This window comes from Ostrea edulis, chromosome 2 (genome assembly GCF_947568905.1).
Source record: "Ostrea edulis chromosome 2, xbOstEdul1.1, whole genome shotgun sequence".
Classification (NCBI taxonomy): domain Eukaryota; kingdom Metazoa; phylum Mollusca; class Bivalvia; order Ostreida; family Ostreidae; genus Ostrea; species Ostrea edulis.
This window is the reverse complement of record NC_079165.1, coordinates 83,007,332-83,079,420: the sequence shown is the minus strand read 5'-3', so window position 1 is coordinate 83,079,420 and position 72,089 is coordinate 83,007,332. Positions and strand designations below refer to the sequence as shown.

General features: G+C 35.3%; 4 protein-coding genes across 9 annotated transcripts in view; 3 read left to right on the top strand and 1 right to left on the bottom strand.

Moving 5' to 3' along the window:
• Nucleotides 1–10,292, top strand: part of LOC125679603 (protein SET-like) — a 19,205-nt gene extending 8,913 nt beyond the window's left edge. For both annotated transcript variants that reach the window (XM_048918921.2, XM_048918920.2), the window contains exons 2-8: nucleotides 122–303; nucleotides 731–853; nucleotides 3,062–3,175; nucleotides 6,128–6,295; nucleotides 6,426–6,453; nucleotides 9,452–9,516; nucleotides 9,701–10,292. In XM_048918921.2, the coding sequence (XP_048774878.1) occupies nucleotides 122–303; nucleotides 731–853; nucleotides 3,062–3,175; nucleotides 6,128–6,295; nucleotides 6,426–6,453; nucleotides 9,452–9,516; nucleotides 9,701–9,760 (740 nt within the window). In that variant the 3' untranslated portion in view covers nucleotides 9,761–10,292. The remainder of the gene's footprint in view (nucleotides 1–121; nucleotides 304–730; nucleotides 854–3,061; nucleotides 3,176–6,127; nucleotides 6,296–6,425; nucleotides 6,454–9,451; nucleotides 9,517–9,700) is intronic.
• A 5,464-nt stretch (nucleotides 10,293–15,756) lies between these two features.
• Nucleotides 15,757–25,895, top strand: LOC125679604 (acyl-CoA-binding domain-containing protein 6-like). 4 transcript variants are annotated; one of them, XM_056155191.1, is made up of 8 exons: nucleotides 15,757–15,805; nucleotides 16,712–16,868; nucleotides 17,944–18,008; nucleotides 19,011–19,104; nucleotides 20,280–20,444; nucleotides 20,538–20,627; nucleotides 22,646–22,676; nucleotides 25,007–25,895. In XM_056155191.1, exons 2-8 carry the CDS (start codon nucleotides 16,719–16,721, stop codon nucleotides 25,150–25,152), a joined length of 741 nt encoding a protein of 246 aa, XP_056011166.1. In that variant the 5' UTR covers nucleotides 15,757–15,805; nucleotides 16,712–16,718; the 3' UTR covers nucleotides 25,153–25,895. The 4 variants fall into 4 exon arrangements, with proteins under 4 accessions (XP_056011166.1, XP_056011165.1, XP_056011164.1 ...); XM_056155190.1 differs by lacking the exon at nucleotides 15,757–15,805 and adding an exon at nucleotides 16,503–16,528; XM_056155189.1 differs by lacking the exon at nucleotides 15,757–15,805 and adding an exon at nucleotides 16,508–16,576.
• Nucleotides 25,896–30,624: 4,729 nt separating this feature from the next.
• On the bottom strand, nucleotides 30,625–39,334 carry LOC125679602 (uncharacterized). Its single transcript, XM_048918919.2, has 6 exons — nucleotides 39,010–39,334; nucleotides 37,538–37,684; nucleotides 35,990–36,067; nucleotides 35,106–35,303; nucleotides 34,797–34,943; nucleotides 30,625–32,987 (listed from the first exon to the last, which is right to left on the bottom strand). Exons 1-6 carry the CDS (start codon nucleotides 39,208–39,210, stop codon nucleotides 32,805–32,807), a joined length of 954 nt encoding a protein of 317 aa, XP_048774876.2. The 5' UTR covers nucleotides 39,211–39,334; the 3' UTR covers nucleotides 30,625–32,804.
• An 8,332-nt stretch (nucleotides 39,335–47,666) lies between these two features.
• LOC125679598 (uncharacterized) overlaps nucleotides 47,667–72,089 on the top strand; it is a 35,086-nt gene continuing 10,663 nt past the window's right edge. The window contains exons 1-7 of one of the 2 annotated variants that reach the window (XM_048918908.2): nucleotides 47,667–47,935; nucleotides 59,745–59,833; nucleotides 60,828–60,978; nucleotides 64,490–64,638; nucleotides 65,059–65,159; nucleotides 70,581–70,724; nucleotides 71,080–72,089. The exon at nucleotides 71,080–72,089 is cut by the window's right edge and continues 1,690 nt beyond it. In XM_048918908.2, the coding sequence (XP_048774865.2) occupies nucleotides 59,764–59,833; nucleotides 60,828–60,978; nucleotides 64,490–64,638; nucleotides 65,059–65,159; nucleotides 70,581–70,724; nucleotides 71,080–72,089 (1,625 nt within the window). In that variant the 5' untranslated portion in view covers nucleotides 47,667–47,935; nucleotides 59,745–59,763. The remainder of the gene's footprint in view (nucleotides 47,936–59,744; nucleotides 59,834–60,827; nucleotides 60,979–64,489; nucleotides 64,639–65,058; nucleotides 65,160–70,580; nucleotides 70,725–71,079) is intronic. The other variant, XM_048918909.2, reaches the window with a different exon arrangement.

Here is a 72,089-nt window from a genome sequence, read left to right as displayed (position 1 = left end):
ATCACTGTACTTTTTAAAGCAGTCCTCTACCTTTAATCCACTATCTTGATATAGCATGTGATTAGATGTTGTGAACTGTAATTATTGAATTTTGAATTTTATTATTTGAAATGTTTTACAGATAAAGAACAGCAAGAGGCCATAGAGCAGATAGATGAAGTTCAGAATGAAATCGACAGACTGAATGAACAGGCCAGCGAAGAAATTCTCAAAGTTGAACAAAAGTACAACAAGCTACGACAACCATACTACTCCAAAAGATCAGATCTAATAGCAAAAATACCCAATTTCTGGGTGACGGCTGTATCCTTTATAATTAAAAAAAGAATCACTCTGATGGGGCTTAGTTTTCTTCTCTTCATTTAGATCTACTATGTTAATGATTGTATCAAAGTAATTCACCAATGTTGATGATTTTTTAAAATGATTATTCTGATCTCTGTGCTTGCAGCAACTGCTAATTAATTATCAGTGATAATCATTACATTAGACTCAGATCCGCCTATTATAAATACTGTCTATTTACAGTGTGTGATTTGGGTGATGCATCTCTAATTTAACATATTGTCAATTGATGGCTCAATATTTTGCTATTTTAAAACAAATCTTCACTAATTATTCCCAATTGAATGGGTATTGGCACCATTCCCATCAGTAAAAAACTTGATGCATTTGAAGTTCAATTTTTTTTTAATAATTATTCAATTATTGTCTTTAACTTGTACAATAGTTTGTAAATCATCCGCAGATATCTGCATTATTAAATGAAGAAGATGAGGAAGCTTTACAATTTCTCTCAAAAGTTGAAGTTCAGGAGTTTGAAGATATAAAATCTGGATACAAAATCAACTTTGTAAGTATAAATGGGGCCCTGCCATGTGGTGGTTGCCTAGTAGTAATCACTGTCCGACCATCAGCACTTTTTGTCCCCCACCGCAACGCGGAAGGGGCCATATAGAAATACCGGTGTCTGTGCATCCGTCAGTCCCATTTCACTTTGTGAACGCAACTCCTCAGAAACCGCTCAACGGATTTTCATATTTTGTAGGATAGTTAGTCACCATATGTAGTTGATCATATTACATCGCCATTTTGATTCGACAATTTTTACAGGAGTTATGGGTCTTTGTTGAATTTGTACATGCTACACATAGGAACACTTTGTGGATGCAACTCCTCAGAAACCATTTATTGGATTTTGTTCATATTTTGTGGGATTGTTATTCACCATGTGTAGTTGATCATATTGTGCCACCATTTTGATTCGACAAATTTTACAGGAGTTATAGGACTTTGTTGAATTTGTACATGCTACACTAGAGGAACACAAATTTTACAGGAGTTATGGGACTTTTGTGCATCAAATTTTTTTTGTGGCGGTGGGGGACATGGGCGATGGCTATGTGTAGCAATCTTGTTAATATACGATAATATAAAGTTTCCTTGGAAAGATTTTCGAAAGTTTTATGTGTGATACTTGCATTTGACTTCAAAGTAGCACAAGTTCTGTTATGTATTCTGATTTTGTCTCTCAGATCCCACAAATAGTTTTTATTATTTACAAAATTTTCAAGTTAATGTTAATAAATTCCTGAACAATGAAAACAAATCAAGCAGAGTAACCAAATCATAAGTCTTCACAGGCCTTCGGGTTACAATTTTTGCTTCAAAATTGTTAAGTAAACCTAATTTCTGATTTTTTGGCCTCTGCTTATTTCAATGAGGTAAGCCTTGACCAAATTGAAAGTTAGAAGGAGCCCAATTATACTCTGGATTAGTTTCTCCCTATTTCTTTGTTTGAAACATTTTTCCCAATTTCAAGCAAATGTCACTATTTTCCCCCAATTGGAAAGGCCCAGGCCCTTAAAATCAAGACCTTTAAAAAAAAAAAATTGTTTGTGAAATCAAATAAACTTATTTTTTTGCTGCAGAGACATAATGCAATCACATTTTTAGAAAAATAATGCATATACAGTTAATTTTTTTGTTGTCACAATGAGTCACCTCTCTTTTGGTTGTTTTTGGGGGAGAGGGGCACCTACCCCAAAATCTTTATTGTTATTTTCGAGCTCTATTGCTGACTGACACTAAACAAATTAGTTTGTTCTTTCAAGTTTTATTGATGAAATTTAAACATGGCAGTTGTTAAATCAATGAAATGCCAGATTATAGATTTGGTACTGGGGTTGTGAAATTAAGATGTGCTCACTTTTGATCTAAGTCTAACTTTTGTAAAAGAAGCAAAAATTGAAAAAATGAGACTGAGATGAAGAAGTAAAATAATAATAATGAGGCCAATTCAACTTAATTGATAGATTATCATCCCCACTAGCCCCTCAAACTTCGGCCCGCCCCAAAAATTTTTATTTTGCGAAACTTGTAATTTCCGGAAAATTTTCATGTCCGACTCCGGTATTTACACTTATTGTTTACATTTCCGGTATAGCAGCGTGAAAAACCACTTGAAGAAAATAGATGTATGGTTTTCTTAATTTTTTTTGTGTTCTTACGGGCGTAAATCTTGAAGATGTTTGGTATATTTCTGTGTTTGAAAATAAGCTTAACCTAGAATTTGTCTGTGAAATAAGCATAGATTGATGAATTAATTGGCACTAAATGAAGCAATTCTGTTGACAAAACTCGTTTGTCATGAATATTTTTCTCAGAAAATAAAAGTTGAAAAATAAAATCCTCCCACCTGCCCCATACTTTTTGGTGACACAGGATGATAATCTACTAATTAAGTTGAATTGGCCTAAGCTCCCTAAATTTTATGGCCCCGGGGCCGGATACAAAGTCATTTGGTCAACTTTCAAATTCAGTTGTGAAAATATAAATTTTTAATGTACCCTATGAAAGGTCTTGATTGTCCAAGAGTTTGAACATCTTAACTGGTAATGTCAAAAGTATGCTAGAGTACTTGCCAGCCACACAACGTGTAGTAATCAGTTTACTCAGATCAGGGCAGCATAATTTTGTTCTGTTTTGAATATATTGTAGAATCGTTGTTTTGTTCCATATATGGTGTTACTTGCAGTATGTTTCTTCTTTTATTTTTCAGTATTTTGATAATAACCAATACTTTGAAAATGATGTTATATCAAAAGAATTTCACCTGAATGAAACGGGGGAGCCGTCATCAAAGTCAACACCCATTAAATGGAAGAATGGAAAGGTATTGTTCTCTGGATTGATAGATTGTATATGGTTTAACGTCCCTCTCGAGAATTTTTCACTCACAAGGAGACTTCTTGTACCTTTGAAATTATATTAGCATAAAATAAAGTAGGGCTGGGATGATTTAGGGTTAGCTCGATTCGGTTCGGTTTCGATTCAGAACAGCACGGTTCGGTTATTTTCGATTCGGTTCATGTTAGGTCCAATTTATCTAATGACACCACAAAATTAACAATTTTAATGAGTAGCATATTTGATTTGATTTAATTCAAGTTATATAACTATATGTTGTCATTTGTAAACATCATATCTATTCATAATGGCATTTTATAACTTTGATAGAAAAAAGAAAACACTGACAGTCTATCAAAATTTGTTATATTAATGTGCTGCATAAGTTTTGGATTATTAAACAAATCTATAGTGAATCTAAAATGTATATGATATTGTTTTCATTGATATGCAAAAATTCAACAATTCTATCAATTGAGAGTCTTTGAAAATCTCTCCTCTATTGATTTACTTCTCTCATGTTAACTGTCAAATCTGTGTCATTACCTACGATGTTGATTTCACTCCACCACTGACAGAAATGCTATATGTCATGTAAAGATAAAACTGCAATAATCTTACGGACCATATTCTGTTGGTATCTGAGTAGTGAAAATGCTAACTCTTAACACAGTAGTGATTTAAATCTCCGTTGCATAAAAAACCACGTTTTCAACATCACTCGGACACCATATTTGTTGTTTTGGTGTAAGTAAAACTTAAACCGAACCGAAATCCGGAATTTGTAATTGGTGCATCTAATCGAATGGTATGAATCGCGGTGCACTGAAATTTTCGGTGCACCGCACAGCCCTAAAACAAAGTATAAATTTATAGAAAATAAAAATAAAAAATTTATGTTGAATAACTAACTTGTGAGCTAATTCTGAACTAGTTTTAAGTATCCTGAATTAGTTTTAAGTATTCCTAATTTTAGACGATATGGAAAAATATGTAATGTGCACCTGTATTCTTGTGATAATTTTAGTGTACTAGAGCTGAAATCTTGAGTAAGTTTCTTCTGATTTTTGTCTGTAAACTATTCTTATCACATCTTCAACTTCTTACTAAACTTGTTAAAAAGCATCCTTGGGAAAGGGCTTTTTCAAATGAAGGGCAGTGATGATATTAGTAAGGAAAGGATGGTATGTTTGAAAGTAAATCCTCTTAAGAATCACTGAATCAGAAAAGCCAAAAGCTGTATGTAAGATTATTTATCTAATGGAGGCAGTTCAAACCATGAACCCTGGGGCAAACATTCTTGTAGTTTGCATGCAAGTTGTTGACATGATCAGGACTTAAAACTAACTGTTTATGTCACCAGTCCAGACGGACTGATAGGGTATAGTTTCAACCAGTCCGCAGAAAAATTTACCAGTTCACAAGAGTTTTCCAGTAATAATTATACATTTTGTTAACGTTACTAAAATGAAATTATGAAATTTAACAGATATGCCTCAGACAATATTGTAACACTTATGTGAGATTTATATAATTTACTGATTAGGTCCATCTAATATCTACAGAGGAATGCCAAATGCATGTTGAAGATTCCATATGTATGTTTTCCAAAATAATGCTTTAAGAAATTGACCAGTCCCATTGGAGTGACTAAAACAAACGTCAGTCAGTCCACCAGACTTTTAACCAGTCACGGACTGACAGGCATATGTTAATTTCAAGCCCTGATGATGTCCCTTAGGTCTGTTTTACATATGAAATGGGAAACTTCTTCAAGTCCTCTATGGATTACACAATTTCCGAGATATCAGCTATTGTGATGAAGGTACATTAAGTATTCTGTTGAACGCTTGGGTGGGTACAAGATGTATACATCTAGTCTAGACTGGCAATGTAAATAAGGATAAAGTTATGTAAGCATAAATTTTGTTTACACCAGCCATTAGTATACATTAATCTGACCACATCAAGAATAAATTGTTTCGATTAAACCATTAAATCAAATATGAAATTATTTATTTCCTCTTCTACATGAGTGATACTTAATCCAAGAAAGATGTAATTATCGATTTTTGTCTGAGCTATTTCATTAAATACTCATAAACTTACTAAATTTGTGTGTCCCTGCACTTCGTTTGTTTGCATGATGTCTGGTAATCATCCTTTAGACAATATATGAATGCAGCGATAAGCATTTTTACCCACCACGTGGATACGAAGACATTTTGCTTTTCATCGTACGTAAGAGTTCAACAAAGGGAAATAACTATTGGGCAACTTGGAAATTGCATATTACAAGGGTACAATTTGTTGAATTGAATCGCAAACAGCGGTATATTACAGTGTAGATTAATGTTGGTTCACTCCCATGGCTCCTTGGGTCGGAGCAATGCCATACTGTGGTCAGTTACGGTAGCTTAGTGGTGACCTTAGGTTGGAGCAAAGCCTTACTGTGGTCAGTTACGGTAGCTTAGTGGTGACCTTGGGTCGGCGTAAAGCCATACTGTGGTCGGTTACGGTAGCTTAGTAATGAGAGTGCTTGCTTCGGTTCTTGATCCCAATTTAACATGTTTAGCATAGGTAAGTGACTGACCCTTCACCAAGCACCTGGTGTTGGAAGTGAAAGTTGCAGGTCTTTAAATAGAGACCTGATACGACCTTGAAAACAAAGGCCCTGTGTCATAGATGTTGGCACAATGGGGAACCTCACTGCTATGACTCAGAATGTTAAAATCTGTCACTTCATCGAAAGCTAGTGATGTCTCTCTGAGAGTGTATTCTCTAATGGGACGTAAATCAACTTGCAAACAAACAAATTTTGGACCCACTAATTGATGTTTTACATGGAAAAATGTAATTGCTCTTTTGAACAATATGGTTAATTTGCTTCAGTTTTTGCGAATACAAAGTATGGCTTTCTATTGTTCTCCGTCTTTAGGACCTCACAAAAAAATCAAGTACACCAAGCAAAGGAGGGCGGAAACGAAATCATGAAGAACAGGAGTCTTTCTTCTGTTGGTTCACGGACCACGGGGATGCTGGGGCTGATGAATTAGGAGAAGTCATTAAAGATGACATCTGGCCAAATCCACTACAGTACTATCTGGTAATGGAAGAAAACTTTTCTTTTTTAACACAATTTTGATCAGTAACACTTGTAACAGACATTATGACAAAGAATTCATAATGAAATGTGCATTTTTGTTGTAGAGGTAATTTATTATTTTAATTTGTAGGCATCAGAGATTGAAGAAGATGGAGGAGGTATGTACAAGATTTATAGCATTAACAATTTAATCTGTTTGAAATGGAATGAGTAAGTGAATTGCTATACCCCCAGGTGTGACCTAAATTGCTATGGCCCCCAGGAGTAACCAATTCCAATGGTGGTTCCTCGACATCTGCAACTTTACTCTAGCTTGAAATTAAGCTTTGACCTTGAGCTGAATTTAAGTTGTGGACAGATGAACAGGCCCAGATAAATGTTCTCAATCTTTTATGGGACAAAAAAAGAGGCATTTGTTCACATTGTGAATTATTTAGAAGTTGCACAGTTGACTTGTCACAACGGTCACTTTTGTTCAGTATTCATTTTACCTGTGTGGTCATTTTCATTACTCCTGTTGAAATCTCCTACATATAATTTTATCCAATTCAAGGAAACTTGTTAAACACCTCAGCTTTTATATTTCAAAACATTTCTTGACCTCGGAGGTTATCCTGCAACATACACGAAAACACAATCATAATTTCTTAAATTTATGCAATTGGGTGTGCATGGCATGATGGAGAGAAGATATTGATGCAATTAAATGGTTGTATCAGCAAATAATTTTAACTTATTTTAAGTTGTTTCGACAAATCGGTCAATGTGTTTGCATTTCAATCAAGATGATTGAAAAGGTTGTATTTAGGACAGTCTGAAAGGTGGAGGGATAATAAACCCCAAAATTCTTTAAATCTGGCACTGTTGTGGCAACTAAATATTGGAACAGAAAACTAAAAAGCTATATGATCATTTGTTAAGTAGTCACTTTTACAAGTAGTTACCATAGGTGACTGTTCGTGCTGGTATAGAATGATCTCTAGCCACTAAGGCTAATTTGACATAGGAAGATATTGTCTGCTCAATATTTTGAATTGATGATACTACTCTCAATTAAATGATGTGTGTGTGTATAACCCTTTTCAATTTTGCACCATGGGGGCATATGTGTTTTACAAACATCTCCTGTTTTCATTAGCCACACTAAATTCGAAAAAAGATTCAAAGATTTTTATTTGCAAAATACATTGAAACACATACAGTTCTCATCACCATCTGAGGTTTGTCAAAAATAAAAAAGGGGAAAAATAGTGAAAACACGTGGTAAAATTATTATACATGATTTCAAGACAGGAACCTGGTCACAGTGTTTGTAAGAAAAGTCACAACTTTATGCAGAGTACTTTAGAAAATTTTCTAACAAAATACCATTTACTATTGGATTCTTAACTATATTGCCTAGCCTCTTGACCTTAGGGCACAGCTGGTATAAAACATAGAAAGTAGGTGTGTTTTACAGTGTAATGTCATTACTACCCCTTCAATTTTGGGAAATAATTATAACAACAGTGATTCCGAAGGTTCGTCGGACATTGGCAAATGTCCGGTAATTTTTGTTTTGGTCCGATCAATATCAGTTGTTGGCCGGAGCAAATGTCCGATGATTTTTTTTCCAATGAAATACATGATCGGATAAATTTTCAATTTTTAGCAGCTTGTCCCAAAATTTACTCTGTTTTTTAGTCAATGCAATCAGAAAACCTGTTTACGTTTAACACAAATATTTATCAAAGTTGCAATCATCTTCAATTCCCCCCAAGAGGGTGACAATACAATTGAGCAATATCCCGTGAAATTACAAACGTCTTTGAAGCATTTGAATTAGGTAATAAATAACAAGTAAATAAAGTGTTTAAACTGATCAAGAAGTACTTGAACAACATGGACACGTTTGATTTGAGTTACGCGTATTGCTCGAGTTTTTAAAAAAAATGTGTATTTGATAACACTGGTATTGAACACGGGTTAGAAAAGTTTACTCCACTGACGAATCTGAAGTGAAATGCTTGGGCTAATAAAGTACGTCGCCAATGCCATTCTGGGACAGAAATTCAAATTTACCTGAAAGCTTTTTGACATTTTGTTAAAATCACGGCCCCCAGGGGTAGGGTAGGGCGACAATAGGGGATCAAAGGTTAACATGGCAATATATAGGGGACATCTTTAAAAATCTTCTCAAGAACCACTGGGCCAGAAAGTTCAAATTGACATGAAATATTTTAAAGCTTCCTGATGTAGTGTAAATTCAAGTTTGTCAAAACCATGGCCCCCAAGGGTAAGGTGGGGCCAGAATAGGGGATTAATTTGTAAATAAAATTTCGGTCTGGTAAAATGTGATTTGGTCCAGTAATAACTCGACCATTACTGGACCAAATGTCCAGTAAGTACCAGAAGACCTTGGGAAGCACTGTAACAATGATAATGTAACAGTAAAGGAGAAAATATAGAGACCCGTCCAACAGGAAATGAATTCGAACGCAGGATTGTCTGCACACCATATACCCAAGGTTTGCCACATGTAAACAAATTAAATCCTCAAAATGTTCATTCCATCTGTTCTCTAATTATCAATTATGGTGAGGTCTTCATACGATGGAAAGATTCTCGAGGGGGACGTTCTACAATCAATCAATTGATCAAGGTCACATTTTTTTCAAGAACGGAGCCATTTTGTTACTCAATAGTTGATTCCGATTATCATTCATCCTCGCCCATCACCTTCTCAAACTTGACTGACCCCATCATTATGTATTTAAACTATCATACGAGAGTTTCTGAATGATGCAAACGTGATCAGCTAGTGCTAGCACAGGGTGACTCTGGTACAAATTTTACTGTATACATTTTACGTTTAAATGCATGTAAATATGCAAGTTTTTGTAAAATTTCAATCCATTTTAATTGCTATTGGATTAATTACAGGGGTGTGATTTTTCCTCTTTTCAGAGGAAATCCTCTGATTTGCTAAATTTTCAAAAAAAATGAAACACTCTGGATTTGATCTAAAGTGGCAGAAAATGATATTTTTCCAGGTAGAGTGAGATGTTTTCCTCCCTTTATGACCAGTTTTCCTCTGATTTCTGAGGAATTCAGTCACATCCCTGTAATTAGGAATTTGATTTCTCTTCACTGCAAGATATTGAATTGTAATTGTAGATGAATTAGATGAGGAAGGCATGATGGATGAAGAGGATGAGGAAGATTTTGAAGGTGAAGAAGAGGTAAGTAACAGCTGAGTGTCACTAAAATGTTTTTAATACACAACATATGCAGAGATCAAATTTAAGATCACTACAGATCAAAATATCTGAATTTGTTGGCAGTTGTATTGACTCTTTGATGGATAAAGCTTACAAAAGTGGGTGGAGGCTTTAGAAGTGTTATTTTACATTTGCTTGTTTACAGGAAGGTGAAGGAGAGGAAGATGGGGAGGAGGATGGGGATGATGGAGAAGAGGAGGGATGAGCTGCCATGGGAACCATAATTCATTGTTATCATTCTTTTATACCATGAGACAGTTGTTGACATGTCATCTTTACATATTCTCATGATTTTTCATTGTGCATTAAGTAGAAGATAGATGTCTTGGGTGTGTCATAACATTACCAGTCTGATTGTTTGTAAATTCTTTTTTGATACAATTTTTTCATGTTCATTAAGGGATTTCTTTTAGTGTTGTGAATATAATTTACTGAAATATTTACAAGGCATTTTTAAAGGAAAATAGATTTCAACTTATGCAGACAGGTCATTGTAATGGAACAAGTGCTTTGATAATTAGGAATTTACATTAAATGGTGTTAAAGACTATTTGGACCATTCTCTTTGGATTTAAATTTACTTGTATATGTCTCAGTTCCTCTCTGGATCATTTCTCCATTGTGTGGGGGTGTTGACCAAGGCATGCCAGGATCAAACATTTTGTGCAGTCATAAGTCATGTCTTTTTTCTGTTCAAATGTCAAGAACTTGCAAAATAAAATTTGCATGTATTTTTATTCTGGGTTGATCTCAGCTGTACAGAAAGATAACTGCATTGGAAGAGCAGCTGCTTTATAGTGAAAATATTGCAACTTCATACTGGTAGCAACTAGCAAGCTGAATTGAGGAAGGGAACCACTGAGTTTTAATATCAGTAACTCTCACTTGGGGAAAATTGTGAACCTGGTACCACTGAGATGGGAAATAGTGTACTTCATAGCTTTAAAGAATGGAGAAAGTATTAATACCAAAGTCAGATAGACCAGAATTTGATTAAAGAATGTGTTATGGAGTAAGGACATCCAACTGTCTGCATCATGGTCCCACTCTTTCCCCCTCCTCCTCTTTAACCGAGTTGCGTAGCAAATCTTTGCTTTTAAATTGGCGAACGATGGGTGTCCGGGCGGGCGGGTGGGCGGTGTCCACAATTAGCTTGTCTGATCTTTCATACTTTTTGGTGCATCTTTGTGAGACTTGCATAGCATGATCACATCCAAAATCATGGCCCCTGGGGGTCGGATGCCCGGGGTCACTATAGGGGATCAAATTCTTGCATACAAATATATAGGGAAAATCTTCTCGAGAACCACTGAGCCAGAAAAGCTGATATTTACATGAAAGTTTCCTGACATAGTGCAGATTTATATTCGTTAAAACCATGGCCCCCGGCGGTAGGATGGGGACACAAGGGGGGATCAAAGTTTTGCATACAAATATAGGGAAAATCTTCTCAGAAGCTACTGGGCCAGGAAAGTGGAAATTTGCCTGAAAGCTTCCTAACATTGCAGATTCATGTTTATAAAAATCATGGCCCCTGGGGGGCAGGATGGGGCCACAAGGGGGGAATCAAAGTTTTACATAGAAATATTACAGGGAAAAACTCCTGGGCCAAGAAAGTGGAAATTTACATGATAGCTTCCTAACATAGTGCAGATTAAAGATGGGACCGCAATAGGGGATCAAAGTTTTACAAACAAATATATTTTTGGGGAAACCATTAAAAATCTTATGAAAAATCACAGGGCCAGAAAAGTTTACATTCAGAAGAAAGCTTCTTGACATAGTCCACATTCCTATTTTGAAAAAAATCATCACCCCCCCCCCCCCCCCCCCCCACCCCCTTTTTCCCCAGTGAGAAATGTATTTCAAAATGAACAGGGTAATGCTTACTTGGCAAATCATTAATTCGAATATAATATCTTTGTTTTAATCTATTATTCGATCATACATACAGAGAAAGATGTTTTACAACCGTGATTTGCGTACTAGTAGATGCTAATATTGACAACGAGAAAACGTATCAAACCGAAGTATCTTGCTGTACACGTTGACTTTCTATTCCATAGAAGGCTGAAAACTGATGCGATGTAGAGAGAGAAAAAATAGTTCCGACTTCTGGTTGTCAAGGGGGTGTGTCCCCATACCAAACCAGGTTATACAAAAAAAAAAAAAAATCAATATATATGTACCCAGGGGTGCATAATCCGAGTTGCATGGGATACATTGTAAAGTCAGGAATGATGTGGCATATTATAATTGTGAAGAACTAATTTCAGTTTTAAAACTTTTTGAGTTACTGTCCAGAAACCATATTTGTCTGAAGTTTTCATTCTATTTTCGGTCACTGTGACCTTTGACCCTTTTTCTCCAAAATCAATAGGGGCCTTGCTTTGCTGGTATCCAACAATATATCCAAGTTTTATTTGATTCAAATAAAAAAAAACTCGAGTTATCCTCCGTAAACCAAATTTTTTTTGGAATTTTAAATCTATTTCCGGCCACTGACCTTGACCTTTGACCTATTTTCTCCAAAATCAATAGAGGTCTTCCTTACCTGGTACATAACAATATCTTTAAGTATCATTTGATTCGGATTTAAACTTTCTGAGTTATCATCCGGAAACCAAATATTTCTGAAATTTTCATTCTATATTCGGTCAGTGACCTTGACCTTTGACATTTTTTCTCCAAAATCAATAGGGATCTTCCTTGCCTGGTACCCAACAATATCTCAAAGTTTCATTTGATTAGATTGTAAACTTCCGGAAACCAATTGTTGACGCCCGCCCGCATCACCAAACCAATAGCCGAGTTCAACTTCGTTGCAACTCGGCTAATAACTTGCGTTCCTCAATTGGAATTTGACCAATCAGAGACAAGGATACAATAACAATTAAATTATATCATCATCTCTTTTATGATTAAATTAATTCGTACTGATTTGAAAAACCATTTCAGCTAGGGTGTAGTGAGCCACCTAAAAGTCAAAGAAGAGCAGTTTGAAAAAAAACAGTGAGACATAATATATATATATAAATATTGAAAATCAGAATGACACATTCCATAAAAAACAATCATTTACTGCTAGCGCTTTCTCCATGTCTACATGGTTCATCAGGCAGTTCAAATATGTATACAAAAATTGTTTAGTAACGTCTTTGTTATGACGTCAATTAAACGAGTCCTTTATGACGTCATAATAACGTTAACCGGTAGCGTTTGGTATATTGTCTATTTTGTAAAAATATTATGCTAAATTGTAGTTCAATTATTCAAATAATTATTTTCTATTAGTAGTAATGGAGAATGTAGACATGGAGAAAGCGCTAGCAGTAAATGATTGTTTTTTATGGAATGTGTCATTCTGATTTTCAATATTTATTTACAACTGTGCCGAATCAACTTCTGATAAAAAAAAAAAAAAAAGTATATATATAGGCCTATATATATATATATATATATATATATATATATATATATATATATATATATATGTATAAATTGACAAAAAAGAAGGGAAAGGAGCGCCCCCTTCTCTTTACCTGAAATAAATGCAGAAAAGAATCCACATAAAAAGTACTTAGTATAATAAAAATATCGCGCCGATTGAACTAGGTCATGTAGCCTAGGTTTCTTGATGAAGTATGAAACGAGTTTAGAATGTGATTATTTTTAAGATATTCAATGCACACACATATATAGTGGAGGGCCCAGAAAAAGACGCCCCCAAAAATTGGGGAGGGGGTTCAAGTTCATACCTCCTTTCCAAATAAGGGAGGGGGGGGGGGGGCATTGCAAAACTAGCAACTGGCCAACGAACGGACTTCATTGTTTCTCCCTATTTGTAGAAGATGTACATGTATATACCATCATTCATTCTTCCCAAGACCCATCAAGGATTGGAACAGATGAGTCACATCCCTGAAAGACTTCATGGTCAGGTTAAATATCACCATCTTGCCACTGTCTCACCATCCATTATAAACGTAAGCCTAGCTCTAGCAGACTGCATAGTTGTAAAACTAATCGTGGGAAGATTCCTGTTAAAACAGTGCGGTTAGAGGTAACAAACACTCCAGCAGGAGTTTCCGGAAGAAGATGAGTACCTTATTTTGTGATTGTAAGAATGTATAAGACAATGAAAAGACCCCCACCCCCCACCCAATCTCTACCCAGAGTTATCGTTCCCGCTACGCTCCACTAATACCTCTGTCAACGTCTAAAAATCATATCAAAACGTACTAAAACTAACTTTAATAGCATATCAAACTAATTATCATATCTAAGCAAGTCAAACACTTGTCTGAATTTTATAAACGCAGAAGCTGGTAAATATGAGACACCTGAGCGAATTAAAAGGTTTTATATAAATATTCATTCATCCAATAATACTAGAATAATCATGGAATTCGTTGTTTTTGTGAACTTACTGTAAGATTTTAAGCTTAACACTAAAACCTGTAAAATCATACGTTAATTATAATGCAATAGGTAGAAATAATTTTTGCCAAGAATCTTGACATTCAGACGTTGACAGAGGTGTTGTCGCGTAGCGTAATGCGTCCTCTGGTGAGAGATTGCCCCCACCCCCCACCCCCACCCCAAGCAAGGTTAATTGATTGATTGAATATTGTTTTACGTCCCTTTCGAGAATATTTCACCCATATGGAGACGACACCACTGCCGGTGAAGGGCTGCAAAATTTAGGCCTATGCTCGGCACTTATGGCGATTGAACAGGGAGGGATCTTTATAGTGCCACACCTGCTCAATCTCTACCCAGAGTTGTCGTTCCTTGCTCTCACTTACATCTCTGTTAACGTCTCAAAATAAGCAATGTTATTCCACATGTAAATCCACTTTTTTTTACGGCTAATAAAACTAAGAACTATTTTATAAAACATCTGGAAAATGTAGGACAAGCAACTATTTGTATATTTTTTTCCATTACTATATATTCTTCATGTACCTATGTATAGGCCTGGTGCAATAGAACTACCCAATATCTACGTTTCAACCCAAATCAATGCTTCTTGTGTCACAAAAAGACTTGACATCTGCTCAATATTTATTTATTTACGTATGTTTTTGTAACTGAAGTCAAAACCATACTTTATTTGAGCATACGTGCCATTTTACAAAAATCTTGTAAAACCCTTGAGACGTTTACAGAGGTGTAAGTGAGAGCAAGGAACGACAACTCTGGGTAGAGATTGACACCTACTGTGACATAGGACCTCGGTTTTTGCGGTCTCATCCGAAGGACCTTAAATTCCCGTTTAGTCGCCTCTTACGACAAGCAAGGGGATACTGAGGATCTATTCTAACCCGGATCCCCACGGGACCACAAGGAAGGAAAAAAACACACAAACAACAAAAACTAGACCATGATTTAAGGTGGATCGATCCTCATGTGACTTATCAATAATAATGGTTAAAAGTGCAAAAACTGTATTAATTTCCATTCAATATAGTTAAATTTAAACAATAACCAAAGAAAATGTGTATGTTGCCACATTTCTAAAGATGTCAGACATAAAAAAAAAAAACGAAAGTATATGTTAACATCAGAAAATCACACATTTTCGTTGTACAGAATAATTAAAATAGATAAAAACTTGTTGAAATGACAAATTTTAAATGTCAACAGTTTAAAAAAAACCTGTTAATTTATAAATATGTATAAATTAATTGTGGACATTAGGGAAATCATGCATAATAGACAAGCAGTTGAAGAAATACCAGCATAGGAGTTATTGCCCTGGACAACATTTTTTTAATCATAAAGAATTGATTATCTTTAGAAAATATACACTTTTTCAATATCAATAGTTTACCAAATTTTTTATTTTATGCAGTAAATAAATTCCTCTGAAGATATATTTCTATCATACGCAAAGTTTAATTTGATAAAGATTTTTGCAAAAACCTATGACATCACACGAGGATCGATTTTTTCAGCGTCTAAAAATAAATCTTAATGTACCCTTACTGTAACAGTGGAAAGGGGCTCAAATATGTTGCAATTTATTCAATAATATTCGAATGCTGAAAGATTTCATCATGGTGTTACAACTAGGATTATGTACAATATCATAACTATTGTTCTAATTTTCTCTTCTGAAACATGCCATTGCTACATTATTGTATTACGCAAGATCGCGACTACTTTTTCCGTTTTGGTTTTGAATTTTACTTTCCCCTTTCAAAGTCTCGCGAGACCCAGAGTATGGGAGAATTTGAGCATGTTGGTAAATAATACCAGTTCTGCAACTTTTGTCGTGATCGATTCACCCGATTTTAAAAATGGTGTAATGATTCAAGAAAGAAACACAATACGTAGAAATATCAACAACTGATAGATTTTAATGGAAATGTGGTGGATTTTTTCCCACTGCTGTCAGCCATGCCAGGAAATTCCCAAAGCTGAGAAGAGCTTGCGTCAAAATATATAGCTTCGCGAGCTAAATTCAGAAGTTCATTTTTTCTGTATCCAGACACTTATACACACCCAGGGCCGTAAATTAACCTTCAATTTGGAGGAGGCAGGAAATTAGGCGGGGGCCTGGGCGGCCCCCAGACGCTGAGCACATTTTGTGCACACTGAACACGTTTCGTGCAAAATCCTTGATTCTAGGGCCTTCTAAGATGTTACTTGACTAACTCATTCTAAAAGAAAGATTTGGAATGCTTTTTAAGGGAGGTATCATGTTCTTAGTTATTGGAAACAACATAAATTCTAATGAACTTTAAATTTTAATTTTTTTTGGCTCAAAAGTTGGAGGAGGCAGCTGCCTCCTCCGCCTCCATGTAATTTACGGCCCTGACACCTTTCATTTAAAAATGCTTTTAATTGTGGAAAGCACATGGAGGTTAAATCGTCTTCCGATGCCATGTTTTGAATAAACAAAAAATGCCCAAGATCGACACGCTTTTCCGGCCTTTTTTACAAGAGAGTTACGATCTTGCGTTGGGTGGGGCGGGATCTGCGTGCATGTGTTGAATTTATCGATTTATTTAATGTATTTTGAATGTCATTTGTCAATGTAGCAAGTTGATGTATGTGATTATCAATAATGATAAAATATTTTATAAAAATGCAGACTGAGACAGTTTTCCGGAAATATGTAATCCACTAGTATGACTTTCACTTGTAGTTTCAAAATGGCAGACGACGACGACGAGCTCGGGATTTCTGACGAGGATCACGATGATTTAAGTGAGCTTTTCCAATTAGCCACAGCTTTCGTGCGTTTATCCAGTGACAGTTTTAATCAAGAACAGCTACTCTACCTGTATTCACGGTTTAAGCAGGTATTATTGTATGTAGCGTTATTGTTATTTACCGTCATGCTCCTCGTCTCGAATTTTCTCTTACATGGGTATATTTTATTAGCTAATTACAACTAAGTGTTAGTATGGACTTCAACTGAGTTCTACTCTGGGCTGGTAGATCGTAGATTTACAGAATAATTGTTTGTGATGTAGGCTTAGTCCTATCTACTTAGTTGGGCCATATTTGGACTGTAGTTATCCACAGGAGTCGGCAATTTTATCAATAACGCTCACGAAGCTCAGTGGTAGTATTCATGCCCATTTCTCATATATTTCTATTTTATTGATAAAATTGCCGACTCCTGTGAGTTATCAGTCGGAGTCCCAATACCAAGGCGAATCTCACAGAAATAAATGTTTGGCTTGACCATCATTAATGGTACTATATATATGTTAGAATTGAAGTTAGTAGCATAGTGCATGTAATGATGTATTGTTAATCTTGACTACTGGCATCACTCACACTATCATAACCCCTTCTCTAAAGAAAATAATCACAACCAGGCTAAATATCACAGAGATTATAAGTGTATGTGTGATATCTTGCTGGAGTTTTGGGCCACCTGAAAGAAAATCAATGGCAATAGCTAGGGTAATTTTTGGAAAGAGGTCCCAACATTTACATATATTGCTATTGATCACCTACTGAGAACAGTTAGTATGATATCTATTTGTTTTTCAGAGACAAATTCTATTGATTTTGTACAGTTATTGCTCCTATTAATATTGATTGAGGTGACAGGTGGTGCAATATGCTTAGTTAATATAGTGCAGTGGTATGTTACTTTTATTTATTTAGATGTTACTTTTAAAAACAAACAAGTGTGGCTTTGTAGTTTATATATGACAGACACCAGCATTGTAGGAAAATTCAATGATGTGCATATTAAAGCTTGTTATTATGTAAAATTTTCCTATATACCCATCCTAATGTCATTGACTGTTAGTTAAGAATTTGAAATAACTTAACAACACAGTTCTTTTTTTAAAGTATAACTAGAAAGAACCTGAATGTTTTTTCAATTATTTTTTCTTCTAATTTTGTAATGCACAGGCAAATGATGGACCCTGTAATGTTCCAAAACCCGGAATGTTTGACTTCCAAGGAAAGAAAAAATGGTAAATTTTATGTATTTAGTTATTTTAGCTTGATAATATTGTTTATATTTAACTGAACTAGTTATTCCAAAACATGTCTGCTTAATAGTACTTAACATACTCAACATCTATCAGAAACAATCCTTTGTAAGAAACTTAAAACTTTATTAGTGATAACACTTTCAAATTTGTTTGTAGCTCACTCGAGCTTGTCCATTGCCCATTGTCTGTCATCAAGTGAGGAACAATCAGAAAATTTTTACATGCAGATATTACACTCTGTAGTTATATAACTTATAATCAATTATAATTTGAGGTGAACTGCCAATCAGTGATATATCAAAATATAAATCAGTTTCACTTAAAGATTTGTATGGATTTTCAACTTTTAATGTTTACCTAAACTCTTTCTTGGTGAATTGCTGTGTGACTGGAAGGGAGAAAATGCAATGGACCAGACCAAGATTCGAACTTGGGCCACTGAATCTCTGGTCAGGTGCTCTACAAACTGAGCTATCTGGCCACTGCTGACTCTTCTCCCTCCGTAAATTGTCTTTGTCTTAAAAGACACACAACCCAGATTATTTTTGCCCCTAACTGGACTTTCATCTGCAAGTCTAGGGGTGGTCAACAGTTGTAACAGTATTGGAGAAATGCAATGAATCAGACCAGGATTCGAATTCTGGTCTGGTGAGGTCTGTTGCAATTTCTCCCTTCCTGTTATGGTAAAACTGTTATCTATTTGTTGCATAGAACAAAGGAATTCAACTGAATTATATTTATGTATGTAGTTACTCTGAATATTGAATATTATTCAATTTTCAGTGACTCTGTCAATGGTGTAGTGAACAATTGTTACATCTTTTGATATATTTAGATGACTTAAGTGTTTTCTGATTAAAATTAATTTTTGAAAAATTTATGATCCATATTTCCTTGCATACAGTAGTTTAAACTGTGAAACATGATCTGAAATTGTTAGAGAATTCTATTCATTACAGTGAAAATGTACATGTATTCTAGGGAAGCATGGAAAAGCTTGGAAAACAAATCAAAAGAGGAGGCAAAGAGAGAGTACATATCTAAAGTGATGATGGTAACGCCAGACTGGAATACGGTAGGAACCTTATATTATTGTAAGATTGACATCTATAGACTATTCTCTTAGTATCCCAGACTGGAATACGGTAGAAACTTTATATTATTGTAAGATTGACATCTATTCTCTTAGTATCCCAGACTGGAATACGGTAGGAAACTTACACAGTAAAACTTGAATATAGCGAACACGGATATAGTGAAATTACGGCTATAGCGAAGTGAAAACGATTTCCCCGGCAAATTCTTTATATATTCTATATAAAAATATGCGTCTATAAAGAACACGGATATAGCGAATTTACGGATATAACGAAGTAAATTCTTATTCCCTTTGAATTAAAAATGAACGTAAGAATCACCTTTTATAACGAATTTATTTTTTTTTCATTTTAAACTTATTGTGATTTTTAACAATCGTCTTCCATTGATATAAAGGATCCACATTTTTCAAAAAAGGTTGTTAACGCAGAACAATACTTACACATACGTTTAGCAAATATATTGTCAGTATTGTTTACTATTCTCGTTAATTAAATTTGAAGTTTGATTGCATTTATTTTATCGTACACTCCTTTATTTGTGTAAAGCAACAAGTAAATGACAATTGCAATAGACTGTACATGTATGTATTGCGCAAACTTTTGTTGACATTTCTCTCTCGACATGTTCTTGCATGACTTAATAATCCATCAAGATAAATTATCATATATAAATCAATGTGTGTATTTCTTGTATGAAAATATATATGCTTCATTTCTCTTAAAGACAATACAAACGCAAGTATATCAATTGCTGCTTTTTTATATAACTGGTATACATGTAGAACAAATCAGTTTTATAACGAATTCGTTATATATGAATTATGAATTCGCTATAAACGTATAGTGAATTACGCTTATAGTGAATTTTTATGGAGGGTCCCCAGAAATTCGCTATATCAGAGTTTTACTGTATTTTCATCTTATTAACTGCATTATAAGATTGACATCTATTTTCTTTGTACTCATATATAAAGAGTAATTGGACTTTCTAAGAGTTTGATATCAATAGCTATTTCAAATTTTGAATAATGCTTAATGGATTAAAAACTAAACTACATGTGTAATTTGAGTTTACATGCATTTAATATAATTTTATATAATTCAGTTTCGAATATAAACAGCATGGTTTCATTATTCTATTTGTGATCAGAAACAGCTGGATAGATGGGTGGGTGTCAGCACAATGTCGAATACAGACACTGTCATAGAAGATGAGAAGAAGACAGCATTTGATTGGTGCAAAGAAGGCAACACATCTCATCTCGTTCGATATCTGAAAAACACTAAAACAGATGTCAATATTCAGGATGAAAATGTACGTAAAATACATTCATCAGATATCTTCAGTGCATAAATTGATATGCTTTTTTCAGATAAGTTAAAAAATTGAATTGTTTGTCTTTCTTAGGGTATGACACTTCTTCACTGGACCTGCGATAGAGGGAATCTTGAGATGTTAAATGCCCTTCTTGACCTTGAAGTAGATCCAAATATACAGGTTCAAACTGCATTTTATAATTTCTCTCACATCCAATTGCAGTATACATGTACTTCCATATTTCTACATGGAAATTTATTTATGTCTCCCCTCTTTCAGGGGGAGACATATTCTTTTTGTACTTTCAGTCCGTCCATCTGTCTGTGATAAAATCTTGTGAACATTTCTCCTCCTATATGTGTTATCGGATAGACGTGAAACTTTGTACAATGCTTCATTGCCATTTGTAGATGTGCATATTGTAGGGACAAGAGGATCCAAATATTTTCCTAAAAGTTATAGTGGATCTAAGAGGGATGGAGGATGTACAATAGTTTGTGAACACTTCTCCTCCTATATGGTTATCGGATAGACTTGAAACTTTGTACAATGCTTCATTGCCATTTGTAGATATGCATATTTATGAGAAAGGATGATCCAATTATTTTCATAAAAGTTATAGTGGATCTAAGAGGGGTGGAGGGTGTAAATAAAATAGTGTAACAGGAAGGGAGAAAATGCAACGGACCAGACCGGGATTCGAACCCGAGTCCCCTGAATCTCTAGTCAGGTGCTCTACCAACTGAGCTAATTGGCTGCTACATTCCTCCCTCCTTAAATGTCTTCACACCTGAAGACATCAACCCAGGATTTTTATATCCCCTGGCAAGCATTTTCACCTGTCAGTTCCAGGGGCTGGTCTACGGCACCAAATGTAACAGGAAGGGAGAAAATGCAATGGACCAGACCGGGATTCGAACCCGGGCCCCCTGAATCTCTAGTCAGGTGCTCTGCCAACTGAGCTAACAGGCCACCGGCGATCGAACCCGGCTGACCGCTACAATAGCTTTTGAACACTTCTCCTTCTATATGGCTTATCTGAGAGATTTGAAACTTTGTACAATGCTTCATTGTCATTTGTAGATGTGCATATTGTCAGGACAGGAGGATCCAGTTATTTTCCTAAAAGTTATAGTGGATCTAAGAAGGATGGAGGATATTAAAATAGCTTGTGAATGCTTCTCCTCCTATATAACTTATCCGATAGACTTGAAATTTTGTACAATACTTCAATGCCATTTGCAGATGTGCATATTTTCTGGACAGGAGGATCCAATTGTTTTCCTTAGTTATAGTGGATCTGAGGGGTGGAGGGTGTAAAATAGTTTGTGAACACTTCTACTATGTGGCTTATTGGAGTTCATAATGTCTGTGTTCCTGCTTATGCTTTCTCCTCCATACCATGCAGTACATTAAGGGGAGGAGGTTTCATTTGGAGCACTTCCAATTTGGGGAGCTTGAGAGACATTAGTTTTTAGGTCACCTGAATCATTTAGGTGACCTATTGCTATCTGTTTTTGTCCGTCGTCGTGCGTTAACATTTGAACATTTTCAGCTTCTTCTCTGAAACCCCTGAACCAATTTCAACCAATTTTGGCATATAGCATCTGTGGGTGGAGGGGAACAAAAATTGTGAAATTCGTGGTCCCTGCCCCCCTGGGACCTGAGGGGTGGGGCAAAAACCATCAAAATGAGTGTAATTTTAAAAAATCTTCTTCTTTACTCCTGGACATCAAGAATCTAAACTGTGGGCATAATTATAATGAGCGTTGAGCCCTCTACCAAAATTGTGAAATTCATGGCCCCTGGGGCAGGGGTTCTTGTGTTAGGGTGGGGCTCTATTGGTCATATAGTGAAAATGTAGAAATTCTTTGAAAATCTTCTTATATTGGTTTTATCTAAGGAGTAAATAACCCTTTTCTTTATGATGTCTCAGACCTAGGTTTTTTAAAAAGGATTATTGATTGAACATAAAAATGACACATGTACTTCATGACCACATAGCTATTCAATGTTTCTTCCATCCAAAAGTAAAATTCTTATATTTAAACACAAACCTAATTCAAACATTGGAAGGTTGTTACATAATACTCAGGTGACCTATAAAAACAAATTGTAGTTTCTCTTTAGAATTTTGCATGAGTTGAGTCGGTAAAACAATAATACTAGTCATTACTTAACTACCATTTGTGTTTTAGGACAATGATGGACAAAGTGCCCTGCATTATGGTAAGTTGCATGGCTAAGACTTGTACCATTTTATTCCATTCTATAGAATATTTTCAACTCTGATCAGGATGGCTGAATGCACTGAGCAGAAGTTTAAAGAAATAAACACAGTTTTTATGTGTCAGAACATGGCTTTGTTGGCACATTTCTTGTTGCGTGTTGAGAGTATTATGAAAAATATGTCAGCAGAGTAAGGCCAATTAAAATTAATTGATAGATTATCATCCCCGTCCTCCCCTCAAAAAAGGGCCCACCCTGATTTTTGTTTTATTTTCGCAAAAATTATGATTTCAAAACAAACTTGCTTCCCACTGACATGAGTGAATGATTAAAGTCACAGAATGTTGGTTTTATATCTTCTACCAAGGATTCTTTGAATGTTAACTTGATTAACCCTTTGTGTGATGCCTTATGTCATTAATGTTTTTTCTCAGGGAAATAAAAATTAAAGAATAAAATCCTCCCACCCAATGCATATTTTTTTGTGACCCCGGATGATAATCTACTAATTAAATTGAATTGGCCTAATTGCAGTTCATAATGCCATGCTCACTGAAAAATCATTGGTTACTACAAAAATTTGCTATTAAAAAACAAGTTGATCTTTTATTTAAAATCATGTCATTAGACCTTGAATCTAGGCAAGTCTATGCCATTACATGTATAAGTAAAAGAATATCGAACTTATCATAGTTCCAATGTCTCTATCAGTTGATTTTTTTTATCTTTCAAAATATCAAAGTACAAACTTTCATTTGAAAAAAAGATTTACTATTCTGATTCTTTTATATGGCATTTGTGCATTCCTACAAATGTGACTTCACTTTCAAGTTGATGGTGTCAAGGCATGAAAAATATACTAGCAGAAATTTCAATATTATCCATTGATATTAAATATATAGAAATTATTTCAAGCACATTTGGCTTATGGAAATTATTTCAGAGTGCCATTTTTAGCTAACTTGAGCTGAAAGTTCTGAAGTATAGAATAAAATTAGTTTCAGTTTTTTCAAACATGATCACCTGCAGCCTAGTAGACTTTAAAACTTTGTAAAGGAAAATATAGGGAATCCTTTAAAAATCTTCTCCCCATGAACCACAAGGGTAGAGTTTGCAAAATTAATATGTAAACATCCTCATGTAGTGTAGATTTACCATGGCCCCATAGGAACATCACTGTACAGAAGAAATGACTTGATTATGTTAATGAACACTATTTATAGTCATTTCTCTTTGTAATGACCACGATACACAGTGCATTATGTACAAGAACTGCAACTTCAAAAACATTACTTTAAATAGCAATGTCATTTATATGCATTGTATGATCTCACTCCCTTAACTTCTTGTGAAATTCAGATTTTTTCTAAATATAGCATTGCATTATTTGAGAAAGAAAAATAATTTATGTTTATTCTAGAATCTGATCTTGATTTATGGAGATAAGTTTTGTATTGGAGGTGTCATTTCTCTTTACACATTAATTATTTTCCAGTCTAAACCAATTTATATCACTGTCCGACCTAGCATGTTAAAGTATGATATTGATATCAGAAGCTAAAAATCGATTCAAGAACAGAAATGGCCGGATTGGTTTAGAATATGTTATCTATAGAGACAGCAGTACAAAACGTATTGGAAAAATGACAGTTTAAATTTAAAAAAAAAACAAAAAAACACCCAGAAGCACTTTTAGAATGTCACATGTATATCTTCAATGCTTTCTTAACATCTATAATGTACAAGGGCTGAAAATGTTAATTAAAAGCTGTGAGAGGAGTTGGTTACACAAAGTAGATACCATGCTTAAAAAATGACAAAGTTCAACTACATCATGTACATGTAAATTTTTCAAAAGAATGTCCGATCACTTCCAAAAAGACACTTGCACATCTTCATTGCTTCAATAACAGCTGTACACGGTCTGAAGGATATCAAATAAATGCTGTAAGAGGAGTTGATTACAAAAATAGGTACCGTCTATTCAAGGCATGCTTAAAAAATGACAACGTTCAACTTCATGTAAATTTTTTGAAAAATATTTAATCATTTTCAAAAAGACAAATGCACATCTTCATTGTGTCCAACTGTACAAAGTTTGAGGAACGTCAAGTCAGGGGAGTGAGAGGAGTTAATTAAACAAAGTCGGTACCCTATTACAGGGACGCCTACCCGCCAATCACAATTTTATAAGCTGTTTGCACATTGTGCAACCCGGATAAATATGTCCAATGTGTCATGGAAAACTTTGTTTATAGAAAGTTCAAAATAAATTCTCATTCAACATCTACACTCTGATATTGTATATTGATTGTTTAATCTTGTTACAGCCGTGAGCTGTGAGCACCAGGACATTGTGGACAGACTGCTGAAGACCAGAATGAATCTCAAACTAAAGGATATGGATGGCCTAACAGTTTTAGACATTGACACCAATTCAGAAATCAAACAGATGTTGGAAAAAAATGTAACTTAATTTAGTATGTGACCATTATCTTTAAGGCCAGAATTGTTTAAATAACTACATTTTGGTTTACTGGTGATTCAGAATGGGTGCCGGCATCCAACGTTTGAGGAATATAATCGGATGTGTTTCATAATGATAGACCTTATTCCAATCTTTTACATCCAGCGAAGACATGAAAGTAGTTTGTGATGCGAGTTTTAACATTCAAGTAATTCTTAATTACTAAACTCCAAACAATTGTTTTTGATCTGATGTTGAACCATACTGGACATTGTAAGAAGCACAGATACTGCATCACTTTATCAGTATTTTGGATTTATAGCTTATCCAATGAAATATTCAATATGAGCATTAGTATATTTGTCCGACAGCCTGGTCTTATTAAATGCTATATGATGCAACAAGTTTTTTATCTTAAAACTTGGAAATTTATGACAACGTATATGAAGGACTACTAAAATTTCAATTGTTCTTATGATCCAAGTTGATCATTATTTATCATGAAACAATCCTTGTGATCTGAAACATCTAGATTAATTAAAACTTTGATATCAAAATTTTACTCTTTTTTGCTACATTTACTATGGTAGTTGTTATTTGTAAATGCTTGTTATTCACATAAAGTATATATATGTTAATATCACAAGTCTGTCAGAAAAAATGTACAGGTGATGTACCTAAAATTTGTCTTTTGTATGACTGTAGTTATAAAAACATTTTTGATACTGTAATAAAATTCACTTTTGATAGAATTCTTTATAATTGTAAATCTTTATTCGTGGTCTAAAACAGTGCAGCTTTCCAGTTTGAATAATTGTGCATTGTTTTACTTGGCCTTCAGTAGTAGTTTTGAAAATGATGCATTGTTGACCAACATGAAATAGATTCTTGTTTATATAATGTCCATTCTCTGTGATGCTTTAATGAAACCCAATAACATTTGCCCGACAGCAGGAGCATTGTAACATGATGTGGTGGTCAGCTGTTTGATCACTTCTGGTCAGATAGTTCCATTTTTAGAGCACTTAACAAGGTTTAGTGGTCCAAGGAATGTAGTGGACAGTTGTCTAGAGAGTTCTGTAGCATTTTCTCAGTTACTTTCACAATGACTTCCAAAACAGAACTGATTGACTGGAGTATGATAGAATTCTCAATACGGTACATCTATCTTTATACTTAGCCCAAGGTGAATGGAAAACATATAAGATAGGTATGGCAATATTAATATATAAGAAATAATTTTCGCTATTCTAAATTTTAAATAGTAATCTACGCTATATCAGGAAGCTTTCATGGAAATTTCAACTATTTTGGCTTAAGTGGTTCTTGAGAAGATTTTTAAATGACCCCACCCTATTTTTGCCTTTCATAATTATCTCCCCTTTTGAGGGAGCACAATCCTTCATTTGAGCAATTCTCCAAGTATTATTTGTTCTAACTTGATTGAAATTGTTCCAGTAGTCCTTGAGAAGATTTTAAATGCCACAGAATTAATTATGTCTCCACTCATTAAGGGGGAGCCATATTGTTTTTGTACTTCCTGTCTGTTACAACACTTCTCCAATATGGCTTATCAGATAGACTTGAAACTTTGTACAATGCTTCATTGCCATTTGTAGATGTGGTTGGACAAGAGGATCCAAATATTTTCGTAAAAAGTTAGTGGATCTAAGATGGGTGGAGGAAGTAAAATAGCTTGTGAACACTTCTTCTACATGGCTTATTGGATAAATTTGAAACATTGTACAATGTTTCATTGCCATTTGTAGATGTGCATATTGTTGGGACAGGATCGAATTATTTTCCTTAAAGTTATAGTGGATCTAAGAGGGGTGGAGGAAGTAAAATAAGTTGTGAACACTTCTCCGATTAGCTTATCGGATAGACTGGAAACTTTGGACAATGCTTCATTGCCATTTGTAGATGTGCATGTTGTCGGGACAGGAGGATCCAATTATTTTCCTAAAGTTATAGTGGATCAAAGAGGGGTGAAGGATGTTTAAATTGCTTGTGAATGCTTCTCCTACTATATGGCTTATCCAATAGACTTGAAACTTGGTACGATTCTTCAATGCCATTTGCCAGTTTAATTAAAATTAGCCCCCACATTTTATTATTTGTTAATATGCCGTCCCTACATTTTATTATTTGTTATGCATAACAAATAATAAAACGGGGCTAATTTTAACAAATGATAAAACGTAGGGGCTAATTTTAATTAGACTGCCATTTGCTGATATGCATGCTGCAGGAACAGGAGAATTCAATTGTTTTCCTTAAAGTTATAGTGGATCTGAGGGGTGGAGGGTGTAAAATAGTTTGTGAACACTTCTCCTATGTGACTTATCGGAGTTCATAATGTCTATGTTACAGCTCATGCTTTCTCCTCCATACCATGAGGTACATTAAGGGGAGGAGGTTTTATGGGAGCACTTCCAATTTGGGGACTTGGGGAGACATTAGTTTTTATGTCCCCGAGATCGAAGATCGGGGGGCATATTGTTTTTGTCCTGTCTGTCATTCTGTCTGAAACTTTAACCTTGCTAATAACTTTTGAACAGTAAGTGATAGAGCTTTGATATTACACATGAGTATTCCTTGTGACAAGACCTTTCCGTGGGTACCAAAATTTTTGACCCCTTGACCTTGGAGTTTGACCTACTTTTTGAAAACTTTAACCTTGCTAATAACTTTTGAACAGTAAGAGATAGAGCTTTGATATTTCACATGAGTATTCCTTGTTACAAGATCTTTCCATTGGTAATGAACCTTTTGTCCTTGACATTTGACCTACTTTAATTTTTTTTTTTACATTGGTCATAACTTCTAAATGGTAAATATTAGAGCTTTCATATTGTACATGAGCATTTCTTTTGACAAGATCTTTCTACTGGTACCAAGATATTTGCCCTTGTGACCTTGGCCATCTTCGGAATTGGCCATTATCGGGGGCATTTGTGTTTCCCAAACACATCTTGTTCATAAAAACAATCCCTAGTTTTTACTTATTTTTAAAATTATCTCCACTGCAAAAAGGGTGCAACACTTCATCTGAACAAACTTAACCTTAGGCATGTTTTGTGGCAAGTTTGTCTGAAATTAGCTCCGAGGTTCTGGAGAATAAGTTGAAATGCCAAACAAAAAGTTATCAGAATAGCTCGCTTTCAGCTCAGATGAGGCCATCATTAAAAATATTTTTGTTTGATGTACTCTGACCCACATTTTTCAAGGTGGGTCGGTAGGTAGGTGTTTTTTTTTTTGTTTTTTTTTATATGTCATGAAATTTTTAACATTTAGTTTTAAAGTAAGGAGAATTTTCTATTTTTCAAGGGAACCAAAAAAAAAAAAAAATGAAATTTAAAATTGCTGAAAAAAATGATCAGGTAGGAGCAAATTTGACGGGTCGGTCGGAGTACATCAAACAAATCAATTTTTATTTTTGGCCTCATCATATAGAAACCTCTCCTAGCCTGGTTCCCCAACTAAAGGAGCAGTGCATGGCAGGGACATGGAACCAGGCAAAGACATCTCCCAGATGATGCATCACATGAACAGATTTGTAAATTGCGAGTCTGCTATTCTCATGCAGGCAAATAACACTGAACTAGTACCGACATAAAAGTTTGCACATTTATAGTAGTATGGATATAAAACAAACAAGAGGCCCAGGGGCCTTATAGGTCACCTGAGTATCATGTAACAACCTTCCGATGTTTGAATTAGGTTTGTGTTTAAATATAAGAATTTTACTTTTGGATGAAAGAAACATTGAATAGCTATGTGGTCAGCCCCGCCTTTGCACCAGAACCCCTGACCCAGGGGCCATAAATTTCAGTTTTGAAAGAAGCATCCTTGATCATCATTATCATACTATTAGTTTGTCTACTTAATACCCAGCAGCAGAGAAGATTTTCAAAGAAATAAAATGCATTTTCACTATATGATCAATAGGGCCCCACCCCAATACCAGAACCCCTGACCCAGGGGCCATGAATTTCACAATTTTGAAAGAGGCATCCTTGCTCATCATAACCATGCTATTGGTTTGTCTACTTAATACCCAAGGACAGAGAAGATTTTCAAAGAAATAATGCATTTTCACTATATGACTTATAGAGCCCCACCCTAGCACCAGAACCCCTGATCCAGGGGCCATGAATTTCACAATTTTTAACAAGAGGTACTGTGAGCAATGCTCACTAAGAATACCCCCCGCTTACCCAAATCTCCCAAAGGGTGTTGGTAATAGGTATAAACTACCTCTTTTCTGAGTGTTGCTACTTCGATGTCCAGTGCGCTTGACCTTTGGACCCCAAAATCGATAGGGAACATCTTCATCCTATGGGTAGTCCATATGTATGATATGGTGACTGTAGGTGGAAAGGATAACACTTTAGAGCCCGGAAACCATATTGTTACTTCGATGTCCAGTGTGCTTGACCTTTGACCTCAAAACCGATAGGGAACATCTTCATCCCATGGGTAGTCCATATATGATATGGTGACGGTAGGTGGAAAGGATAATGCTTTAGAGCCCGAAAACCATTGCGTCTACAGACGGACAACCCGATTCCAGTATACCCCCCCACAAATTGTTGCGGGGGGTATAAAGAGGCATCCTTGCTCATCATTACCATGCTATTAGTTTGTCTACTTAATACCCAGAGACAGAGAAGAAGATTTTCAAAGAATTTCTACATTTTCACTATATGACCAATAGAGCCCCACCCTAACACAAGAACCCCTGCCCCAGGGGCCATGAATTTCACAATTTTGGTAGACGGCTCAACGCTCATAATTATGCCCACAGTTTGGCTTCTTGATGTCCAGGAGTAAAGAAGATTTTTTAAAATTACACTCATTTTGATGGTTTTTGCCCCACCCCTCAGGCCCCACGAATTTCACAATTTTTGTTCCCCTCCACCCACAGATGCTATATGCCAAAATTGGTTCAGGGGTTTCAGAGAAGAAGCTGATTCAGAAAATGTTCAAATGTTAACGCACAACGACAGACAAAAACAGATAGCAATAGGTCACCTGAATGAATTCAGGTGACCTAAAAAGCCAGAAAATAGAGAAACTGCTCAAATCAATGAATTTTAAACTTTCACTTCACTAGGAATTCAAGAACAGTATGATGCTTGAAAAAACAAGATATTTTGCCTCTTCTCCCCACTGGCTTTGGAAAAAAGAATTATTTTTCACTTGATGCCCAATCAAACAATATGGACTGCTCTGCACTGCTTACTTAACATTAGGCCTATTGTAGTTCCTGGCAAATCCCCATCTGGGAGAGTTTGGTTTGTGTGCAAGTTTTTTTTGTGGTAATTGTACCATATTGTTAAGTATGTAAACCTTATCAGTGTAAAAGATAGGCGAATAACTGTCTCTTACTATTGCATTCATTATTAGTAAAATCCCTACATGCAAGTTTTGCAACATTGCTGCATGAGGATCTAGAAAAAAGAAGGAGAAAACAAGTTCAGAAAATAAAGCTTTATTTAACATCGACTACAGTTAACATTGCTGCCCAGTGGAGATCAAATATGAAGCAAAAGATGTATACAACTAAACAACATGCATGCATATCTCTGTGTACTCTTGATCATGTTATGAATTTTACAAGACCACAACAATGCTCACCAAAGTTGTCTTCAGCTTTAGACCCCTAGCACAAAACTGCAGATCCCATAAGACTGGACCAACTTGAATTTGGGAAGATGCTTCAGTAACTTCACAATCGTTCAGAGATGGATTTTATTATAGTTTTGTAAATATTCCTGTTTAATGCTGACCCCAATCTTGTCCTGTGGAACCAGGGCTGGGAAGAAATTGCATTTAATACATTATATAGTCTTGATCTCTTGAAAATATTGAGATTTCCTAGATGAAAAAGGTGAACATAATGAACAGTGAATGATCTCAAAAATCCTGTAAAGATCAGGGCAAAAACGTACCCCAGGACACACCAGAAGTGAGATCAGGTGTTTGTGGAGGAGTAAACGTCCCTTGTTGATCAGTCACACCCACAGGGCACTTGTACCTAGCAAGACTTTAAAAGTCACACACTATATATTTATGTACCAATCTCTCATGAACATTTTGAGTTTGATTCATGTGAATATTTCTTTTAAAAATTGGATGTATAGACAGTCAACCATTGACAACCAATGTACTTTCAACCATTAAATATCTATCTGACAAACTTTGATAAAAAAGCTGACTTGAAATGGCTTTATGGAAGAGTAAAATATCATGGAATTCTAGTTCAGATTGTGATGGCAGTTTTAACAAAGAAAAACACAATTTGTGATCTGAGAGAAAATACAGAATATTTTTTCTATATCTGATGAACCAGTGCCTGCGAAATGTAATTTATACATCTTGCTGACTCCTTGCATAGAGTTTTTACTTCAACAGTAAAAGCTAAAGATACACTGCTGTAAAACAAAAAATGGAAAAACATTGCATCACAAACAATTAACATTAATGCGACATTTTAAGACTCTTGGAGGTTTTTCCATAAAACGCATTGTGACATCCTGCCCATCAAATTCTAACCAGGTTATTAATTTACACACAACATACAGGATACACTGACCAACACAATGGAATACATTTCAACATAAATCACACTTTGTTTTCTGATGATGACTACATAAATAAATGGACACAGAATTACATGATTAAGATTTACATGTATAACACAATATCCAATATCAATAAATCTGAACTCTTCTCTCTGAACTTTTGGAGATCTGCCTTTGTATCACTCGTAAGTTTGTAATAAGTTATAAGTATGAAACTATCAAGTTTTATCTCTGGTTCTAGAATTCAAAACACACCAACAATATTACTGGGGTATACAATGTGAAGTGCAGATATCAATGTTCTCTAGTGACAATAAAGCCTTTCTAATACTTAATTCTTAACATAATGCCAATATATATTGCATTAAAAATTCATTCTATCAACTTGTGTTACTATGTGTACACTAACATAATGTGAAGCTAATCCAAAAACAATCATTAAAACACTCCTACAATATTCTCTAAAGACTACAGGTACATTTGTACCTGCGGGTATGAAAGTATTTCTTACATTGTTATGAAATCTGATGGCCCCCCCCCCCCCTTCACATAAAAATGATTTCTTGTGAAGCAAATGATAATTGCATTGATTGTTTGACATTGATAAATATAATATACATTTTTTATACTTGTGTGGTGATTTGACATTCAGATTATAACAGACAAAGCAACAAAGTACTTCAAAATGTCTCTCCAAAAAAATAATCTCGTCATTTTAAATTGGTACAAAAATTGATTTTGGGGAACACGATACTTTTGATGAGGAGGGAGATATCACACTGATAATATTTCAATTGGAGGTAAGCCATTGATGCAAAAATAAAATCACATTTAGAATTCTTCACCCATCTTGTAAGGCATTAAGCTGGCAAGCTAAAGACTGCGTGTTTAATTTCTTTTTTTTTAATATTGTAATTTCTTGCTACATCATACATTTCCAACACCACATTATTACACATTTTGATTGGTGCATTATACCTTCTTAAACCAACCAAATAATGTATGTAAAGATTGCAAATGTTTACGTAGTTTTCTAGATGGCTCTCCTTTTGTAGATCAGGAACGACTAGTTTAGTCTTCCTTTGTAGATCCAAATCTTCTTTTGAGGTCCTGTATTTTGGCATATGCATCGGATCCTACAAAATCATTGACGGCCACCAGAAAGACCACAGCCATTCCGTAGATGTGCCACTGAGAGAACATGGTGGAAAACACCTGGCAGAGTAACATGGTCAGGAAAAACAATCCATTGGCCTGCAAAATATGTAATAAACAATAGTAAATTCACTCATACAATACTCTCAGAGCACCTGCAAAATATGTAATAAACAATGGTAAATTTACTCATACAATACTCTCAGAGCACAGGTCTGTTAAATACTTTTAATAAACAATAGTAGATTTACTCATACAATACTCTCAGAGCACCTGCAAAATATGTAATAAACAATGGTAAATTTACTCATACAATACTCTCAGAGCACAGGTCTGTTAAATACTTTTAATAAACAATAGTAAATTTACTCATACAATACCTGTTATATATGTAATAAACCATAGTAAATTTACTCATACAATACTCTCAGAGCACCTGCTAAATACTTAATAAACAATAGTAAATTTACTCATCCAATACTCTCGGAGCACCTGTTAAATATGTAATAAACCATAGTAAATTCACTCATACAATACTCTCAGAGCACCTGTTAAATATGTAATAAACCATAGTAAATTCACTCATCCAATACTCTCAGAGCACCTGCTAAATACTTAATAAACAATAGTAAATTCACTCATACAATACTCTCAGAGCACCTGTTAAATATGTAATAAACAATAGTAAATTCACTCATACAAAACTCTCATCTAGCATCTGTTAAATACATAACAAACAATAGTAAATTTACTCTTACAATACTGTCAAAACAATCACTGTTGACGGACAACCCATGTTACTATATATACAGTTCAAATATTTTTGCCTTTACCAATTTGAATGATAGCCATTTCCTCATGAATGAACTGCAGTGGTATGCAATGTGCATATTATGAATACAGAACAACAACTACAGTTGAATGTAAATATGAGAAAAATATTTCATTTTTGAAAATCTAATATGAGAGTATGAACAGCAAAGCTTCACAGCATATTAAAAATATTTATGTGCATCAAAAAGTATTCTGTCATGAAGTGTCTCAGTTCCCACCTTACATGTCACATGTTAATTTATATAATGTTTCTCATCATCAAGAATTATTTCCTGTTTCTATGCAATATCATCCTGAAGGGTGTGATTTTCACTCACAAAAGGAAATGGTATGCTTTTTAATCGAATGTATCTGAGCCACTTAAATTCGAGTATCCACATCCAAAGAAATTGAAATGAGCAATGAACCATACTTAAAACAAGATGTGTTTGTGAAACACTGATGTCCCTATATGGTAGCAAAGTGGACAATGGCCATGGTTAAAGTTTTTCAAAAGTAGGTCAAAGGTAAAGGTCACAAGATAAAAAAAAATTGGTACCGAAAGAAAGGTAAATTAATTGAATATCGTTTAACGTCCCTCTCAAGAATTTCTCACTCATATGGAGATGTCATCATTGCCGGTGAAGGGTTGCAAAATTTAGGCCTACGCTTTGTGCTTATGACCTTTGAGCTGGAAGGGATCTTTATCATGCCCCACCTACTGTGACACGGGGCTTCGGTTTTTGTGGTCTCATCCGAAGGACTGCCACATGAAGTCGCCTCTTATGACAAGCAAGGGGTAGTGAGGACCTATTCTAACCTGAATACCCATGGGAACCAAAGGTCCTGTCACAAGAAATACACATGTGAAATAAGAAAGCCTAATCACCATCCATTTAAATGTTATTACTAAGATTAAAGTTTTGGCGGACAAACTGACAGATCAAAATCTACATGCTACCGAATCTCTGATAGTGGGGCATAAAAAAGGAAATCATCATTTATTTTGCCCATGGTATTAAAGAGATGAAGCAGGACATTGTTAAAAAATGTACTTATGACAAAACTATTCTAATTTCTGAGGACAATACTGACCAGGCCATGGCTGAGAAGAATTGATTGTTTGTCTCTCTCACTGTGGCAGTTGTTAGCTCTTCCTGATGTTATTCCTAAGGCCAGAAAACCTGCTCCCATAACTCGAGCAGAGAAGTCATGCATGGAGTCTAAAGCAGGCAGTTTGGTCTGAAAAAGTAAAGTTCAAGCCAAAATTTCTTACTTCAATTCCTTTCACATCAAATCAATCAATAAAGATACACAAAGATTTACTTTTACAGTGCTAGAAAATCTATAAAAATGGTAGACTATCAAGGAGAGTAAATCCCCCTTCTCCAATGAATTTTATACCTGGAATGTGGCAATTGTTCCTGGGAAACAGAAGGCAATTATACCATGTAGAAAGAACATGACAAAGTCAATTTTGAGATGCAGGGTGGTATTGGAAGCTGACTGTTCAATACTTCCTCCCCAGTCCTCCTCACGCAGGGAGTAGATGAGGAATGCTCCAAAGTACAATCCAGTATTCAATACAGAAAGCTTCTTCATCTGCAACAAAATGTGTCTGTGAAATGCAACAAATTTGATAGCACTGCCAATCTGAAGGCATCATGGATCCATATTCCAATCCTTAGTCCTGTAGGATTATATAGGAAGGTTGAAGCACTCTTAAGAATGATAGTGAGATAAAAACAAAGAGGCTCATTCATATACTACAATGCTCACCAGATTCACTTTGCTCATATTACAAAAAAATAACCATAAAGGATCCCAGACTCTCACATTATATATCCAGGTGAAGATGTATTGCGGTTACATGTAGCCTCCCCCCATCTTACTATGCCCGCAAGTTCATACGGTTTTCTTGCTTTATCAGCTAAATTTTGTTTTATCATAAAGCATTTTAGATGAACCAGATTTGCTTTTAATAATGTGATTCCTGCAAAGTTACAATTTGTCACTAGTTCTAGATTGAGTAGATATTATATACAACTGTCTTCTTATTATATACAGAGTCATACATATCGAATAAATGGTTACTGTTTTGAATTGAATGTGATAAATGGATGATTCCTGAGCTCTTTTCATTTTCTATACCCCCAGACAGTTCACCATGTACTCTGTTTATCCCGCAAAACAATATCAAGCAACTATGATTATACTTATACCCCCTCCACATTCTTAAACTGTTGTATCAGCCATTAAAGTTTTGTAATATATATATAAATACTTACATAAAGAGAGGTCTGTGCTTCCTTTTCATTATAATTTATTAGCTGGACAACACACAGGAGGAAAACTGCCCCAAAGAACTACATGGGAAACATGAAACATGAAATAGACCATAATAACACCTTCCTGTAGTAATCCAGTTTCTATTCTTGATCCTGGTGATGGTTTTAACAAATTAAATTGATATTGAATGTCAATTTTACACTCATAAATTCTAGATCCCTGCAATTTTTTTTACCACTTCAATTCTATTGTTACATTAAAAATTTAGAAGTCATGTTGAGAGTAAAGATATGGGCAGTATACTCGACTCGACTGACTGATTTGAGATTTTCACATGCACAATTTTACCAGCTTATTAGTTAAGATTAGCTGCAATAATGTAGCCCTCTCAGATTTGTTTTACATTATTGCAGCTAGTTAAGATGGAAAACTGTAGAAATCTATAAGATTATTCCCCACAGGATGCTTTGTATAAAAATGCAGCATGTGGTCAATTCTATAGGTTAACAATAGCATTTAAATTACCCAAAAGACTACCCTCAGGGAATTTATTTAAAAGACATCTTTTAAATAAAATGTGATAAATATGTATTATTACTACAGTAACTTGATCCGAAGAGTTAGATCACGTCGAATTGACAGGCGTGGATCATCAGATCACACGAGACGCGAGTTTGATCTGATGATCCGCACCTGTTAACGAGACGTGATCCAACTCTTTGGATCAAGTTACTGTAGTAATGATAAATTTATTATATATCCCCTTATGCATTTGAAATCCACATTTATAAGATAATAAATGTAATCCAAATTATCAAAAACACAGACATACCATGAAATTATGTTTTGTGTATGCAGTTTCGTTTGTGACGTGGTCAATATTTTCCACAAATAACGTGTCGATGCATTGTGACATCATCAGTTTCAGAGGATACTGATACGGAATCAGAAAACCAGTGTGGTGATCCGGAAAACCGGATCACATGCTGTGAAATCCACAGTATCAATGAACGATGCATTGATGGGTATATAATAAAACTGAATATTGCCAATGAAAATATATAGTACATGTACAATACGACATTTCCCAGTACATTTTAAGGATAATATAATAGTTCTTAATGCAATTTAGATAAGGCCTGATATTTGATTTAGATATTAAAGAATTGTGTTTTCTATTGCCTCATTATTTAACAGCAGGAAAAATGACAAGTATCCAAGTCCAAATAATGGATTTCAAAGATGAATCATCAGACTTCTTAGATCTGCACTGTATACTCTACACAAGTGTATGGTGCAGATCTAAGAAGGCAGATTTTAATTAGATTGATAGAAAGATAGTCCTATACATCTATTTAGTACTATGAATTATCATTTTCCTATTAGACCCTTACTTTTTGGACTCATTTCGGTCATACATAGCCATTCCAAGTTCATTTGGCTCACCCTACCATGACACTCAGATTTTACATTTAGTAATTCTCAACTATACAATATTTATATAATAACCAGTATTCAATATTTGACCATAACAAACAAACAATTACCACTGTCCGGGACCACAGCAAGTTGATTTCTGTTGCTTTGTCATTACTTTCCCGGGTCAAATAATGGGTCAATGCAATCGCCATCATGATAATCCCAATGTCGCGCATCTCCTGCAAGTGTAAGCCATCTGGACTGCCTTTGTTGAACTGTAAAATTAAAGCAGTCTCCAACATGTTTTATTTCATTACATTTAAATTCAGTGGCAAATCTGGAAGAAGAAAGGGGGGGGGGGGGGGGGGGTACATAGGTATGCAAAAATGGTCATTCTTTGCCATTTAGGGGTTTGGAAAAAAAATTACACCCTTGTGTAGTCCCCACCTGATACTTATTTAATATAAAGGAAATCCCTCCCCCTTCTCCCAAGGGTTTAAAATTCAATATTTTTTCATTAATCAATCTCCCTTTCCAGGGCCGTCAGTCTCTTTGAATTGGGTCCAAACGGACCCTTCCCAATTGGGAAACCCCCAAAAATTCCCAATTAACTTATCTAGAAATTCCCAATATCACAAACCGTTACATTGTTTGTATAAAAAAAATTAGATCGTGTTAGTTTCGTTTTTACTTATAACTTCTTGCGCATTTTCGACAAGGGCCGAAAAGTAAAATTTCCCAAGTTGACCCAAAACATCAATAATTTTCCCAATCTAATGGGACCCGGACTCTGTATCAAAAAGGACAGTGACCGCACTGCTTTCAAATTCTGGCCTGGAGGTTATATAACTTTATGAGCATGTTTTCATTCACTAACTCAAAACATCAGTGCTCTAAATCATACTCAAATTAAAGTGAAGGTTATAAAACTTTTACAAAATTATTCTCATACTCAAATGGAGTACATGCTCAATATTTTTCGAGTATGCTTGGAGCTTGCTCAGAGTTGTACTAAAAACAAACATGGCTGAGTTTGGTAAAAGTTTTATAACCTCGCCAGGTAAAGTGACATTCTCATGAGTCTCTGGGCCTATGTAACACGACCACACTTGTTGCTTTTTTGACAGAAGACTAGCTTCAGTTAACAATAGGCAAATTTAAAATATAATCAACATGAATTCCACATTTACTTTAATTAATACACGATAGTCTATTGAATGTCTGTCAACTTCCATTTTAAAACTAATATTTGGCTCATAGTTCATAATTCCTATTAGCGAAGAGTTTGACACAATCTCATGAATCTGAGCAAACTTGCCTAGTATGTCTCAAACTCTGTGTTGGCGCACATAGATCTTAGATATAATAATTTCAATAACAACTCCCAAACTGAGCTAACTCCCGAACTGTCGTCATCGAACTTCTGAAACGTCGCTGGCACAGGTGCCGAAGAGTCGCGCACCGGCGCACCCGAAACGTCGCGGACCCGAACTGTCGGTAACATTCCCCAGTACTTCATCATTTTAGTACAGATATCATAACATGCATTGCGTGATCACCTAACACTGTCAATCAATATAGTAACCTGTGATTTTCTTACCCAGAATTTTACGGCTTCTGGATACACCAATACACCGAATCCTTTGATAGCAAATAAAAACGACGTGATGTTCATAAGAGTTTTTCTTCCCCATGGCACAGAAGCTGCAAACATCAGCAAAGTTGCTGGCAAAGTAAGCTGCATAATGGTGTCATCTGGGATGCTTAGCAAATCCTTTAAATGCTTTAAAACGAACGCCATGTTTCAGAGCTTATAGGCCTTAGTGTTTGACAGGCCTATTGTTTACGAGAACGGAAATACCGCGCAAATTGTGTGACCTACTTTTGATAGACGCGGCAAGCCATGCGTGATTTGATCAATTTGTGTCTAAATCTAGACTGGAATTTAGCAGAAGGGGGTCAACAGGTCAAGTAGCAAATAGGCTTTGTTTTTGTTTTGGTGTTGCAACATGAATAGGAAAAAAATAATGATGATTTAGCACTCAAAGTCAATAAAAACGTGCAATCGATGTTCGCCGGCACTTTATTAGAAAATAAACTATATCAAATCATATAGATCTATATATATAATCATATATTGTTATTATTTTCTTCCTGTGTGCATTTCTGACTGTTTTGCATTAGGATACATGGTGGTACTTACATATATTACATCAAGTAATGTCTCATGTTATGTACATTGTCTAAGCTCATACTACTAGTATTACTGTAGACCATATTGCACATATGCACTCATTATAAACATGACATGTTGATCTAGTACCAATACACCGTCCCGTGGTATCTTTTGCATTACAGTGGAGTTAATCATATGTACTTATACTACCTTTACTATTATTACATGTAGAGTTGTTATGTACATGTATATATATACATATATATTCCCCTATGTGTATTTCTGACTGTTTTACATATAATACAAATAAGTATTATCATGTTCAAATGTCTCATGTATGAACATTGCTCATACTAATAGTGCATATTTTACTCTTGTTTTTTTTGTTTTCTTTTCTTTTTATCATCATTGCACATTGAAATGTTTTACAATCATGTATGCTGTATGCCCGAGAGGGCCCTAATTTGGAAATAAATCATATTCTATTCTATATAGGCTATTGTGTGCTATACATTCATGGACCCATAGCCTTTTTAGGCATGGTATACTTTTTTATTTCCCCTTTACTTATAAACTTGGTAGGAAGCCTAGATACCCCAATTTTGCAACATACGTGACTGTCGCCGACTCATTTTTTTTTAAATTTAAAAAAGTTTTAACACCTTTTGCGTATGATTTTAAGCAGTGGTGTATATATTACTCCATGTCGCCAGATTTTATTCTGTGATCATAGGGTCAATTAAACATCCAATGTATGGACAAAGATTTCGTCTTATCTTTATGGGGTTTTTTAATATCTATTTTGTCGCTAAAATATCTAAACACAGTCACTTATGAAAAATATTTATCAAGCGATATTTGGATGTGGTTAAGAAATGTAACATTCAATACAATAAACTTTTTATCAAAACGTATTTATCCATTTTATGAAAATCTCGTAGTGTACAGAGAATGAAAATATACTTTGAGTGACATATGTTACCAGCGTTCTACTCAATGTAATGCTTACACCAGAGGAATTTAGAGATATTTGGAATACGATATACATTCTTTGATATCATAAGAACAAATTCAGACCAAAACATTCCATCGGCTTAATCAATATTGTATACAAAAACATTGCAGTTGTTGCTACAGTACTTACTGAAGAGAAAAGTTTGAAAACTTTGAGAATTAGGATTAATTTTCTCTTACGGTAAGTACTGAAATAACAGACACATATTTTGAAACCTGGATTGCTCTTTGTTATAATAAACGATAAAAGTAACGTATGTTTCTTATTTTTACTTTCATTACTATAAGCACATTATTTCTATTCAAAAATGGAAAGAATCATATTTACACATTTCTAACAATCTGTTTACAATAATAATGTACAGAAAATGTTTAATTTCCCACAGGGTTGGGCGATTAAAACCGCCCCCGGTTTTAACCGTCCCGGTCAATACTCCCTAAGTGGTCAATACTGGTAAATTGAGATTTAAACTGTCCATTTTCCTATTTTTGTATATTTTTTGCAAAGATAAATTAAGCCTTTTCATTATGATATATGGATAAATTGGTTATCAATAATTTTCATTATATAATTAGATGTAATTTCATAAGTTTAATATATTTGGTTTGCTGAAACTGTGACCATAATATCTTCAGAACTATAAAAGAGGGTCACATATAGACTAGACTGTTGATTCAGAGTCCAAAGTAGACAACAATATGAGATGATTACAACAATTAAGAGAAGAAATGCCAAACAATAGAATATACGTATGAATTGATAACAATAACTGATAAAGCATACTCTGAAAGAACACATAATGCATTCTTTTACAAATGTCATTTCTGTATATATATATAAAAAACACAGAAATAGCAATTAACTCTTAAATTTATTTGGATATCCACTTCCGCCCCTATCCGGGGTTGAACTCACGACTTGCGGAACCAAATCTACTAGCAGCATGTAACCAGCGCGCTAGACCGCTCGACCATCTAGGCAAGTCTACAAAATATGAGTATACAAAAAATATACAAAAATAAAAATGAATATTTACAAAATAGTTTTTGCTCATTTAATATCTAAAGAAGAAAATTTTGGGGGTTTTTCTCTACAAAATCAAATACTTCTTTTCTTTCGTTATCATCGCATTTTTCACATGTTATAAAAAATGTATTTCATTTTCAATGGTACTAGACTTGCATTTTGTGCATAATCTTTCCTCTCTAGGAATGTTAATAACCCTACCCATTTCGATTTTGTACCCATGAGGAGAAATTCTTAATTTGCTCAATGACTTCCTGTGAACTAAATTTCTAACCACAGATAAGTAATTTTCACAACCCCAGTTTTATTTGAGCTGTAAATCTAACAGTCGATGTTGCTAAAAAAAATTATTGTTCAAAGTGAGGTGTTTTTTTTTCTTCAAAAAATCTTATTTTTTGGAAGATACAAAATAGATAATCTTCGGTAATACAACAGCACAAGAATAGAAAGAAAGAAAATCAAATATGATTTAGGCCTGTAAATTATGATTTAGACCTAGTAAATTAATGTTGCTATTTTTTTTTTATAAGATGACTCTTTCTACGTTTACACCGTATTGATCGAGAAAATGTCAATATAAATGATTTCAAATTAGAAACACTAGAGCGTACGAAACGATACCCGATCGGCCATCATTTTCGATGTTTTGATAAATTATTCAGTCAGGTGGTAAAACAAAAGTTAGCGCATCTAATCACTTTCAAATATGTCTGGCACTCTATCTGTAAACAAAGATGGCCGACCAAGGCTCAAATGAACTGTTTTCGATGTTTGAAGTCCTAAAAAAATTATTGACATTTTCTTGGTAAATTTAGCCACCGTTGAAATGACTACGATGGTTTATCTACAATTTTCACCTCTGTATTGACAAAAAAAAAAAAAAAAAAAAAGAAGTCAAAATTTGTGTATTTTTTCATCGGAAATTGTATCTGTCCTACCAGGTTATAAATGATACATTTTGGTCAAGGTCACTGGTAATAAATAAATAAATATATATATATATATATATATATATATATATATATATATATATATATATATATATATTTGGATAACACTTTGATTGAGAGACAATGGTACCTCATATATATATATATATATATATATATATATATATACTTTGCACATAGAGGTTATAAATGGCCGGTTGGTGTGTCGTGCTCCCACCATGATCATGAAGAAGCCAAGGTCAAACTTAGTTTTAAATAATAGGCATTTTGCTTTGTGATAAATACATACGAAGCTCATACATTTACGAGGGGGGGGGGTCCAATTTATTCTAGATGTAGGCCTATATCTAGTATGTAGTATTTACAACTAAAATTACCCATGGGGATCCAGGTTAGAATAGGTCCTCAGTTTCCCTTGCTTATCGTAAGAGGCGCCGACCAAAAGGGGGGGGGGGGGCTTTTTAAAATGAGGCCGTAAAAACCGAGGCCCCGTGTCACAGCAGCTCGTGTGACATAATAAAGACCCCTCCCTGATCAGAGGCCGTTAATTTAAAAGCCCTTCACGGCGGGCAATGGTGACGTCTCCATATATGAGTGAAAAATTCTCGAGCGGGACGTTAAACTTAACAATATACTAGTACAACCAATCAACAACTACAATTGTATGATATTAAACCAAAAATAGACCACATCAGGGAATTCGGATCCCTGGTCTCTCCCCATCCCTCCTAGATCCGCGATTGACCAAATGCAAATTCAAATTTTAAAACTTAGCATACTGAATTACTGATGTGTGACATGTACACTTACGTAACTACCAAAGAGACATGTTCTGCATTATTTACAAAATTGTCTTTCCCTACCGAGTAAATGAAGTAACCAGCGCTCTCTCCATTCACCCATTTTCCAGGATCCTGCTTTGCAGAGATTTTCTTAACATTATGTATGTTGCTATGAATGTAAAGGCGGGTGGCATGAAAATCTAACTAAATGGGATTCCCCAATGCTCCAGGTTTTAAAAGACCGGTGTTGAAGCAAAGAATTTTCCCCGCAAAGTTCGCCCCCTCTTTCTCCCGAAATACGGTTCTAGTCTGTGTTAGATTTCTCTCCGATCCATACCAGGTTAGATTTTTCTCTGACCCATATCAGGTTAGATTTTTCTCCGACCCATACCTGGTTAGATTTTTCTTCGTTCCATACCAGGTTAGATTTTCCGGAAATACATGTATCAACCTGTCCTAGTTATCCCAGGTTCTTTTTGCAGGGAGAACATGATTTCCCCCTAAATGACAGTATACGTCCCCCAGCAAGTATTCAGGTTTGAGATGGAATTTGCTCATACTGTACTGTCGGCATGAAGAAAATGTAAATTATGTTTGCAAAATGAATTGCTAATAATCATGACTGAATGATGTTATAAAAATTAAAAAAAAAACACCCAAAGGGGTTCAAATCTGATTTTCTTTCACCAAATCAAGCCAATATCTGTTAAGGATAGAAATGCGTCATTGTCCCCAACTGTTAAGGATAGAAATGCGTCATTGTCCCACACCTAAGGATAGAAATGCATCATTGTTCCACAATGTTAAAGATAGAAATGCATCATTGCCCCACACTGATAAGGATAGAAATTGCGTCATTGCCCCCCCCCCCCCCCCCCCTGTTAAGGATAGAAATGCGTCATTATCCCACAAACTTCAGGATAGAAATGCGTCGTTGTCCCACACTTAAGGATAGAATCGAGTCATTATCCCCCACTGTTAAGAATATAATGCGTCATTATCCCCTTTGTTAAGGATAGAAATGCATCATTATCCCACATAGTTAAGGATAGAAGTGGGTCATTGTCCAACACTGTTAAGGAGAAAAATTAGTCATTGTCCCCCACTGTTAAGGATAAAATAGTCTTATTATCCCCCACTTTGAAGGATAGAAATGCGTCGTTGTCTCCTAAATAATGTTGAAAATTGCGTTATTATCCCCCACTGTTAATGATAGAAATGGTCATTATCCCCCACTGTTAAGAAATGCGTCGCTGTTCCACACTTAAGGATAGAATCGAGTCATTATCCCCCATTGTTATACACCTTAATTTTCCCTATATAAAACTGATACAATTTAAAACCAACATTTCAACTGTTAAATCAGCTCTCACACTCGTGGTCTATTGACCAGTCAATAGTTTACGAACTGTTGACCAGGCAATAGTCTGCTCCATTTCTATTGGCTATGCAAGTCATGTGATTCTCGATCTGCTGCTTTGTTTTACGTAATGGCGAGGCAATGATGAAATACAAAATTTATTAGATGTGACGGAAGAACAGAAACATAAAAAAATGTAATTATTGATTATTAATTAGGATATTGGGTATGTTTTCTTTTAAACTAGTGGATACATTGATGAATGTTCGCAATCACTCTGAATTGTTTAGAGTTCAAGTCAACAAACCATTTGCATCTAATAAAAACCTAAAACATGAAGGTGTATAACAAAACAGTTATAGACTGTGTCCTCGAACAACAGCAGTTTTGTTTATCCCTCGAACGCATCTGTTGCCCTCAGTCTACGGCTTCGAACAACATGTCCATTCTCGGGTCAAACAAAACAGCTGTTGTCCTCGGACGCAGTCAATAACTGTATACTGTTAAGGATAGAAATGCGTCATTGCCCCACACTGTTAAGGATAGAAATGCGTCATTGTCTCCTACTGTTAATGATAGAAATGCGTCATTGCCCCACATTGTTAAGGATAGAAAATCAATGCGTCATTGTCTCCTACTGTTAATGATAGAAATGAATCATTGTCCCCCATTGTTCAGGATAGAAATGATCATCATCCCACACTGTTAAGGATAAGAAAATGTCTACACCCCATCCTTATTTTTGCATGAAAAAATCTGTTTCTCTTGAAAGAACTTAGTCTACTTTATTTTGGAGTATTGTATAATTCCATTACAGAAAATTTTGCAACCTTGCATGCGTCTTGTAGTGATTGCAGCATATTTACTGGGTCTTTGTTTTGAAATCAATCGGAGTTATGATCCAAGTTTAAATTTAGTCCACAATGAAGACCAAAAATAAATTAATCAAAGTCCTATCCAATTTTTCTTTAAAAATATTACTTGTGCCATCTAAACGATGCAAATGAAACTTATTTTCCCATCAAAATTTGCAGCGGATAAATTTTGCTTGGCCCCCATAGTGGCGGATCCAGGATTTGTTAAGGGGTAGGTTAGGGGCTCCAGGATTTTGAGACTTTTAAGGTTACTATTATGGGTTATTCTAGCTTATATATTACACGTAACAACGTCAATAAATAACAACAAATTAAAAAACACTTGTTTGTATGTATAATGTTAAAGTCTACAATACTTTTGCTGTTCTACTTTTTTCTGGCTCTATCATTAAAATAATGTGACTCTACTCAAAGATAAAAGTATAGTAGAATTTTTCCTAGAATATCATTAGGAAATATTTTCATTACGAAATCAAATACGGCTATTCCCCCATTACAATTTTCCATCCAAACCGGGATCCATTAATTGGTTTGCCCAACGCGGAGAAGATTAGGGTTTTAAATGATTCTTTCACTTCAGCTTCATATATTGATATTTAAAAAACCCCAGTCTTTGTTAGTTTGTAATTTAGTGCTAGTTTACATTTTTATTTTATTTCTTTGGTTTTTATTTCTCTGTAAATATCTTGTCGTCCGACTGGGTTGCTCCAAACCTTGGTTAGATTGAACTACCGATTAAGCGTAACCAAGGTTTTCAGCAACCCAGCTCTTAAAGGACATATGTCGTCCTGAAATTTCGACATTTTCATATTGTTCATATATCCTTATTAATTCGATCTCTCATCTATATACAGATCCGACACTTTGTATGTTGAGCGTTGTTGGTATTTAGCCCCCCCCCCCCCCTCCTCTCTCTTTTTCCCTATATGTATGTGTTTCCAGTGTTTTTGCTTTGATATCTCTACAAATTGCACTGTTAGCCATTTCCTCATGAACATGTGTGAGTTGTAAACAATGCGTAGGATTACAGATAAATATAGCACGTCTATTTTGATGAATGGGGAATCCGACAGAAATTTAAGTAGAATGTAAATCTAAGAAATGAGTCTAATTTCAGAAAATGCACCAGGGTGTGAACTGCAGCACACTATTTTCATGAAGCGTTGCAGTTTAAATGTATGTATTAAACAATATCAAAATAAAACACAATGTGCATTTAAAATTAATATCAAATGAAACACAGCAAGCACTAGTATTAGATAGCAATATCCAGTGGCGTAGCTTCCACTGAGGCAACCGAGGCAGCTGCCTCGGTAAAAAAAAACCAACAACACCTTTTACGTTGTTAAAATGTCGATAGCTTCTGGGGGGCTGCGCCCCCCACACCCCCTGCCTCGGTAATATTCGAACCCAAGCTACGCCTATGATATCACTACAAAACATTAATTATGATTAGTGTAAGAGTGGACTATTTTTCTATGCAGGCAACAGAATACATGTATTACCATCTGCTACTTCGAGAAGGATTCCATATCTGGGCCAAATACATATATCATATGGTGAAAAATGTAACTGAAAACTAAAACTGAAATTTAAGACAACTGTATGTGTTCTCAATAAAAGTTTATTATGGTGTGTTACAAATGACAACCCCTCATGTGCACGTGGCAAAGTTGAGGATACTTATCGTAATTTTTTCTCTTATACTATTAGAACGCACAACAAAAACCAAGAATAAATTGTTCAATAATATATTTAAAGTTGAAAAACTACAAATTGTTAATACCCATGTAGCCTGGGGTGATAATTGGCTTCTAGTTGTACTGAGAATACGTTAAGTGTATTTTCAATTTAATCCATAAACATATAAAAAGAAACTATAAAAAGAAATTATGATGTTTCCGAACGAAGAGAAAAGCTTATTCCAGTTTATTATTTTATAATGTTTACAGTCCTTCTTGGAATTTCACCCTATAATACACGCTAATAAATCTGCTAGGATTCTAATGCTTTGATAGTGGGTTTTAATCTTACAGTCGTATCTAACGAGCATGTGTATGCAACACTTTGCTCGGACATTTACAATCTTCATTAAATTCGGGCAAATAGTCTCCCTAGCAGAATTGGAATGGGGTACTGCGAGAGATTCCGAAACGTAACGAGAATATCCGTAACTCGTTGCTGCGCATAGCATATTTTCAGGAATGCGGTAACGCAACTAACTAAACACAACAACGGGACGGGACGTCTACTACCGCCATTTTGATAATGCGCAGAAAGAAAACATGTTGATTATCTTTGCAACTCAGAAGAAAGGATTGGGATAGAAAGTTAATTGTACAGTAAGTGTTTATGTATAGGTTAAGAATTGCATGTAGAAATTAGGTGTGATGTCGTGAACTCGAGTTTGCCAGCGCTAGCTGTGTGTAAATCGAGACTCGTATCACATACCTACGTGCATGCTTATATAAACGTTGTGAGATTATATCATGTGTAATTATAGCCAGATGAGTGTCATCAGATCCATAATGAGGGTTATCACTCACTGATAAGTCGGGCACAGGTTTAAACGGAAATTGTTACATGTATCAATAGATAAATTTATACAAATATTTTACATTCGAAGGCATCTTGCTTAGACCTGTCCTCCCATGAATATTTTAAATGTTTATTTATCAGTGATTTAAAGTAAATAAAATTAGATAGATAAATAAAAAATAACTATAACTAATTTTAAAAAGCCTCACCGAAATGCGAGAATAAATAGACATGCTATAACTTCTTTTTTTTTTTTTTTTTTTTATACATATAGAAATCTGAAAATGCGAATACTTAAAAAAAATAATAAAGAAATGGATGCTTGTTTGCCAAAGTGACAATGAATTTGCGTTTCCACAGTTATTAGGAGAAGAACAATTCATCACACCCTTTAAATTGATTTGTGGAGATATTGAATCAAGAATGTACAGAAATTTATGAGATTAGTTTAAATGAATGAAGATGAGTTGTTTCATGGCCATTGTTCATAAATCAATGGATTGAAAAATATACTAAAACGGGAACTGTAGAAGGTCAGGCGTGATTGTATTATTTACATTGATGATGTGTCATGTTTCTTGACAGTAGGAAAGAAAATGGCGGTAAATATAATCGATAGCAGTCGCAATTTCTTTGCCTGGCTAGTGGCTACATGGTTTTAAAGGAACCTTCACACATTACACACAGAAGAGTTCCAATAAATGTTGTTTTTCACTATAAGCATATCAAGTACTTATAGCTTACTGAAAGATTGATAAAAAAAAATATACTGAAAGGAATACATTTATCAAAGTATAAGAGAACTGTGAAACTGAAAATGTTTTCATGAAGAAATGATGGAATACAACAGTACATGTATACGTTTTTGTACTTTCATGCTTGGATAGATTTGTTTTCTCGTACTAATTTACAATGATTTAGACTGTTTCCATCGAGTTGAGTTCATGTACATCCTATTCGAAAGCAATACAGAGTTACGGAATAAAGTTCTCTGCTGAAAGGGGCATTAGTTGTGAAAGTGATGGCAGTCTGAGAATTTAACTTTTTAAATGGCATAGACAATGGGTCTATGTCTTTTTGATGCGGCATAGACCTGACCAAAATTTGACGACAAAAATAACACATATATCGAGAAAAAATAGTTATTAACAAACTTTGGGGGTTTTTTGTATTCAACTTCACACTCCATTTCCAATTCTATATTTAAGCTATTGATATTGTCCTCGTTTTCTTTTTTATTTTGCTCATCATAATCATAATCACTGTTCAGAAAATACTTTAACTGCGGAATCATACATGTCGTTTGTTTGATCTTCACCTCAAAATTATTTTTGCTAAGTCGAACGTATATTATTTTGTTTTGCAATACTTGAATATTTGGGAAATAAAGAAAAATAGGATAACTCTAGTTATATTGTTGAGGAAAATTTTAGTTTAAAAATCGATCCCAATAAAATTTATCAATGCTGATTTAAAAAAAGCACCGACATTTAAAGACATACGAATCGTATGATGAAAAATTTGTCTAGAACACTACTCATAATCTTCAAACCGCTTAGACGCTTAAGTCGTATACTCTAAAATTAACGGAGGGAAATCCAGGTCACAAAAATAGATTTCGACGATTGTAAGGGAAAATATTTATTTTAAGTGCATTATCACACACGTATCATAATTATTCTTTTGCTTCTTAGAATTTGACATAGACAATTTGGGATATCTTTTTTGCACATGGCATGGCCCGACCTCATTTTGGCATAGCCGCGGTCTATCGGTCTACCGTTAAATTCTCAGACTGATGGCAACCATTTTTTCTCAAAATTTCTTATTGGCATGGGAATATACATTAAGGAATAACAAAGCCATTTATATTGTGCAAAAACAAGAGAAACCTAATAAAACTACGTTAGATAACTGCTTTTAGTGTAAAGAAATATGGAAGGAAGAATTATTGTCTTGCAAGACAATAATTATTTAATCACCAAAATTACACATTCATGTGTCTGCTTTGAGGTTAAAAAGTTTTTAAAATGATTAAATACTGGTGTTATTACTGAAATATATGACATTGAGCAATTTTCATTGAATTAAATTTCTGGTGACTAAATGACAGCTAAAGCCCCCTTAAGTCATAAAAATATTTGCTTTTATAGATATATCACCAATTTAATGGGACATTTTGGGAATTTTATTCGATTAAGATGGCTGATACCGTAAGATGAAAATTTATGAATGATTTTATAGATAATATTGATAGATGCTTAAGTATGGTTGTCCGAAAAGTATTACTGATGAGTGTATAAAAGTCCTTAAAATGAGAGAAAGCGATAAAATACAATGATTGAATTTTTCACTTCTAACACCCCCTCCATTAATAGATTTAATGATCGTTTGTTTTACATCCCGTCGAGAATCTATTTTAGTCATATTGAGATGTATATAGAGTTATAAATGAGAAGCATTCTGGGTAACACATCCATGTCAGTAAAGCAAGGAACAACCATTACAATACCGAATGTCTGACGATGGCTTTTATATTACGAATGTTGGTACGTAGTGTAAGTATATAGATTTATATATAAAGAAAAACTAAATTAAAAGTCACGGGATAAAACGAAAGAAAAAAAAACTGTAGACGAATTTTGAATGTCTACAGAAAGTCATACTTGTCAATAATGCTAGTATTCTCGATAAAAAAAAATTAGAAGACGTAGAGAGAATCAGAAAATTTATGTAGAAAATTATAAAGCATTATATGTAAAGACTTAGATCGTTTGAACTATTTTTTTAAATGTAGGTATACATATTTATCTCATGGTTACTATATAGAGAAAATCTTATTTGTTTGTCGACCTGGGAATTTGCCATCATCATTGGTAGAATTAGGATAGAGAAAAGATGTCCGAAGTAACTCACAATTGTATCAAGCAGTTTATGGGAGTACGATGTCTTGTAACGGCCATTCAAGCTTATAATGGAAGGGTCAACAACAGGTTCATATGAAGGGTATGTACAAATTAAAATCGAGATGTTTACAAATTAAGAGTCGAGATGAGATATACAAATTGAGATGAGATGTACTTATAGAAATCGGGATGAAATGTACATTTAAATTTGAGGTTGAGATATGCAAATGCAAATTGAGGTGAGATGTATCAATTAAAATCAAGGTGTGATGTAGAATTAAAATTTTGGTGAGATGATCAAATTATTTGTGTTTGTTTATTTTACGTCCCTTTGAAATGTTTTACTCATCGAGACGTCACCAACAGTAGGTGAATTGCCACAACTTTAAAGCTTTTGGTACTCAGGGCCGTAACAGGGAAGGTTATTGTTTCCTTGCATTTTACATTTTAGTCACGGTACGAGCGGGGCTAGAACTCAAGGCCCTCTGATCACAAAACAAATGGCCATATGTTTGAACCCCGCTTGTAAAGTCCAGGAAAAATGAATGGTGCAACAGAGTCCGACTGTCTCCATTGCATCAACGGTTTAAGATCGAATGTTTTCAGAATGCACATTCCTAGTAATACGTTTTCTTTGTCTGGACTTGTCTTTGTCTGGATTTTATTTCGGCGTGTACTCGTGTACGTTGTGGTTTGATTTTTTTTTACCGGCCGCCAGGAAACGGGTGATTGTTATCGTTTTAGGAAAAACAACCATGATAAACTGCGGGTCAACATAATTGAATGCTAATATCCAAAGTCATCATTCTGAACATATTTAATCACGACTCTGATGGATATCGTGATTTCCCCCCCCCCTGCGAATCTAAATTTGAAGCCATTATATTATATAACTGGGATTGGAATACGGAATCATTTACCAGAACGATCTATGACGTGCTTTGTATACTACATTTGTTTTATATAATGAAAGCCTCTCATGCCTGTTAAATAGTGTTGATGGTTACCAAGAAGTTGCAGCCGAATTTGACGTTTGCGTCAATAAGTTTTCTTGTTTTCATTAGTATAGTAGCTACGATTTCTAACTGTCTGTCTCAGTCCCATCCACCAGTTTTAGAGTCGCGAAAGTAACTGCAAATTATGAAGTACCGGTACTTTAGGGATTAATTACCGTTCAAGTATTTACGATAAAATGACCAAAGAGAAGGACCAGACCCGTTTTTCTTTGCAGCAATAAACCCTCATGTTTGTCAAAGAGTGTATGTTAGCAGAAGATTTTTCCTTATCTCAACATGAGTATTTTTAGGGCACCTGAGTAAATTCAGGTGAGCTAATGCAATTGGTTGTAGTCCGTCGTGCGTTAACAATTGAAGATTTTTAAATTCTTCTTGATAACTACTATTTCAATTCTTTTCAAATTTGGTATGAAGCATCTTTGGGACAAGGGGGACATCAATTGTAAATTTCAGGACTCCTGCACTCCTGGGGCGGGGCAAAAACTGCCAAAAATTGACCATTTTTAAAAAATGTGTAACAAAAACTAAATGCATAGTGATGTAGAACAAGATGGCCCCTACCAAAATTGTAAATTTCATATTTCATGACCCTCGGGGTGGGGGTTCTGACCCCCGGGGTAGGAGTTCTGACCCTCGGGGTAGGGGTTCTGACCCTCGGGGTGGGGGTTCTGACCCCAGGGCGGGGTTAAACTTAGTATATAGTGTTTATGTGTTTAACACTTGAATAACATCTTTAGTCTAAATTGAAACGAAATTTTATCTGAATTGTAATTTTGATGATCCTAGGGATAGGGGTTTTGGTATCAGGGTGGGGCCAAAATAGTCAGTTATTAAATGGTTGAACAATAAGAATTTTTAATTTCTTCTTGATAACTACCATTCCAATTAAAAAAAAAAATCTTTTGTGAAGCATCTTTTGTAGAAGGGGGACATAAATTGTAAATTCCAGGACTCTTGAACAGAAAATGTTTTATAGATTTCATTGCCTTTGGGACTAGTGGTACTTTAGTGGTACAGGTGATCGACAAGGCCCGTGGGCCTCTTGTTTAAATATTGATTTCAATAAGAATTACGATAACTTCACCCTTGCTATACATATTATCCATATTTTTTGTACTTGTCTCTCAAATATGAAATGAGAAAATCTTAGAAACACAATATAAAGTGTTATTAAACGAATGGTAATATTTTTACAGCATGTAAGCATGTCATATAAAATGGTTTCATTGTCTATTTATCTCTTGTCATTTCCTATGTTTCTTAAATGATAGATGTGTTGACGAACTCCATATGTGGTTAACTCAAAATTTGAAAAACAGAAGTCAGGAATATCGATTGCTTGAATTCACAAGTCATACTGTGAAAAAAAGATTTGGATATGAGCAAACAAGAAGGAAATATTCAACCTTCATTCGGAGTGAATTTCATTTTACAGTTTACTAATTTTTTTTGCCGTTCTCCATAAGGAGTCTCCGTTTTCAGTGATAGATTTATGGGAAAAGGGGGCCCACCCACCACCTTTTTCTTCACAAATTTACATACAAGGCATTACTGGCATATGTATGTATGAATGAAAACTCCAGATTCGGCACCCAAGATGGCCGAGTATTTTGGCTAATACTTGACTCTCACATATGCCCCCCTTTTTTTACGGATTCCTGGATCCGCCACTGATTTTCCTCCAAAGAACACCGTTCTGGAGCTGGTGCGACATTGCAGCAGCCCAGACTCCTCTCATCTATGGGTTGACTGTCCAGAAACGAATATATACACACATAGCGCTATCCTTGATTAATGCATAGTTAGCAAATTGTATGATATAAGTAATTTCATTGTGGATGTATTTTCGCATCTGGTTGCAAGTACAGGGTATAACTGGAGGAATTTTAACCCGTATATCGACCGATATACAGTTCATATGATATGGTAAGTAATAGAAACATATTGTTATTTTTTTTAAATATTGATTGATTATAATTCGGTGAGGTATCGCGATATTGGAAAAATAACTCGCAAGAACAGATATCGACTTGATTGTGATCGGAGGGCAGCATCAGTTATCGTATTTCTGAACTACCTTGTGAACTTACTGCCATACTTCGCTCACGGAGTTGACATCCCGGATTTGTTTTAGGTCAAAGATCAAGGTCACATATACCCAGGTTCTGGATGTCTGTTGAGATTTAAAATGAATCTTCTGACAAAACGTTGCAATAACGTAGGGATGTCCCCTATATTTGTTTTGTTCGAAAAGGAAATGACAGCAGGATTTCTTGTCAGGGCAAGGCAATGGAGCTTGCCGATGCGTTTTCACCAAAATAGTACCGAACAAATTGTTTTGAAGTTTACATACATGGTGAAATATGGTTTCCTGATTATAATTCGCACATTTGAAGTCAATAATGCCGATATCCACATCTGTGAAGTCAGTAATGACCATATCCACATCTGTGAAGTCAATAATGCGGATGTTTACGTCTGTGCCAGTCAATAATGCCCATATCCACATTTGTGACAGTCAATGCCGATATCCACATCTGTGAAGTCAATAATGCCAATATCCACATCTGTGACAGTCAATAATACCGATATCAACGTCTGTGACAGTCAATAATGCCGATATGCACATTTGTGAAGTCAATAATGCCGATATCCACATCTGTGAAGTCAGTAATGACCATATCCACATCTGTGATGTCAATAATGCCCATATTCACATCTGTGAAGTCAATAATGCGGATGTCCACGTCTGTGCCAGTCAATAATGCCCATATCCACATTTGTGACAGTCAGTAATGCCGATATCCACATCTGTGAAGTCAATAATGCCAATATCCACATCTGTGAAGTCAATAATGCGGATATCCACGTCAGACAGTCAATAATGCCCATATTCACATCTGTGAAGTCAATAATGCCGATATCCACATCTGTGACAGTCAATAATGCCGATATCCACGTCTCTGAAGTCAATAATTAGCATATCCACATATGTGAAGTCAATAATGCCGGTATCTACATCTGTGAAGTCAATTATGCCCAAATCCACATCTGTGACAGTCAATAATGCCGATATCCACATCTGTGACAGTCAATAATGCCGATATCCACATCTGTGACAGTCAATAATGCCAATATCCACGTCTCTGAAGTCAATAATTCCAATATCCACATATGTGAAGTCAATAATGCCGATATCTACATCTGTGACGGTCAATAATGCCGATATACACATCTGTGACAGTCAATAATGCCGATATCCACGTCTGTGACAGTCAATAACGTCTATATCAACGTCTGTGAAGTCAATAATGAGGATATCCACATCTGTGACAGTCAGTAATGCCGATATCAACAATTGTTACAGTCAATGCCAATATCCACATCTGTGAAGTCAATAATGACCATATCCACATATGTGAAGTCAATAATGCGGATATTCACGTCTGTGACAGTCAATAATGCCGATATCAACATTTGTTACAGTCAATGCCAATATCCACATCTGTGAAGTCAATAATGACCATATCCAGATATGTGGTGTCAATAATGCGGATATCCACATCTGTGACAGTCAGTAATGCCGATATCAACAATTGTTACAGTTAATGCCAATATCCACATCTGTGAAGTCAATAATGCCCATATCCACATCTCTGAAGTCAAAAAAGCGGATATCCACGTCTGTGACAATCAATAATGCCCATATCCACATCTCTGAAGTAAAAAAGCGGATCCACGTCTGTGACAATCAATAATGCCCATATTCACATTTGTGAAGTCAGTAATGCCGATATCCACATCTGTGAAGTCAATAATTCCGATATCCACATCTGTGAAGTCAATAATGCCCATATTCACATCTGTGAAGTCAATAATGCGGATATCCACGTCTGTTACAGTCAATAATGTCCATATCCACGTCTGTGACAGTCAATAATGCCGATATCCACATCTGTGACAGTCAATAATGCCAATATCCACGTCGATGAAGTCAATAATGCCGAGAACTGTATTACCAGTATCCATATCTGTGACAATCTTTGATGCCTAGTATGTCCATAATTTTGTTCATGTATTTCACATGGAAATTAAATGTGTTATTTATGGGTGTTGATTTGCACTGCAGCTAAGTGTTATTATTCAATTCAGTAATGACAGAATGCAAAGACCGCGCTCATTGAACTTGATGTATCATCTGATTTCGCTGGGGGATTAGAAAAGAAATTAATGGGGGGGGGGGGGATTAAGAGAGGGAAGACAATTGAATTAGAAGAACCAACTACGGAATAATATCAAAGAATTTAACTGCAATCGCAGTCTATGATGCACCTGTTTTCTGCTGTCATGAGTGCTCCCTTTCCATCATGAGTACAAACATCGCGCACATTCAGGGAATAGATCTAAATTGTTCTGTATTCATACCTCCCGTATACAGATTGGTTGTGTGAATGTGATCAATCGAATCATACACTCCGGGAATTTCACCAATATCCACGAAGCTGTTACTGCTTAACACAGAAATTGACAAATTTTCCGTATGAGGCAACAAGAAACTCTTACTATATATATTTTTGTTGATTGTTGGTTTAATTGTTATCAACTCATTCGAATGACTGTTTTGCCTAAAAATCAATTTGATCCAAAATTGCTGCAGAATTGATAATGATTTTTTTTTTATTTATCGTAGTCGATAACTGAATCTAATTAACCGATAGACCCATTCTATCTTAAACAGGCAACGTGTCCTACCGACCTGTTCCAGAAAATCGAGTCCATATGTAGTAGCTATATATTCCTTCATTGCATGTGCTATACTGAATCAACCAATAAATGTAATCCACGTGTGTTCCAGGGTTACTTTACTATAAATGTAATCCACGTGTGTTCCAGGGTTACGTTACAATAAATGTAATCCACGTGTGTTCCAGGGTTACGTTACTATAAATGTAATCCACGTGTGTTCCAGGGTTACGTTACAATAAATGTAATCCACGTGTGTTCCCGGGTTACGTTACTATAAATGTAATCCACGTGTGTTCCAGGGTTATGTTACTATAAATGTAATCCACGTGTGTTCCAGGGTTACGTTACAATAAATGTAATCCACGTGTGTTCCAGGGTTACGTTACTATAAATGTAATCCACGTGTGTTCCAGGGTTACGTTACTATAAATGTAATCCACGTGTGTTCCAGGGTTACGTTACTATAAATGTAATCCACGTGTGTTCCAGGGTTACGTTACTATAAATGTAATCCACGTGTGTTCCAGGGTTACATTACTAGACTTTATGTAACCCACGTGTGTTCCAGGGTTACATTACTAGACTGTATATTGCATGTTCTTGGCTAACACCAAGAATTGGACATCGATTTTAAGAATAAATATGATAAACAGGGCTAAAAAAATTAAACATGCTGCCCCAGGGCTACAGCTTTAAAGGAATAATCACTAAGGTGTTGGGATAAATTTTATAAGTTTGTATTTCTCAGAGTTCACAGATATACTCACAAATAGCCTTCATCAGTCTTATCCGCCTTACTTCCTACGATTTGGAAATCCATTCAAATATGAACTTCCCCAGTGAATTGATTTTTTTCCATATCGCTTTACATTTAGATACACATTTAGTGTCTTTAAGGCGAATGCCATTTATAGTCAAAAAATATTTCTCTATATCCTAAGGTTATAGTAAAAAAATATTTCTCTATATCCTAAGATAGGTTTTGTTTTGTTTTAAGTCAAAAGAGTTCAGGGTTTGACAGTGTTAGAATTATTGACTTAGTGGTGTAACGACGAAGTGGGAGGGAAGGGGGGGGGGGGGGGGGGGGTTCGTCCTGCTGGGAAAAGTATCTTGGAAATATTCAAAAGACAAATCTTCCAACTTATGACAATACCGAAATATTATAGACAGATCTCAGTTTTTCACGGGCTATGGGGCTAGTGTACTTTCAAATTATTTTTGAATGATAATTTAGGGTAATTCAGAAATGTTTAGATGTTTATGGATTTTTTTATGACGCGAGAGAAACACTAATACAGGATGGAGAAAAAACAACAACCTACTATCACATTTTCAAATAGCTTTGAAATGTTACTATATTGGAATAAGGCTTTCTTTGATTTTGATCCTCGAACATGTATTGATTGATTGATTGACTGAATATTGTTTAACGTCCCTCTCGAGAATATTTCACTCATATGGAGACGTCAGTGCCATTGCCGGTGAAGGGCTGCAAAATTTAGGCCTATGCTCGGCGCTTATGAACCTTGAGCAGGGAGGGATCTTTATCGTGCCACACCTGTTGTGACATGGGACCTCGTTTTTTGCATGAATGTACACACGCTATTATATACATGAATGTACACACGCTATTATATACATGAATGTACACACGCTATTATATACATGAATGTACACACGCTATTATATACATGAATGTACACACGCTATTATATACATGAATGTACACACGCTATTATATACATGAATGTACACACGCTATTATATACATGAATGTACACACGCTATTATATACATGAATGTACACACGCTATTATATACATGAATGTACACACGCTATTATATACATGAATGTACACACGCTATTATATTTAGAATGTACACACGCTATTATATACATGAATGTACACACGCTATTATATACATGAATGTACACACGCTATTATATACATGAATGTACACACGCTATTATATACATGAATGTACACACGCTATTATATACATGAATGTACACACGCTATTATATACATGAATGTACACACGCTATTATATACATGAATGTACACACGCTATTATATTTAAATTCCTGTGTAATTGTAGTGATTCACTGTAAGAAATGTCGTGAATATGACTACAGAAGGAGCCAGATTCATGAAAATGATAGTTGTATGTTTAAGGAAGGGAGGACACATACAAGTAGTGAAAATGATGAATGAATTGGAGAAATTAGTCTAGTAACAAATGCCTCTTCGTGATTTCATGGGCATACAAGTTGTAGGCCACAGCGAATACTAATCCAATATTGCGAAGAGAATTAGTAGGATTCATATAGCATTTATTTTTATCCGCTCTTAAGACTGATGTTTATATATATGGTAGAAAAAAAAGCGGATATTGTTAACAGAACAGTTTTTGTTGCATATGCAGTACATTTCGGAATGTTTTCAATAAGAAAATCAGAAGACCCTCCCCCCTTTTAGGCCTTGTTCATAGACTCACCGGGCCCCTTACCCCCCCCCCCCTCCCCCCCCCCCTGGTCTGCATATGCAGACATATTTTAAACCTTGTACTTTCGTTTTAATGCTTGAAACAATTTGTTCCATTGCTACCTGTTTTGCATGATGGGTTTAATATAATTTTTGAATGTTAATTTAGTTCTGAATGAGAAATGATTTGAAGAATGTTCATAATGCTAACTATCTGATAAAATTTGTGACGAAGGTAAGAATAGTAATGATAACTAAAATGTTTGAATCAAAAAAAATTATTTTTGATGATGATACCCACTAAACAAAAGAAAAAAAAAATATTTGCAGGGAAATAACAAGGAACAATGTCACTTTTTCTGGATCATTTTTAGATGGAGAACTAAGATTGTTATAGAAGTTTCTGTCTAAATGGCATTTTGGTTTGATTGTATATATATAGTGCCTTAATTCTTTCAGTGGATGTTCAGCGTGAAAAATGACAGACCCGAAAGTACCAGGAAAAGCGATCCCCGCCCTACCCAAGATCAAGCGGCAGAGTAACAAAGGTATGATCCCCGCCCTGCCCAAGATCGAGTGGCAGAGTAACAAAGGTATGATCCCCGCCCTGCCCAAGATCGAGCGGCAGAGCAACAAAGGTATGGTCCCCGCCCTGCCCAAGATCAAGTGGCAGAGAAGAAGGTAAAATATCCCCCTCCCCCGCCCTGAAGTTGACCATTATAACGATGTAATGTACCTCCTTAACAATATTCTTCTGAACACCTTTTTTAAGTTTAACGAAATATACAAATGTCCTCTGCATGCCCAATCTAATTAAAATAAAATGTTAAATCCGCCCACATACTGTGAGCGGATCTTATTTAATTTTAATTAGATTGCTGCATGCACACCGAGTTAACTCGGAATCAGAGCCAAATATTTTCGTATTTCAGAGCTAGTTTGTCACACACCCCATCAATCAATTTATATCCAAATTATCTCTAAAGATGAGAAAATTCTTGGCTTTGTAACTTAGTTTTACAGGTTCGGTGTGCTCAGAAAAATTGCAACAAAATCTTTGTTTAAAATGTATACAGCGGACCGATATCAATAAAATCCCAACCCTGTAACATTTTCAGTCCCTTCTATGTACAGGTAGATATTTACATTTCTAATGTTTTTGCTTTTGGTATCTCTACAAATTATAATGATAGCCATTTTCTCTGGAATACGATGCAGTTGTCAACAATGCGCGTATGAATCTTGGTGTATAGGACGTCTATTTTAATGGCTGAGAATTCCAACAAAAATGAAAGTAGAATGTAAATATAAAAAATAAATTTCAGTTTTGAAAATACATGAGAGTATGAACTGCAGCACTTTCACGCCAGTACACTTTTCATGGAGAGCGTTAGGACTCGCTTCATTAAGTATGCTGGCGTGAAGCCTCGCAGTTCCTATTCTCAGGTACATTGTATTTTCAAAACTTAAATAAAACTTCTACTGCCGAAGTACTTGTAGCGCTTCAACATGTTCGTAGAGATCTTTTGCTTCTGCTTTAAGGTGGCCTGCGTAACGTGGACAGCAATAGCAGAGATGCCAAGGAAGTGACGTTGACAATAGAACGCTCTAGTCTTGACCTGACATACAACTCTCCATGGCGACCCAAAGCAATCCAGATGGTGGTCAACAAGGAATTAGATTCTCAATACAGGTAGGACACGGTCACACTCAGTGAAGCATGATACGGAAACAAAAAAATCTATCTTAGTAGTAAGTTTTGTGTTTATGTAAATGGCCACTGGTTATCAACTAGTGTAAGGTGTAATTAGAGTACTTCTATTGAATTTACTGACCACGCATAAACTATACAATTCATGTAACTAATAATACGGTTATAATGTAACTCACACAATATAGATCATTTCAGGTATAATGCAACTCCACTGCAGGAATAATATAACCCAATATCGCTGTGATTCAGCGTAGTATTGAAATAATGGAGCTCAGGATAGGTACAGGGTGTCCCAAAACATGCGTTACACTTTTAATCAACTATAACGTTATCAAAACAAAAGCAATTACAAAGATATTTTGTCAACATCTAGTGTATTTTAAAATATAAATTTTATTTGACAAAATTTCGGGAAATTCTGTTAAATAGTCAGTTAATTATGACGTCATCCCATTTTCAAGATGGAACCTTCATGTGAACAGCTGGCAGAAATTGTCAAACTTTACTATGAGTGTAAATCTGCTACTTTAGTCATTAGAACCATGAGAAAACAACATCCTGGAATAAAAGTGCTCAACAGAATGCTAATTTACAGACTTGTGAGGAAGTTTGAATTTAAAGGCACCACAAATGACACAAGACGCAATTCTGGTATTGGGAGACCAAGGAGTGCCCGTACCAAAGAGAACATTGATGCCATTGATAGAGTTATTACTGAAACTCCACAAAATCAGTTGGACGGGTATTGCATGAACTGAATGGCACCGTTAGCAAATCTAGTATTCATAGAATGCTCAAATTTGATTTAAAATTGATTCCATACAAGATAAGTGTGATGCAGCATTTAAAAGAGACAGACATTAGAAGTCCTTTAGAGTTTGCCCATTGCATTTTAAGTAGAGCCGACTCTGAAAATTTTACAGATGCCATATGGTTTTCCGATGAGGCCCACTTCCATCTTAATAATGTTGTCAATAAACAGAATTTTAGATTCTGGGGTTCGGCGAAACCCAATTTTTATGTGGAAAAACCTCTTCACTGTGAGAAAGTTACTGTATGGGCTGCATTAAATTCAAGCGGAATAATTGGCCCTTTTTCTTCGAAGACACCGAAGGCGATGCAGTGACGGTAAATTCTGAACGATACTTAAAGTTAATAAAATCAAAATTTCTACCAGCTCTTAGACGAAAAGTTATAAATTTCGATAATGTGTGGTTTCAACAGGACGGTGCTACGCCACACACTGCAGGTTATGTTCTTCAGTGGCTTGACAACACGTTTGGTGATCAATACATTTCTTATCGTACTGCAAATGTTTGGCCACCGCACTCCCCCGATCTGAACCCCCTTGATTTCTTCTTGCGGGGTTATCTAAAACACAGAGTGTACTCTCCTTCCCCACAAACAACAAAAGACTTAAAAACAGCAATTACACGAGAAATAAGATCAATCCCCGTTGATACATGTAAAGCTGTGGTAAAAAACTTCAGAAATCGTGTTCAAATAATGTTAAAGACAAAGGGACGTCATTTGGAACATATGTTGTAAAATGACATATATTATTCCGAAGAAAGTTTTTGTTGATTAACAAGGAAGCTGTGACAAATGTATGCATCGACAAAAAATTTAAATCCTTTTTGATATATGTTGTAAATTTCATAATTGTAACTTAAGGTATTAAAATTTTATAACAGTTTAAAAGTGTAACATATGTTTTGGATCACCCTGTATAATCTAGATGTGACGCAATAGGACGTTAATCTGAGCTCTGCGGATAGAATTGATCTTTATTTACCCAGGATAATCTAGTTTAATCCAACAGTAATCTATATCAATAGGACGTTAATCTGAGCTCTGCGGATAGAATTGATCTTTATTTACCCAGGATAATCTAGTTTAATCCAACAGTAATCTATATCAATAGGATGTTAATCTGAGCTCTGTGGATAGAATTGATCTTTATTTACCCAGGATAATCTAGTTTAATCCAACAGTAATCTATATCAATAGGATGTTAATCTGAGCTCTGCGGATAGAATTGATCTTTATTTACCCAGGATAATCTAGTTTAATCCAACAGTAATCTATATCAATAGGATGTTAATCTGAGCTCTGTGGATAGAATTGATCTTTATTTACCCAGGATAATCTAGTTTAATCCAACAGTAATCTATATCAATAGGATGTTAATCTGAGCTCTGCGGATAGAATTGATCTTTATTTACCCAGGATAATCTAGTTTAATCCAACAGTAATCTATATCAATAGGATGTTAATCTGAGCTCTGTGGATAGAATTGATCTTTATTTACCCAGGATAATCTAGTTTAATCCAACAGTAATCTATATCAATAGGATGTTAATCTGAGCTCTGTGGATAGAATTGATCTTTATTTACCCAGGATAATCTAGTTTAATCCAACAGTAATCTATATCAATAGGATGTTAATCTGAGCTCTGCGGATAGAATTGATCTTTATTTACCCAGGATAATCTAGTTTAATCCAACAGTAATCTATATCAATAGGATGTTAATCTGAGCTCTGTGGATAGAATTGATCTTTATTTACCCAGGATAATCTAGTTTAATACAACAGTAATCTATATCAATAGATATATATTCACCAAACTCAACACAGTAAACCACGCTTTTAACGAATTCACGCGTATTGCGAAGCGATATTCATACCCCATACGAGAGGAAAATAAGGAAAAGTATATTGGATATATCACTGACCCTGGAGGTTCGCTTTAATCGTGATTTACTGTACAGGTAATTTCTAGCTCAATGCAGGATAATTTTAACCCAACGCGTATAAATTAAATTGATTCTAATGCAGGTACAAGCTAGGTAGCTCGATACAGGTATATATAGACACAATCTAGCTCAATATTGTATAACCTAGTTAAACACAGGTAGGGTCGATTAATCATACTGGTAAATTCTAACTCCAGCAGGTTTGATTTTCTTCAATATGTATACACTTATAAATCGATCTGAATACAAACTCAATACAAGTACATTATAGACTAATTAGGTAAGTATATATATATATATATATATATATATATATAAATATATATATATATATGCAGTCTTGCTCAATACGGGTATGTTGATAAGCTCTGTAGAAACCGCTAATGAATTTTAATATAATTTATTTCTCTCAGTTGAAAATTACAAAATAGAGAACATATAAACAAGAACAATCAAATACAAAAATTTTGCGCAAACAGAGCAGAGAAGACTGTGTTTATATATACATGTATTAAAAGTATCAAATTTCATAACAGTTGATTAGCCAGGAGGGTAGACCCTTAATGATACAAACTACATTAAGAGGCGCAGTTGTAACGCTTAATGATACAAGTTATCGCATTAATACAGGTACACGTATAAGCTGTTCAGGTCACTACTCAGTACAGCTACAATCCAGGTCAATGTTTACTTATGTTCAGTAAGGTTACAATCGTTTTCCTGCGTTTTGTAGGGAGAAGAAGGCGGCGATGAAGGAGGAGGGCCGGCCGGCTAGGGAGCTCCAGGACCACTTCGCTTTTATTTTAGTGAAAGATCCATCAGTCATGACTAAAATTGCACAGGAAGGCGTCAAGACCAAAGCCATAGCATTCAACGCTTTAGGTCGGCATTTTCTGGCATTTATCATTCCACGTCCTTTACTCTTTCTTTTTGATCATAAAAAGTGGAACGTATATCATTATTCATTGTACAGTTTATCTACTGTGGAATCATCATTGTTCGTGGGGGATTAATGTTCGTGGATTTCGTGGGTCACTCTTACCCACGAATTTACGTGTCCTTTTTTAAAAACGAAGTAGAGTTATCTTTCCTAGTGACATCGTATCGCTTACCCACGAAATTACGTCCCCACGAACCAGCAAAAGTTTGCTTACCCACGAACATTGGCCGCCACGAATTAAAATGATTCCACAGTATATCCTGATAAATGTTGGGCTTTATGAAAAGAAAATCTTTATTATAATCTGTGCGTACGGATGTTTTGTTGATTTATATCAGAAGCAGACGTCATACTGTTTGTAGGGAACAGTAAGCTTGGGATTTACGTGTGTAAACACGCAGACGTTCAGCTGAAGCTTGCAGAGTCCTGGAGAGTCAACCGGTGTCATCTCATTGTATGCAAGGTAAGTAACCGTGTCATGATTAGTCATATTCAAGCATCAACAGGTACTGTAGAGTCAAGTTTGTTCAAACCATGGCCACAGGAGTAGGTTGGGTCTGCAATAGAGTATAAAAGTTTTACTTGAAGATATATAGGAAGAATATTTTTAAAAAATTCTCGGGATCAGTAGGGCCATGGTTAATCATATTTGTATGCAAGAATTCTCAGGTAGTGCATATTTCAGTTTTTTAGCTCACCTGAGCTGAAGGCTCAAGTGAGCTTTTCTGATAAAAATTTGTCCGTTGTCTGTCATCTTCGTAAACTTTTAACATTTTCATCTTCTCAAGAACCACTGGGCCAATTCCAACCAAACATGCCACAAAGCATCCTAGGGTGAAGGGCTTTCAAGTTTTTTTTTCAAATGAAGAGCCATGTCGCTTTCAAAGGGGAGATAATCACAAAAATAGGGTGGGGTCATTTAAAAATCTTCTTCTCAAGAACCACTGGGCCAGCAAATATGAGATTTACATGAAAGCTTCCTTATATAGTGCAAATTCAAGTTTGTTCAAATCATGACCCCCGGGGGTTGGATGGGGCCACAATAGGGGATCAAAGTTTTACATACAAATATATAGGATAAATCTTTAAAAATCTTCTTCTCAAGAACCACTGTGCCAGAAAAGCTGAGATTTACCTGAAAGCTTCCTGACATAATGCAGATTCAAGTTTGTTAAAATCCACAGGGGCTAAGCCCGTTTTGGGCCCGAACTCTGTGATACCATAAATATAGAAAGGGGTCTAACTCTGACACAGATAAAAAAAAACTAACCACTCGCTTCAAATGCCTAAAATATCTTAAACTAGGTAAGCTATGTGTAATTTGTCGTTTTCCTTGCATAGATTAATGTTTTAACTACTTGCATGCCAAATTTCAAGTCACTGGTTCTTAAAATAACAAAGATATACGTCATCGCTCTCTCGATTTCACTTGTTTATTTTTACTTGGACATTAACCGGTCCAGGTCACGGAGTCGTTTCTCGCTTATGACAGCAGCGAAATTCAGACTAGTATGGAAGATTTCGGACCTGTCAATTAAAATTTCCCATCAATTATACGCTACTTCCTTCCTCATATTTTAATAATGTTCTTCGTGTAGACGTTACACGACTTATTTTTCCTCAGCCGCATCAACTGTTGACAAGATCTGCCATTTTAATGAATACACTAAATACCCTTAATGTCTAAAATTTTAAAGAAGGTGAAAATGGGTAATAATAATCTAAAGGAAATAGAATAAACAAAAACAAAAAATTAAAAAAGCCAAGAAATGATGTTCAATTTCCTTCTCTAAGTGCAATATCACAAGAATAATGTTTTGATCAGTTTTTAAGGTATTTGAGATTTTAAGTCTATCGGGTATTTAGTGCATTCATTAAAACGGCAGCTCTTGTCAACAGTTGATGCGGCTGAGGAAAAATAAGTCGTGTAACGTCTACACGAAGAACATTATTAAAATATGAGGAAGTAAGTAGCGTATAATTGATGGGAAATTTTAATTGACAAGTCCGAAATCTTCCATACTAGTCTGAATTTCGCTGCTGTCATAGGCGAGAAACGACTCCGTGACCTGGACCGGTAAATGTCCTAGTAAAAATAAACAAGTGAAATCGAGAGAACGATGACGTATATCTTTGTTATTTTAAGAACCAGTGATTTGAAATTTGGCATGCAAGTAGTTAAAACATTAATCTATGCAAGGAAAACGACAAACTATGCATAGCTTACCTAGTTTAAGATATTTTAGGCATTTGAAGCGAGTGGTTAGTTTTTTTTTTATCTGTGTCAGAGTTAGACCCCTTTCTATATTTATGGTATCACAGAGTTCGGGCCCAAAACGGGATTAGCCCCTGTGTTAAAATCATGGCCCCTGGGGGTATGATGGGGCCACAATAGGGGATCAAAGTTTTACATACAAATATAAAGGAAAATCTTCTTCTCAAGAAGCACTGAGCCAGAAAAGCTGAGATTTACATGAAAGCTTCCTGACATAATGCAGATTCAAGTTTGTTCAAATCATGGCCCCCGGGGGTTGGATGGGGCCACAATAGGGGATCAAAGTTTTACATGCAAATATATAGAAAAAATCTTCTTCTCAAGAAGCACTGAGCCAGAAAAGCTGAGATTTACATGAAAGCTTCCTGACATAATGCAGATTCAAGTTTGTTCAAATCATGGCCCCCGGGGGTCGGATGGGGCCACAATAGGGGATCAAAGTTTTACATGCAAATATATAGGAAAAATCTTTAAAAATCATCTTCTTAAAAAACACTGGGCCAGAAAAGCTGAAATTTATATGAAGGCTTCCTGATATAGTGCAGATTCAAGTTTGTTAAAATCATGGCCCCCGGGGTTTGGATAGAGCCACAATAGGAGATCAAAGTTTTACATACAATTATAAGGAAAATCTTTAAAAATCTTCTTCTCAAGAACCACTGAGCCAGAAAAACTGATATTTACATGAAAGCTTTCTGACATATTTCAGTTTGTTAAAATCATGGCCCCCAGGGGAGGATGGGGTCACAGGGGGGGGGGGGGGGCGGTATCAAAGTTTTGCATACAAATGTATAGGGAAATTTTTTAAATATGAGCCAAGTGACTCAGGTGAGCGGTGTGGCCCTTGGGCCTCTTGTTTAAAATTGGGGGAGTGGGGTGGATGGGGCCACGATTGGGTTATGAAAATTTACATGGAAATATATGTATATGAGATATTCTATGAAATTTTATTCTCAAGACCAGCAGGGCGATAATTTGTCATCATTAGATATGCAAGCATCCTTGACTTTTGCAGATTTATGTTTCTTTAGATCATGAGTAGAAGATAGGATGGGGTCTGAATAGGGGATCAATGTTTTACATGGGAATATAATATATATAATCTTTGAAAATTTCTTATGTTAGAAATCCATCGATTGGTGATGATAGTAGCGTCAACGGATTTGTGTAGGCGAAGCGAACCGAAAATAGCATTCATCGCCACATTTAATGTTAAGAGTGGTTGCATTCATTGTCCAGAAAATTGAACCCATTAATTCTTTAATCTAAATTGCTCAATAGGAAAGAGGGAATAAAGAATTATAAAAAAGAATATTGAATTTTTCATGTTGAATTATTATTAAAAATTATATTAAAAAGCTTTATAGCTGTATGCATCATTTACTGAAAGGTTAGTTTGACTTTAAAGTCATTAATTTATCACATCTTAAAATCAAATGGAATTCCTTCTACGAATTAAATAGATGAAAATATATTGTCGCAGTCAGCTATTTAACTCGAGAAAATTTAAGGGGTGCGCCGTGCAATTGTTCCAACTTTGAGAGTGTGCGTTTCCACGAGAGCGCGTTATACTTAATTTATAACCTGAGGTCTAGTTCCTGCTGAATCCCAGACTTATGACAGAGAAGTAAATAAACGGTATTTATTCTTTCCAATGTATGTGCACAATTTATGGTGTATAACATGCAAGTTTAGTTTCACTTGATGTACATCTCACCGTATTTCCATCTCAAGATCTTTTAAAGTATGTCCAAACAGTGGATTTTGGAGGCATGTTTACAGACCGACACCCAAACTCAAATGATTTATTTAAACATGAACGAATCAAAACCGGTTTTATTTCACCCTTACATCAGTTTTACTCACAAAAACATTGAAGAATCTAGATTTTATGAACATTACTAAAACGCCATTTTTAACGAGTACTTGACAATGAAAAATTTAGTCGATGACGGAGTGAACTAATTGTGGACATCCTTAGTTCTAAAAATACCTGGTCGCGACAGTCCGTCATAAGTGGTGAGGTTAAAACGATGAAATTGAACGGCGAGAAGAAATTATTGCGCACCAAATAGCGATGCATTTAATTCAAGATTCATCAGTAGATTTAGAATGACCGTTCTTTTTAGCTGGTAGGTGCATTATTGTTGCTCTTTCGATTGGATTTCAAAATGTCGTCGGTTGAATTGCACACCTTGTTCATCTGTTATGATCGGTGATGTGACAATCTAAAAACAAGATTTGTGTATTCCATTTACATAAAAACACTGAAGTTTAAGACTTTATAAAAAATACACCAGAAATACCATTCTAACATACAAGGAGGGGGAAAAGGGATCTGAAGTCATGTTCACAAGCACCTGGACATTTACTTGATCAAGATGTAAGCCCACAGCGGATGTGACCGGTCGACAGAGGATTCTTACTCCTCCCAGACGCCTGCTCCAACCTCTGATATGTTTCAGGACTCCGGTTTTACCCAACTCTTACTTTTGTATGGCATTGATCACTGTTCGTTATCTTCACCTTTTCATATGTACAAATTTAAAACCGCTTGGCTATTTTTGTAGATTGAATACATTGTAGATATTTCAATTGTTGACCCTTACGAAATTACGTACATGGGGGATTTTCCAAGATGATTTTTATAGAGCTCTAGGAAATGAATTTCAAATTTTAATTAATAGACAATTTTAAAGGTAAAGGATAAGTAAATGTCTGAGATTTAAGTACAATTTCTTGCACTTTAGGCAGCGAGGTATTGTTTAGTTGTGTAAATTATGCAAGTCCTTCCCCCATTTTTTTAAAAAGAGAGTTTTAGAAATTTTTTTAAAAAATTAGCACAAACCCAAGAATTATTAAATTATCTGTGGAGTTTTTCACAAATGTTATTGTACTAGAATACTAATGTAGTGACACATTTTGACAACAATTAGCAATTGTAAGAGTATCTAATGTGTTGGAATAGTAAAATACAATTACGACAAGGTGTTATAGAGATACATGTACAACATACGTTCATGCATAAGTTTATGACTTTTGAGGGCATTTCTATTTTTTATTTTGGAATAATTCTCAATTCCAGAAGCAAATCAACTCCCATCAGTACTTTTAATACTTTGATCTCTGCATCAAATGTGATTGTCAAAATGATCTTTACCAAATGCCTGGTGTGTACATGCATTATTCATATTTTGCCTAGTGACCTTGTTCAAATGACATTGCACTGGAGTCAGGACACACCATCATATCATTAGCAATCTTTGTGTTAATTGCAATTATCTTATCAGTCTGTGTTGCAAAAATATGACAATTCCGTTAGAATTTACAGAAAACTCATAAGAATAGGCAATACTGTTTTAAATTTGAAAAAAAAAATAACCCGAAAATTCCTAGTGCACGTTTACATGTATACATTTCCACAATATGGGGAGTGGGCTAAATCGCGATGTCCGAGAAAGTCTTCGAAAAAAAAGTTTACGGATAGACAGTGTGATTCCAATATACGGTCCCACACTTCTTCTGTATGGGTATTGCAAATAATAAAACACCTATAGGCGACACACAAATTCTATTCAACTGTTCCAAAGTTTCACGTCCGTACTTTAGGTGATGTATGGAAAGTGTAAACTGGTGACAGCTCAGAGTCAGGCTGGTGCCGAAATGGAACCTACACCAAATTTTGATTGCCATGTTTCCCAGGAGAAAGCAAATCCTAACGACCCATATAGTCTTCAGATCATGAAGTCCATGGTAAAGTATTTATTCTATGTAGAATGTAATAAGTGTTTTGAATAAGACTAATCGCTAAAAGTATCTTGGTGATAATTTTCAACAGTCCTATTATATGTGATTCACAGTGTGTAGATTAATTACAGTAGAATGAATTATTGCCCCCCCCCCCCCCCCCCCCCCCCCATTTCCCATTCCTTTAGAATGAATAATTAGATCCCTCTTATCTTATAGATCTCATTTCCCCGTGTCGACACTAAGCATAGGTTTAAATTTGTAGTACTTCACCTACAACTGGTGACGTCTCAATATGAGTGAAAAAATTCCCCAAGGGGTGTAAAAACAAATATATAAAATATGATTTTCCTTTCCATAGGTGTACATGTATGAGTACAATGAAGACTGTGAAACAATTGATAGACCAAAACACTGTGTTCCCTATGCATTTGTAGTATATGAAAAATCTAATGAAAGAAAAACTAGTTCTGACTCCAAGGCACCACAGTGGACTACTAAAACAAAATCACAGACAAGTTCCCGTCCAACATCAGGCGGAAACGAGGCTCGAAGGAAATCCAATAGGGAGGCTTTTGAGAAAAGAGTTGCAGGGTTATACCCTGCCCCGCAATTTCCTCAGTTGTATATTCCACCAGTGGAAAACCAGATGATGGGTCAACAGGGATTAGTTTCGTTACCAGTTAGGTCTCCAGTATATAGTGTCTATCAAACCAGGCAAGATCCTAGGGTGAGAATTGCGAGTCAGGACAGTGATGACTCTGCACGGATGAAACCTGAGGAAGAACAAAATATTACACCGTATAGTCCTGGTGGAATTCATGTAGAAAATGGGGAAGAACGTATACCTACACCCGAGAGGGAATTGGAGGACAGCATCATTAAAGCATCTTTCCGAAAAGACGCCCAGTCTGCTGAACCTTCTGAAACTATCGAAGAAAAAGGGGAAGTTGATTTGTCCATGTTGAATGTAAATTCTGACCAGCTTGAAGCTGTTGTGAAACACTTAGAAGCTGTGTTAAGAAAGAAACAGGAAGAATTATTAATGAGAGAGAGAATGGCGCACGATAACCATAATCACGAATCTCTACCAGACAATGAACAAGTTTCCCAGATACAAGATGTTGATGAAAGAATAGCTCTTCAACGGCCCAATACTAAGGATAGCTATATTGTTAACGAAATGGGAGACATAGATGAAAGAGTGAGAACCAGCTCGCTCATACAGAATAACTCTTGGAATAGAAATTTTTCCAGTGTTTTTGGATTTGATCCCAGAAGTATTCCATTTCCAAAGCCAAAGGTAGAACTACCAATACACGAGGAAAGTACTAAACACAGTACTGACATAATACAAGAAGTTCCAATGGA

Bases quoted from the DNA above. Each gene is read 5' to 3' on its own strand.
- LOC125679602 (XM_048918919.2), bottom strand. From the start codon at position 39,210: ATGGCGTTCGTTTTAAAGCATTTAAAGGATTTGCTAAGCATCCCAGAT. The intron at 35,304-35,989 runs GTAAGTATTTAT...ATTTTGTTGCAG, and splicing joins AAGCACAGACCTCTCTTTAT to ATGAAGAAGCTTTCTGTATT. The intron at 34,944-35,105 runs GTATAAAATTCA...TTACTTTTTCAG, and splicing joins GAACAATTGCCACATTCCAG to ACCAAACTGCCTGCTTTAGA.
- LOC125679604 (XM_048918923.2), top strand. From the start codon at position 16,695: ATGACTTTCACTTGTAGTTTCAAAATGGCAGACGACGACGACGAGCTC. The intron at 18,009-19,010 runs GTAAATTTTATG...CATGTATTCTAG, and splicing joins TTCCAAGGAAAGAAAAAATG to GGAAGCATGGAAAAGCTTGG. The intron at 20,445-20,537 runs GTACGTAAAATA...TGTCTTTCTTAG, and splicing joins TCAATATTCAGGATGAAAAT to GGTATGACACTTCTTCACTG.